The sequence below is a fragment of the Zalophus californianus genome, chromosome 2, assembly GCF_009762305.2.
Source record: "Zalophus californianus isolate mZalCal1 chromosome 2, mZalCal1.pri.v2, whole genome shotgun sequence".
Lineage (NCBI taxonomy): Eukaryota > Metazoa > Chordata > Mammalia > Carnivora > Otariidae > Zalophus > Zalophus californianus.
Window position 1 is genome coordinate 177,559,197 of NC_045596.1, and position 72,089 is coordinate 177,631,285.

General features: G+C 40.4%; 2 protein-coding genes and 1 long non-coding RNA gene across 3 annotated transcripts in view; 1 reads left to right on the forward strand and 2 right to left on the reverse strand.

The window, feature by feature from the left end:
• Positions 1 to 1,467: 1,467 nt before the first annotated feature.
• LOC113925046 (guanine nucleotide-binding protein G(I)/G(S)/G(O) subunit gamma-11-like) lies at positions 1,468 to 2,055 on the reverse strand. Its single transcript, XM_035726256.1, has one exon. The coding sequence runs from the start codon at positions 1,990 to 1,992 to the stop codon at positions 1,771 to 1,773; it is 222 nt and encodes a 73-aa protein (XP_035582149.1). The 5' UTR covers positions 1,993 to 2,055; the 3' UTR covers positions 1,468 to 1,770.
• Positions 2,056 to 15,356: 13,301 nt separating this feature from the next.
• Positions 15,357 to 56,032, reverse strand: LONRF1 (LON peptidase N-terminal domain and ring finger 1). The gene is made up of 12 exons (XM_027599064.2): positions 55,230 to 56,032; positions 42,916 to 43,034; positions 41,810 to 41,932; positions 31,732 to 31,881; positions 30,428 to 30,668; positions 30,234 to 30,330; positions 28,877 to 28,991; positions 25,735 to 25,856; positions 23,089 to 23,247; positions 22,824 to 22,986; positions 19,997 to 20,149; positions 15,357 to 17,605 (listed from the first exon to the last, which is right to left on the reverse strand). Exons 1-12 carry the CDS (start codon positions 55,942 to 55,944, stop codon positions 17,447 to 17,449), a joined length of 2,316 nt encoding a protein of 771 aa, XP_027454865.1. The 5' UTR covers positions 55,945 to 56,032; the 3' UTR covers positions 15,357 to 17,446.
• An 8,472-nt stretch (positions 56,033 to 64,504) lies between these two features.
• Positions 64,505 to 72,089, forward strand: part of LOC113924091 — an 8,564-nt gene continuing 979 nt past the window's right edge. Inside the window, exons 1-2 of the long non-coding RNA XR_003520529.1 lie at positions 64,505 to 64,572; positions 71,754 to 71,940. This is a non-coding gene — a long non-coding RNA (uncharacterized LOC113924091). The remainder of the gene's footprint in view (positions 64,573 to 71,753; positions 71,941 to 72,089) is intronic.

A 72,089-nucleotide genomic window follows, 5' to 3' on the forward strand; every position in this document is an offset into this window, starting at 1 on the left:
TTTCTATTTTTGTGCCAGTCCCATACTGTTTTGATTACTACAGCTTTGTAGTATAACTTGAAATCTGGCATTGTGATACCTCCAGTTTTGTTTTTCTATTTCAAGACTACTTTGGTTATTGGGGGTCTTTTGTGGTTCATACAAATTTTAGGATTATTTGTGAAAAATGCTTTTGGTATTTTGGTAGGGATTTGCATTAAATCTGTGATTGCTTTGGGTAGTATAGACATTTTAACAGTATTTATTCTTAAGACCAGTCCATGGGCATGAGATATCTTTCCATTTGTTATGTCATCTTTAGTTTCTTTCATCCATGTTTTATAGTTTCCACAGTACAGGTCTTTTACATCTTCAGTAAAATTTATTTAGATATTTTATTCTTTTTAGTCTAATTAGGGTTGTTTTCTTAATTACTCTTTCTGCTGATTCATTATTTGTGCATAGAAATACAATGGATTTCTCTATATTGATTTTGTATCCTGCAACCTTACTGAATTCATTTGTCAGTTTTAGTAGGTTTTTGTTGGAGTCTTTAAGGTATTCTGTATACAGTATCATGTCCTCTGCAAATTGTGAAAGTTGTACTTCTTCTTTACCAATTTGGATGCCTTTTATTCCTTTTATCTGATTGCTGTGGCTAGGACTGCTAGTATTATGTTGAATAAAAGTGGTGAAAGTGGACATCTTTGTCCTGTTCCTGATCTTAGGGGAAAGGCTCTCGGTTTTCACCACTGAGTATGATGTTAACTATGGGTTTTTGATATATGGATTTTATTATTCTGAGGTTTCATGAATGGACTATACTCTGTCAGATGCTTTTTCTGTGTCCATTGAAATGAACATAGGCTTTTTATCCTTTCTCTTGTTGATGTGGTGTATCATGTTGATTGATCTGGGAATATTGAACCACCTTGCATCCCAGGAGTAAATCCCACTTGGTCATGGTGTGGTGAATGATTTTTTTTTTAATGTATTGTTGGATTTGGTTTAATTCTTTTTGATGATTTTGGCATCCACATTCATCAGAGAGAATGGCTTATAGTTTTGGTTGTTTTCTGGGTGTTTTTGTTTTGTTTTTTGTAATGTCTTCATCTGCTTTTGGTATGAGGGCAGATTTGGCCTCATAGAATGAATTTGGAAGCTTTCTGTCTTCTATTTTTTGGAATAGTTTGAGAAGAATAGGGATTGACTCTTCATTAACTATCTGGCAGTATTTGCCTGTGAAGCAGTATGGTCCTGGACTTTTCTTCATTGGAAGTTTTTGATTACTGATTCAATTTCATTGCCAGTAATTGGTCTGTTCAAATTTTCTATTTCTTCCTGCTTCAGTTTAGGGGGGGTTATGTGTTTCTAGGAATTTATCTATTTCTTCAAAATTGCCAATTTTTTAATATAATTTTTCATAATAGTCTCTTTTTAAAAATTTTTTATTGTTATGTTAATCACCATACATTACATCATTAGTTCTTTTTTTTCCAGAGATAAAACTTTATTTAAGGCATCAAGCAATATACTGAAAGAAGTGAGTCATGCACAAGTAATGTCCTTATTTCCATAATTGTCCATTTGATACTCTCTGCCCTCTTAACAAGGGAGTATAGTGAGCAAAGATGAGAAGCACACAGCTTTTATACATAACCATATCAGTATAAGTGTTTAAGAAAGTCCTTAAATTTTGTTTTCCTTCTTTGAAAGGAATTTCGGTTTTATTTCAGAAAACCAAAACAAACTAGTTCTTCTACTGAGGATGAAATTTCTCTCCAGAGTTATTTATGAAATAATACAGCTGCCTTTCTCTTTAAAAGGATTCTTGTCTTCTGGAATTCCTTTCACCAGAGGATCCTCTCCAGAACGTTCTTCAATGTAGTTCTTTATTTCTTCAGAACATTTAGACACCTGTTGCCTCTGCAACTTCACTTCTTTGTGAAGTTGCTCAACTTCCATCTTCAGCTTTTCCTTTTCTGGCAAATCTTCTATGTGAAAGGCAGGCATTTTCGCCCCAGAACCGGGCCCGGGGACAGCTCTGGAAGTGGACAGGCTGGGAATGCGGCACACCAGGGCGCACCCCGCCCGCCCGCCAGCACTGGACGGGACCGCCTCCCCGCCGTGCTCCCCAGGGCCCCGAGAGCTCGGCTGCCTGCCGGGTGTCCCCTCACGCCGGCCCTGCCCCGTGTCCTAGGCTCTTTCTCCGGCCTGCACGACCGCGGGAGGCCTGCCCCAGCGAGCCGGGGAGGGTTGAGTCGAGAGGGAGCCTGAGAAGCTGGGCGCTGCCCGAGCTCCGGGCGGGACGCTGGCCCCCTGCCGGGTCCCGAGCCGGCCACCTACATCATTAGTTCTTGATGTAGTATTCCATGATTCATTGCTTGTGTATAACACCCAGTGCTCCACGCAGAACGTGCCCTCTTTAATACCCATCACCAGGCTAACCCATCCCCCCACCCCCCTCCCCTCTAGAACCCTCAGTTTGTTTTTCAGAGTCCATCGTCTCTCACGGTTCGTCTCCCCCTCCGACTTACTCCCCTTCATTCTTCCCCTCCTGCTATCTTCTTTTTCTTTTTTCTTAACATATCTTCCATTATTTGTTTCAGAAGTACAGATCTGTGATTCAACAGTCTTGCACAATTCACAGCGCTCACCATAGCACATACCCTACCCAATGTCTATCACCCAGCCACCCCATCCCTCCCACACCCCACCACTCCGCAACACTCAGTTTGTTTCCTGAGATTAAGAATTCCTCATATCAGTGAGGTCATATGATACATGTGTTTCTCTGATTGACTTATTTCACTCAGCATAACACCCTCCAGTTCCATCCACGTCGTTGCAAATGGCAAGATCTCATTCCTTTTGATGGCTGCATAATATTCCATTGTGTATATATACCACATCTTCTTTCTCCATTCATCTGTCAATAGACATCTTGGCTCTTTCCACAGTTTGGCTATTGTGGACATTGCTGCTGTAAACATCGGGGTGCATGTACCCCTTCGGATCCCTACATTTGTATCTTTGCGGTAAATACCCAGTAGTGCAATTGCTGGATCGAATGGTAGCTCTAATTTCAACTGTTGGAGGAACCTCCATACTGTTTTCCAGAGTGGCTGCACCAGCTTGCATTCCCATCAAGAGTGTAGGAGGGTTCCCCTTTCTCCACATCCCCGCCAGCATCTGTCGTTTCCTGACTTGTTAATTTTAGCCATTCTGACTGGTGTGAGGTGGTATGTCATTGAGGTTTTGATTTGGATTTCCCTGATGCCGAGCAATGTTGAGCACTTTTTCATGTGTCTGTTGGCCACTTGGATGTCTTCTATGGAAAAATGTCTGTTCGTGTCTTCTGCCCATTTCTTGATTGGATTATTTGTTCTTTGGGTGTTGAGTTTGATAAGTTCTTTATAGATTTTGGATACTAGCCCTTTATCTGATATGTCATTTGCAAATATTTTCTCCCATTCTCTCAGTTGTCTTTTGGTTTTGTGGACTGTTTCTTTTGCTGTGCAAAAGCTTTTTATCTTGATGAAATCCCAATAGTTCATTTTTGCCCTTGCTTCCCTTGCTTTTGGCGATGTTTCTAGGAAGAAGTTGCTGCGGCTGAGGTCGAAGAGGTTGCTACCTGTGTTCTCCTTTAGGATTTTGATGGACTCCTGTCTCACGTTTAGGTCTTTCAACCATTTGGAGTTTAGTTTTGTGTGTGGTGTAAGGAAATGGTCCAGTTTCATTCTTCTGCATGTGGCTGTCCAATTTTCCCAACACCATTTGTTGAAGAGACTATCTTTTTTTCATTGGACATTCTTTCCTGCTTTGTCAAAGATGAGTTGACCATAAAGTTGAGGGTCCATTTCTGGGCTCTCGATTCTGTTCCATTGATCTATGTGTCTGTTTTTGTGCCAGTACCATACTGTCTTGATGATGACAGCTTTGTAATAGAGCTGGAAGTCCGGAATTGTGATGCCGCCAGCTTTGCTTTTCTTTTTCAATATTCCTCTGGCTATTCGGGGTCTCTTCTGGTTCCATACAAATTTTAGGATAACTTGTTCCATTTCTTTGAAAAAAGTGGATGGTATTTTGATGGGGATTGCATTGAGTGTGTAGATTGCTCTAGGTAGCATTGACATCTTGACAATGTTTGTTCTTCCAATCCATGAGCATGGAACGTTTTTCCATTTCTTTGTGTCTTCTTCAATTTCTTTCATGAGTATTTTATAGTTTTCTGAGTACAGATCCTTTGCCTCTTTGGTTAAATTTATTCCTAGGTATCTTATGGTTTTGGGTGCAATTGTAAATGGGATCGACTCCTTGATTTGTCTCTCTTCTGTCTTGTTGTTAGTGTATAGGAATGCCACTGATTTCAGTGCATTGATTTTATATCCTGCTACTTTACTGAATTCCTGTATGAGTTCTAGCAGTTTTGGGGTGGAGTCTTTTGGGTTTTCCACATACAGTGTCATATCGTCTGCAAAGAGTGAGAGTTTGACTTCCTCTTTGCCGATTTGGATGCCTTTGATTTCTTTTTGTTGTCTGATTGCTGTGGCTAGGACTTCTAATACTATGTTGAATAGCAGTGGTGATAGTGGACATCCCTGCCACGTTCCTGACCTTAGGGGAAAAGCTCTCAGCTTTTCCCCATTGAGAATGATATTGGCTGTAGGTTTTTCATAGATGGCTTTTATGATATTGAGGTATGTACCCTCTATCCCTATACTCTGAAGAGTTTTGATCAAGAAAGGATGCTGTACTTTGTCAAATGCTTTTTCTGCATCTATTGAGAGGATCATATGATTCTTGTTCTTTCTTTTGTTAATGTATTGTATCATGTTGATTGATTTGCGCATATTGAACCAGCCTTGCAGCCCAGGGATAAATCCCACTTGGTCATGGTGAATAATCCTTTTAATGTACTGTTGGACCCTATTGGCTAGTATTTTGGTGAGAATTTTTGCATCCATGTTCATCAAGGATATTGGTCTGTAGTTCTCCTTTTTGATGGGGTCTTTGTCTGGTTTTGGGATCAAGGTAATGGTGCCTCATAAAATGAGTTTGGAAGTTTTCCTTCCATTTCTATTTTTTGGAACAGTTTCAGGAGAATAGGTATTAATTCTTCTTTAAATGTCTGATAGAATTGCCCTGGGAAGCCTTCTGGCCCTGGGCTTTTGTTTGTTGGGAGATTTTTGATGACTGCTTCAATTTCCTTAGTGGTTATAGGTCTGTTCAGGTTTTCTATTTCTTCCTGGTTCAATTTTGGTAGTTGATACATCTCTAGGAATGCACCCATTTCTTCCAGGCTATCTAATTTGCTGGCATAGAGTTGCTCATAATATGTTCTTATAATTGTTTGTATTTCTTTGGTGTTGGTTGTGATCTCTCCTCTTTCATTCATGATTTTGTTGATTTGGGTCATTTCTCTTTTCTTTTTGATAGGTCTGGCCAGGGGTTTATCAATCTTGTTAATTCTTTCAAAGAACCAGTTCCTAGTTTCGTTGATCCGTTCTACTGTTCTTTTGGTTTCTATTTCATTGATTTCTGCTCTGATCTTTATTATTTCTCTTCTCCTGCTGGGTTTAGGCTTTATTTGCTGTTCTTTCTCCAGCTCCTTTAGGTGTAGGGTTAGGTTGTGTATTTGAGACCTTTCTTGTTTCTTGAGAAAAGCTTATATTGCTATATACTTTCCTGTCAGGACTGCCTTTGCTGTATCCCAAAGATTTTGGACAGTTGTGTTTTCATTTTCATTGGTTTCCATGAATTTTTTTCATTCTTCTTTAATTTCCTGGTTGACCCATTCATTCCTTAGTAGGATGCTCTTTAGCCTCCATGTATTTGAGTTCTTTCCAACTTTCCTCTTGTGATTGAGTTCTAGTTTCAAAGCATTGTGGTCTGAAAATATGCAGGGAATAACCCCAATCTTTTGGTACCGGTTGAGACCTGATTTGTGACCTAGGATGTGATAAATTCTGGAGAATGTTCCATGGGCACTAGAGAAGAATGTGTATGCCGTTGCTTTGGGATGGAATGTTCTGAATATGTCTGTGAAGTCCATTTGGTCCAGTGTGTCATTTAAAGTCTTTATTTCCTTGTTGATCTTTTGCTTAGATGATCTGTCCATTTCAGTCAGGGGGGTGTTAAAGTCCCCCACTATTATTGTATTGCTGTCAATGTGTTTCTTTGCTTTTGTTATTAATTGCCTTATATAATTGGCTGCTCCCATGTTCGGGGCATAGGTATTTACAATTGTTAGATCTTCTTGTTGGATAGACCCTTTAAGTAGGATATAGTGTCCTTCCTCATCTCTTATTACAGTCTTTGGTTTAAAATCTAATTTGTCTGCTATAAGGATTGCCACCCAGCTTTCTTTTGGTGTCCTTTAGCATGGTAAATGGTTTTCCACCCTCTCACTTTCAATCTGGGGGTGTCTTTGGGTCTAAAATGAGTCTCTTGCAGACAGCATATTGATGGGTCTTGTTTTTTAATCCAATCTGATAGCCTGTGTCTTTCGATTGGGGCATTTAGCCCATTTACATTCAGGGTAACTATTGAAAGGTATGAATTTAGTGCCATTGTATTGACTGTAAGGTGACTGTGACTGTATATTGTCTCTGTTTCTTTCTGATCTGTGCTGCTTTTAGTCTCTCTCTTTGCTTAGAGGACCCCTTTCAAGATTTCTTGGAGGGCTGGTTTTGTGTTTGCAAATTCCTTTAGTTTTTGTTTGTCCTGGAAGCTTTTTATCTCTCCTTCAATTTTCAATGAGAGCCTAGCTGGATATAGTATTCTTGGCTGCATATTTTTCTCGTTTAGTGCTCTGAAGATATCATGCCAGTCCTTTCTGGCCTGCCAGGTCTCTGTGGATAGGTCTATTGCCAATCTAATATTTCTACCATTGTAGGTTACATATCACTTCTCCCGAGCTGCTTTCAGGATTTTCTCTTTGTCTCTGAGACTCGTAAGTTTTACTATTAGATGTCGGGGTGTTGACCTATTTTTATTGATTTTGAGAGGGGTTCTCTGTGCCTCCTGGATTTTGATGCCTGTTTCCTTCCTCACATTAGGGAAGTTCTCTGCTATTATTTGCTCCAATATACCTTCTGCCCCTCTCTCTCTTTCTTCTTCTTCTGGGATCCCAATTATTCTAATGTTGTTTCATCTTATTGTATCGCTTATCTCTCGAATTCTGCCCTCGTGATCCTGTAGTTGTTTCTCTTTTTCTCAGCCTCTTTATTTTCCTTCATTTGGTCTTCTATGTCGCTGATTCTCTCTTCTGCCTCATTTATCCTAGCAGTTAGTGCCCCCATTTTTTATTGCACCTCATTAATAGCCTTTTTGATTTCGACTTGGTTAGATTTTAGTTTCTTTTATTTCTCCAGAAAGGGTTTCTCTAATAACTTCCACGCTTTTTTGAAGCCCAGCTAGTATCTTTAAAGTCATGATTCTGAACTCTAGATCCGACATCATACTAATGTCCGTATTGAGTAGGTTCCTGGCTGATGATACTACCTCTTGTTCTTTTTGCTGAGGTGATTTTTTTCATCTTGTCATTTTGTCCAGAGGAGAACAGATGAATGAGAGAACAAAATGCTAACAGGTTAACAATGTCCCCAGCAAATATACTCTATAGAAATCAGAAAAGACCTGAAACCAGGGGAAAAGAAAGGGAAAGAAAGAAAAAAGAAAGAGAAAAGAACGAAAGAAAAAAAAAAAAGAAAAAGATTAAAAAAAAAACGAATATGATCAAATATGATCAGGTTAGTGCATAGATCAGTGCCACACACTAGATTTTGGGCGTATTTTGGTCTGTTAGAAAAAAGTGCCTCCTAAAATTTTAAAGGAAGAAAGACTTATATACGTACAAAATAAGGGTTGATACAATGAAGGGATGGAAGATGACTGTAAAGATGAAAATTATAAAAGATTTTATAAAAGGAATTGATACAATAAGAAGTTGGTTGAAAAAAGAAAGAAGATTTAAAAAAAAAAAAGGAGAGAATGTGATCAGGCAGACTAGAACAAAGCCATACACTAGTGATTCAGGGTATATTTTGATCTGTTAGAAGAAACTGTATCTCAAAATTTTAAAGAGAGAACAACTTATATATATATGCCAAAAATAAGGGTAACTACTATGAAGGGATAAAATATGACTCTAAAAATGAAAAAAAAATGTTTTTTTAAAAAAAGGGAGTGATAAGATGTTGGTTGAAAAAGGGAAAAAGAGAAATTAAAAAAACAGTTAAAAAATTAACTTTGAAAAACTAATGAATTATGGTAAAAAAAAGCCATGAATTCTATGTGCAGTATTCCCCTAGCGCTGGAATTCTCCCGTTCTCCTTGATCGGTAAACTTGGTCTTGGCTGGCTGTTCGTGCTGATCTTCTGGGGGAGGGGCCTGTTGCCGTGATTCCCAAATGTCTTTGCTGGAGGCGGAATTGCCCCGCCCTTGCAGGTCCAGGCTAAGCAATCTGCCCGGGTTTGCTCTGGGGAGCTTTTGTTTCCTGCAAGCTTTCCATACGGCTTTGGAGGACAACAGTGAAAATGGAGGCCTCCCTATCTCCACCCCAGAGGAGGCAAGAACTTGGGGCTCTGCTCCTCAGTGCGCCCCCAGAGAAAAGCAGCCAGTCACTCCCGTGTCCCCGGTCTTTGGCCGCACTCCGTGCTCACCGGCCTGTGACCGAGCGTTTCTATCTCTGGCATCCGACCCGGTGTGGAGTCTCCAAACCTAGTAGATCCCTGCAGTGCGCTCCCGCGCCGCTCCTCCCAGGGGAGGAAGGGGAGTCTCTCCGGCTCTGCCGCTTGTTGGGTCAGTTTTATGGCAACCCCGAGCTGAGAGCCCGCGCCTCGGCTTCGTCTCTGCAGCCAGCTTCCCCGCTCCGATACCTGGGAGCTCTGCTGCACTCAGGCACCCCCGGTCTTTCTGTGACCCCGAGGGTCCTGAGACCACACTGTCCCACGAGGGTTCCACCCCCTGCTTAGCCACTGGAGCAACGTCCCTCAGCGGAGCCGACTTCTAAAAGTTCCGATTTTGTGCTCCGCGGCTCTAGCACTTGCCAGAAGCGGCCGACGGAGGCCCCCTCCCCCGCCGTCTATCCTCCCGAATATCGCCCCAGATTCACTTCTCTGCTCGTCCTACCTTCCAGTGAGTGGTCGCTTCTCTGTTCAGAGAGTTGTTGCTACTCTCCTCCTCGATCTCCTGTTGAGTTCGTAGGTGTTCAGAATGGTTTGATCCCTATTCAACTGAATTCCTGAGACTGGACGAAATCCAGGTCTCCTACTCCTCCGCCATCTTGCTCCGCCCCTCATAATAGTCTCTTATTCTTTGTCTTTCTGTGGTGCTGGTTGTTATTTCTCCTTTCATTTCTGTTTTATTTGAGTCTTCTCTCTCTCTTTGATGAGTCTGTCTAAAGGTTTATCAATTTTGTTTCTTTTAAAGAACGAGCTCCTGATTTCATTAATTTCTATTTTTTTTAGTTTTTATTTCACTTCTGATCTAAGCTTTATTTCCTTCCTTCTACTGGTTTTGGGTTTTGTCATTCTTCTTCTAGCTCCTTTAGGTGTAAGTTAGTTTGAGATTTTTCTTGCTTCTTGAGGTAGGCCCATATTGCTATCAACTTCCCTCTTAGAATAGCTTTGCTGCATCCCAAAGATTTTGGACCATTGTGTTTTCATTTTCATTTGTCTGCATGCATTTTTTTAAATTCTTCTTTGATTTCTTGGTTGACCCAGTCACTGTTTAGTAGCGTGTTGTTTAACCTACATGTATTTGAGTTCATTCAATTTCTTCTTGTGTTTTATTTCTAGTTTCATAGCATTGTGGTTGGAAAAGATGTGTGGTAGGTCTTCAGTGTTTCTGAATTTGTTGATGCTTGTTTTGCAGCCTAATATGTGATCTATTCTGAAGAATGTTCTCTGTGCACTTGAAAAGAATGTGTATTCTGCTTTTTAGGATGGAATGTTCTGAATATATCAGATTCACCTGGTCCAATGCATCATTCAAAGTCACTGTTTCCTTGTTGATTTTCTGTTTAGAGGATCCCATTGATGTAAGTGGGGTGTTAAAGCATTTTACTATTATTATATTTCTATCAATTACTTTCTTTATTGTTAATAGGTGCTTTATGTGTTTGGGTGCTCCCACGTTGAGTGCATATTTACAATAGTTATATCTTCTTCTTGGATTGTTCCCTTCATGATTACGTAGTGTTCTTGTCTCTTATTACATTATTTGTTTTAAGATCTATTTTGTCCCATATAAGTCTTGCTAGCTCAGCTTTCTTTTCCCTTCCATTTGCATAATAACTGCTTTCCCATCCCTTCACTTTCAATATGCATGTGTCTTTAGGTCTGAAATGAGTTTTTTTGTAGGCAGCATATAGATGAGTTTTGCTTTTGCATACATTCTATCACCCTGTGTCTTTTGATGGAATGTTTAGTTCATCATTTACATTCAAGGTAATTTTTTTTTTTTTTTTTTTTAGTAGAGAACACGAGTGGGCGGCTGGGGGGGGTAGAAGGAGAGGGAGAGAGAGAATCTTAAGCAGGTTCCACACCCACCACAGAGCCCTACATGGGGCTTGTTCTCACAACCCTGAGATCATGACCTGAGCAGAAATCAAGAGCCAAGACACTTAACCGATTGAGCCACAGGTCCCCCCCCCATGTAATTACTGATAGGTATGTTCTTATTGCCATTTTGTTACTTGCTTTATGATTGTTTTTGTTCTCTGTTCCTTTCTTCTCTTCTTTCATGGTTTGTTGGCTTTCTTTAGTGAGATATTTGCATTCCATTTCTTTATTTTTTGTAATTCTGTTACCAATTTTTTGATTTAATGGTTACCACTAGGTTTATATATAACATCTTGTGCATATAGCAGTCTATATTAAGTTAGTGATTGTTTAAGTTTGAACACATTCTAAAAGCACTAAGCTTTTACTCCTCTCCTCCCTCAACCCCCTTTTTAGATATATAGTGTCCTACTTTACATCTTTTATTGAAACCCTTGACTGATTTTTATAGATATACTTTTTGCTTTTGTGTTTCCTACTTATTCCTGCTTATTGATTTTTCCTTTCCACTCAAAGAGTGCCCTTTAATACTTTTTGTAAGGCTGGCTTAGTGGTGAAGCATTCCTTAAGTATTTTTTTGTCTGGGAAACTCTCTCTCCTGTTGAGAATGATAGCCTTGCTGGATGTACTATTCTTGGCTGTAGGTTTTTCTCTTTCAGCACTTTGAACATGCTACTCCCTTCTGGTTTGCAGAGCTTCTACTGAAAAAGCCTCTGATAACTGTTACATAGAAGGGAAACGCCTTAAAGTTTTCTTTTCTCTTGCTACCTTTAATCTTCTCTTTATCACTACTTTTTGCCATTTTAATTACTATGTGCCTTTGTGTGGACCTCCTTGGATTGATTTTGTTGGAGGGTGTCTCTGTCTCCCAGATCTGGAAATCTGTTTCTCCAGATTAGGGGAATTTTCAGCTATTTCTTCAAATTTTCAGCTTCCTTTTTTCTCTCTTCTCCTTCTGGGATCCCTATAATGTGCATATTATTACACTTGGTGGGGGTCACTGAATTCCATTAGTCTCTTCTCATTTTCTTTCTTGTGAAATTTTTTTCTTTGTCCTATTCAGCTTGATTCCTTTCCATTACTCTATCCTCCAGGTCGCTGATCTATTCTTCTGCTTCCCCTAGTCTATTATTATTCCCTCTAGTGTATTTTAATTTCAGTTATTGGGTTCCTCATCCCCGACTGGTTCTTTTTTATGTTTTCTTTCTCTTTGTTGAGGATCTCACGGAAGTCCTCCGATCTTTTCTCAAGTCCAGGCAGTATCTTTATGACCACTATTTTAAATTATCAGGCATTTTACTTAACTCCATTTCATTTAGGTCTCATGGTTTTGTCCTGTTCATTTGGGACCTAATCTTCTGTCTCATTTTGTCTAACTCTCCGTGTCTGTTTCTGTGTGTTAGTTAAGTCAGCTATGTCTCCTGCTCTTTAAAGTAGTGGCCTTAGGAAAAAGAGGTCTTGTGCCCTGCAGGACAGTGTCCCATGTGCTAGAACCTGGGGCTTCCCAGGTGCCTTTGTGTTGCACAAGCCCTACTATTGTGCCTGAACTGTGTTTGCAGTCCTCTGCAATGGCTTTCTTTGCCTATTGTGGGCAAGATTTGGTGCCTGTGCTCTTAATGTGCCAGTTTGGGGCGGCCTTGGGCTTGTGTTGAGTCAGACCAGATGTTTGCCAAGGCTGTGGTAGCACTAAACTGTGGAGTGCTCTCCCTGTGTTGTCCCCTGTGAGGCTGGTGTTGGTGCGTGGGGCCTGTGGTCACACCAGATGTCTGCTCCCAACGTATTGCTGGGACGAATGTCAAATTGATGTGTGGTTATTTCCCCCACCTCCAGCGGCTTGAGTCATTTGGAGTGGTTTTGGCCCTGTTGGGCTGTTTATACGCTGCCAGGCTTGTGGCACCATTTTGGGGGGGGGTCTCCTGCTGACGGTGGGTTAGAGTAGGTGGGTCTGTAGGAGAACAGAGGGACTGGTTTCACTGTGAGCAAGCTAGGCAGAGAGTGTTGGAGCTGCACTGGTTCCTGCAGGTGTCTGGGTATCTAGGCTGGTGGGGGGCGGGAGAAGGAAATGGTACCTGACAGTTCTTTTGTTCTCAGAGAAGTCTCTTCAAGATCCCTGCCCCTCCAGTGCATGTTCGGAGATTAGTAAATACATTTCCTTCCTGTATACCCGTCTTCTTTCAAACTGCTGCTTCTATGCTGTATCTCAGTGTGCGTGTTTGTTGTGCTGTCTCTTTAAGGGTGGGGACTCAGTTTCCTATTGTACTCCTGCTCTCTCCAGAGTGGAGTCTGCTAATTTTTAAAATTCCAGGTGTTATACCACTGATTATATGAACTTGTGATGTTAGGCCCCTCTGGTTTTCAAAGACAAATGTTAGGGGGATTCCTCGTCCCAGTGGGGGCCCCCCATGCCTGGGGTGCTTGGTGTAAAGTCTGTACTTCTCCCTTTTCTGAGCTTGCAGTGGTCCCCCCTCCCTCCTGTGGGACAGTCTTGTAGGTCAGCTTGGTTCCTGACCTCATCTCTCTCCTTACTACTGTTTTGGATGTGGCATCTTTCTATTTAGCTTTAGAGAGTTTGTTCTGCCACTCTTTGGGTCATTTTCTGGGTTATTTACACTGGTCGGGTGTTATCTAGGTGTATCTGTGGGATGGGGTGAGTTGAGCATTCTCCTACTCCACCATCTTTCCTGGAAGTCCTTTGGTTAGCATGGTTTAACATTTTTACCAATAACATAGGTTTTCACCTTTACTTCACTTCGTATTTCCTAATACCGAACAGTGAAAGGATAACGCCAAATACCCTGAGAGTGTTTTTAAAGGTATATACCTCTACAGTCATTCTTGACTACTTTACTGTTTCCAGTTTCCAGCCTTCAAGCTTTTGTGTACTTGAAACATAACAAACTTATCAGTATAACCATGATGTTCTTAAAGGTTTGTGTGGTCACAGTTTCAAAAGTAAATCCCAAGAGTATTGTAGATTGAACACATTAGTTCTAGATGGCTGCCCTCCCTACAAGAAAGACGTACAGGATTTCTAAAGAAAAATATATTACCTGTTTTACTGATTTCATTTTTACATAGTATTTTCTACTTTTTAATATACCATGGTAATCGTGGTATAATTCTACTTCTGAATTGTACTTTTTCACACAGTCTATTTGTTACCAATAATAGGCATTGGTTGTTTCTAAGTTTTTGCTGTTCTAGAGACATTAAAAGAGTATCATCATTCATGTGGATTCTATTTTCTTGAATCAATGTCCTTCCTCTAAAATAAGATTGGGTCAAAGAATATGACCATTTTAATGATCTCGATATATACTGCAAGGTAACTTTAAAAGATTGTCAGCAATTTATACTACTCCCAAAATTATATGACTCAGCCTGATTTGGCCATCTCACAATCTGGGTGAGGTGCTTAAAAGCAAGTTCTAATTCCATCGCTATAAAATGCACTCCCTGTCACGTGTAAAGCCTGCTATGTCAGAAAGTCAAGTGAATCATTTCCAGACCCTTCCTTACACATTGACCTTCTGAGATGTTTTATAACTTGATATGGCAGTAAAGGTCGAGCCAGATGCCTAGGTTCAAAGTCAGTTTCACTGCACATTAGCTGTGTAAATCCTTTGACAATTACTTAACTACTTAGTCTTTCAGTTTTCTCATCTGTACAAGGAGAATGCCTACTTTACAGGATTTTTCTGTGGATTAAATAGGGTCTTACTACATTTTGGAAGTAAGCCTATATTCTTTTCAATACCCTAAATCATGACCCCCCCAAAAATCCTGACGCATACATTTAATTTCGGTGAACAGCCGAAAGCTATTTGGAGGCAGGTCTGCAAGAGAACCCCTTTATTAAACTGAGTTATAAATGTTTTAGGTATAAAAATGCTTAGCATTTTTTAAGTGTTGGCATTTAAGCATTGGTTTATGAAGAAAATTCATATTGAATTCATATTAGGCCAGTCCTCTCCATTGCAGATCCATGCCAGACAACTGAGTTATTACTATTCTGTTTGTCCTCAGTCTACCTAAGTTTGCCTTGCTATTTCCCTTTAAATGGATCAATCTGGTCCCTGAGAAAGCAAAAATGATTTTTGTCTTGAGGTCTGAGAAAATTATCTTTGACGTTTGGGATCCCTGTTCATTCTTCTGGGATTGCTGGTTCAGTCACAGGTCGCCTGCGTCCTGTCGACCGTGGGAGAACATGGGAACACATGGCCACATGAGGTAGTTCAGGAGTCTGCAGTCTCAGTGTGAGGGCCCTCCATCCTACTCGGGATCTGTAGCTAATGTTTCAAGGGTCTTTTCTGGCTCAATGTCCCCATTCTGCGATTTGGCTGGAGAACTACTGCTGTTGCTACCTACTGCTCAGCCAAATGATCTACCTTTGTCAGGTATCAGCTCCCCAAGAAATCCTCTTGAGTCTTCTAAGACCCTCCCCTAGTTTGGGGTATAGTCTTCCAATTCTGAAACGCTGTGCTGTCCTCAGTCTTCTAGATCATGTTCTGTTCCCCTGTCTCAGAAATTCCTCAAAAGCATTTGTTAATTGATGGATTTTTGGTTTCACAATGTCATTAGATTTCATTTTCTTTACTGTCATTTTGTTGGATTTGGGGAAGAGAAGGCAAAAGTATCGCTCAGTCTAACCATTCTCTCAATGGGCATTTATTTCAGTTCAGTGGTCAGCCTATTAAATCTGTCTAAACTGCTAGACACCAGTCATAATACTCATGAGAGGGTTCATGCATTATTCAGTTACCTCCTGTAAGTGCCATTAGCAAAGTACAAGGAAAGTGCATTGGAGTTCAGAGTTCTATTTGAGTGAAGGCGTCCGGGTTCCTTGAAGAACAGGAAGATATGGACATGTAGAGACAGGTGTATTAAGAGCAGAGCAGCAACTAGCTACTTTGACTTGAAATGTTGAAAAGTGACAGAACTTAGTCACTTAAAGTGATAATGGTAAGAATCTGTCAGATTTTTGTTTTCCTTTCTGGATAAATGGTTCATAAGGTATAGTAGGAAAATAATTGTCCAGGGATCCAAGAAAATCTATAGACATAACAGAACATTCATCACAAAATTAGAGTCAAATGATAAAACTCATTAATTCCCGTTAGTATGTACATGTATATAGAGATAATTTCATGCCCATTTGTGTGTGTGTGTGTGTGTGTGTGTGCGTGCACGTATTGCAGATGTAGATTCAGCCCAGGTAAATCCTACTTCCTTCTCCTACATATGAGAACTATAGGTAAACTTTTCATGTATATTACTACCCGGACACTACTCAACAGGCATTTAATAGTTTATTATAAGAAAGTTTAAAACTTCAGAACTATTGACAAGGTACTTTTGGGGAATGGCCCACTCTTTACACAAATTCTCAGTGTAATTGTGGGGGCAAAGGATGGTTCACTAGGCAGTCATTTCTGAATATATTTTTTGTAAGAATATTCACTGTTCAATGACTTATTTATATTTGGAAAAATCCTACCTGGGAAATTGGGATCTGATGTTTAATCAAGGAGTCTCAAATGGGGGGTAACATGAAGAACTGTGTTTTATCCTAAAGGGACATGGCTTTTCTAAATGTTGAAAAACAGTACTTTAAAGGATTATTTTAGGGCCTAAAGCCGCCTTAAGACACTGCACGGTTTGGTCAAAAATGACCGAAAAAAGTATTTTGAAAGCTATAAGCTTATATCTCATGTCACGAAACAGTATGACACTGACCTAAATTTTAAGAAAAAAATTATTATGAATTTAGCTTTTATTCAAAATTAAATAAGCAAAAGCAAAAGTTTAAGAAACTTTTACAAAGTACTTACATAAAAGAAAGTTAACAGGGACAGTCACAAGTTTGCAACAAATAATTACAAAAGTATCTAGGGCAGCATGAATACAAACCATGTCACAGCATGGTGATCTAATTGTGATATGAATAAGGCATAGCTAACATTTGCACCAAGACCAGAATTAAAAAATAAAACATACTTTAAAAGCTTAGTTCTACATTAAGCTTCTTCTCTTCCCCCAGATCCTTAATGGGTTTAGCCTATGTAATTCTTTTAAACAAACACATCATGTCAAACTATAAATTATATAGATGGGCAGTTAATGTGAAAAGCCCCCTAAAATGTACAAACTAACTGGTACTGAATTGAGTTCTCCATTTACCTTTATGTACAATTAAATGTAAACCATATTTTCACAGTTTTAAGTGTTTTATGAATAGATGCACAGTACCATGGCAGGTTTGCAATTGTTCCTGAAAACTGGCTCTAGGTTCCGCATCCAAAGCCTGTTGGCCTTTAGGACGCAAGTATTTACATAAATAAGAAACTGTGTCATAGTCAATGGTCAAGACAGTTCAGCAAGAGCAGTATTTCCAACCAAGAGAGATACTCAATACCATAGTTTACATACTTGTGCAAACAGAAGCATTAGGACAGATATATCTGAGGCGAATTCAACTTGCAAAAACTTGTGTCGCTACTGTTGTAAACTTGGGCAATAACCAACCCTCAGCAAGGCCTGCTCTCTATGGCTTTTTTTTTCTTTTAAAATTTTAAAGCCAGAGAAAATGCACACACGCGCGCGCACACACACACCCCACATACACACAGTTCTCATTTTGTTTTAGAATATGGTACATAGTGCAACTTTATCACAATGTAGAGGTTTGACACACATTCAGTGTGTGTTTTTCTGTGCAAGTTCTTAGTGGTCTAAGTCCTAGTTGAAGAACCACATGATTCAGGAGGTTGAAGGGGAGGGGGGGGGAAAGGTTTCATTACATTTCTCAAACCAGCACTGGATGTGCAAAAGGCAGCAGACAATCTGGCCGTCAACACAGCCAGATTAGGGTAACTTTAAAGGAAGATCCAAGCAGTTAGTTACTTAGATTGGTCTCTAGAAAAATAGGTCAGTATGTGCTGTATCTTTGTCAACCGTTCTTTCAAAGACTTCATTGACAAAACGGACAGCTGGTATCGGGGATCTACAGGAAGAACTGCAAGAAGCCACCAACACCATGCGGGTCCATTAGGGGTTGCCTAAAAATAACCAACAGTTGATAGTATTAATAAAATACATATCTATGTAACAAACAGTAACAAATCAACAAGCTACTCTTCATTGAGCACTTTACTATGTGTCCAATCCTACCTCAAATTCTTTTAATAGGCATGTTAGGAAGGCTATTAAGCCCCTATAAAATGGGGAAACAGAACACCAGAAATGTAAATTGTCTAAGACTGAAACCCAGACCTGACTCTATGGCCAGCCTTCCTTCCTTCCTCTGCCCCACGCTGCCTTATGGCAGGGTTTCTCCGTTCCGGGCTGCTGACATGTGGGAACGTTCTTCAGCAGGATGTTGGACCTCTATCCACTAAGATGCTGCTGGTAGCACTTCCCGGCAGTGACAGTGAAAGTTGTCTCCAACTACATGAGGAGTGACGTAGCAAGGGAAAAAGCAGTTGAGCTGTCAAAGAATAAGACACTGCCCCAATGGACCGCAGGCACAAAACTGTCCTAACTGGGAACTACTTTCTTAAAATACATATTTAAAGCATTAAGCTAATCGATATTTAAAAATGCCTTCAAAGCACTGTGGAATCCTAGGCAAGATACAAGAAAAGGTCTCAGCGTCTAGTTTTGTTTGAAAAATAAACATTTCCAGCAAAGAAGTCCTTCTGATGTTGCAAGGGCTGTCTAGTGGCTATTGAAAGAACTTGGAATTTATACAAAAGAATTTTTAAGCCACTGCTATTGCACACTTGATTGCTTTTTATTGGAACCCGAGGTTTCAGATTGACCAAAGGAGCTCCTGAGATCAATGGGGATCCCTCTAAAATCTCCCTCTAGAATCAAACTAGAGTTGCTGTATTTGTGGACTCTCTGTTCTCAGCATCACTCCCCCCTCCCTCTTGCATTTCAGAGCAGTCAGAAACATTGCCCAGAATCCATTCCCTCACAGGGTTCTGGGTTAGACTTGGCTAAGGAGACGCATACTTTGGTGAGATGTGGAAGTTGGAAGAGAAGAAACCATTGTTCTCTGCCAACTATTGCAAAGTATTGGAAGATCTGCAGAAACCTTCTAGAGAATTCTTAACCACCTGCTACAGACTGATACTGGTGGGTACCTCCCTAATCGGCCTAAGAATTACAGCAACTTCTCTGGAAGTTCTTGAGAAGATGGTGCTTCACTGTGTCAGGCTGAGATCTATGGTGGCAGGTTCCCCATCTCCCATCAGTGATGTCCCTGATCTTCACTCCTCTAGCTCTGCCAACAGCTGTGTCAACTCTATATCTTACAATAAACCACCACCACCACCCCACCACCGCCGCCTGGATTATACAGCGTGGGGCTTTTGTTTTCCTAAGTCCTGACTCCCAACAATACTACTAGAAAGCAGTGCTAGAGGACTGAATAATAATTCAGTGAAAGTAAGGTTGAGATTTTACATTTAAATATACTTGTTCGATTTTAGGATTATCAAAGGCTATTTCGATCACGTCTAATCAGATTCAGGTAGCCAGGATAAAACAAATGTGTGGCAACTGCTAGGATGGGAACACAGAAGGAGTACTCAATTCGGAGATAGTCTGATGTTAGAATTTCAAGTTCTGTTGAAGGATTCAGTTGGGATTCAGACAGACTTAGGCCAGCCTTTGAAAACCAGAATGAGGTGCGGTGTCCATCTTCATCTATTTATTTACAGCCATTCCATTATGAAATCTACCATCTGACCATCAACATTTTATCCCAATTAAAACGCTTAGCTCTAAAAGTTAGCGTTTTGATGGATCGATCTATCCGATTTTCCAGAATGGGGATACTTCTTTTTGTGCGTCTTACAGTACCTACTGCACAGACCGGCTTGCACAGAAAGTGCCTTCTATACATTAAACTTAAACCCGAAGGACTTGAGCAAGACCATCAAAACAATAGTTTCCTGAGGAGTGAAGTATTAAATGGAAAGAGACACAAATGAATTGAAGTAGCAAGGAAAAAAGTTGGAGATGAAAGAAGACTTCTAGAAAGTACAGAAAATGAGACCTCTCCCAACTGTCAAAGAACAGCTGACTGGCTCCAAGGCCAACTAGGTCTCTTAATTATGATTTACTAGGTGGGTACCATTTTACTAGAATGTTCCACCTTTCATTCCTTATCCCTCTTTCAGGCAAATCCCCCATGAAGGGCTTTCTCCTTCTGTGCGCTCACAGCTACCTCAGCTGACAACTCTGTCCTTGCCCATTCCTATACAAATTGTAGTGGATACCACTGCTCTGGAGAATATGGTCATGATTTTACAGACAACAGGGACAAAGGAAATGCTGTGCAAAAGGGAAAACAAAACAAAACAAAAACTTAAAAATCCACTAATTTGAGTTTATTTAAAAAAAAAGTGAGACTTTTGGAAACAATATCAAAGCCATCATACCTGAAGGTTTTCCTCCCTCCCAGGCATTGAGCCAAAGTGCTGAAGAATTTGGCTTCGAAATCTGTCTCTTAAATTCTGAAACCAGCTGCAGGCTTGTGAGTATACCAAATCATGAAGCTGTCTGAGATTCTTGATGTCCTCTTCATTCTCAACCTAGAAACACAACAGTCAGTCAGACTTGTGTCTAGTGTTCCTGTCCATTATCCCTAACCCTACAGAAATGAAAAAATAATATAAATTTAAAAACAGGCAATACCTATTTCAGTGCTGGATCAGAGTATTACACAATATACATTATGTGTTTCTGCCTCACCTAGTGCCCGTGGCCAGACAAAAGCAGCACCTGCTGAGCGCCATGCCGTCTTGTCGAAGAAGCAAAGCAATACTGCAGAACCCTCCCAACAGCCCCCAGCTGGGGGCGGGACTCCTGAGAGTGAGTTCTTGGAGAAAGGTCTACACGAATTTGGAATTCCTTTTTGTCTTTATGGATTAATGGCTTTTGAAAATGGCAGAACAAGAAGGAATACAGTTGCTGCAATAAAAGGGAAGACTGGGGGGAAGTTTAAGGCAGAGATAACATGGCAGAAAGCAGTAATAGGATGGAGAACAAGCATAATGACACCTTGTACCAGGGAACTGGATTAAAACAAGAAACTAAAACCAGTATATCAAAAGAGAGAATAAATTATGCCACAATGAAGTGCTTGCTGTGAAGGCCAAGGCTGGGGCTACCTCCATCATCCCTCCCTGCACCCTGCAGACTATTGCAAACACAAAATTAAATGCATCAGCCTTGAAGCCTAAGATCCCCTGTGAGGCCTCACAGAACATGGGAGAGAAAATAGAGCATTAACTCCTCCATCTTGCATTGATTTCTTTAGCACACACTTCTATCCCACTCGCTCCATGCCAGGGAGCGCTGAATTTCACATACATTAACTCATCTGAACAAATACCAGGCCTGACTCAGCCTTTCATACTTTTAGAATGACTCACTATAAAAACAACAAAGGGACTCTGAAAACATACTTTTTATTTGTGAAAGATTTGAAATGAAAAATACAACTAAAAAGCACCTGCTTTTTGCACAATGTGAATGTACTTAATGCCACTGAACTATAGACTTAAAAACGATTAAACTGGTAAATTCTGTTAATAAAAAGGTGGAGGAACCATACAATTGAATTCTGGTCTTGGAATGACTATGTAAGATTCAGTCCCCTGCTAACACACACTGGTCTTGACAGGAGCTAGAAATAACCTTGTGACTTGTTAAAACTATTAAAAAAGAAAACTACTTTGCACCTTTCCAAAATTCAAGCAAACAAACCAGGGGCTGCAGAAAACAAGAAATGACAAAAAGGCTAAGTGCCTGAGATGGAAAACAGAGCTGGCTAAAAGCAAGCAGAACTTTAAGACTTCAGTAGAAGTCACAGAAAACAGAAATACTACAATAAGGAAAAAAAGAAAATTGAGAAGCTTTTCCAGAAGAGACAAGAAATCATTATATAGATGAGGCATTAAGATGAGGAAAAATTATTAGACATTCCCAAGACTACAGAGAACTGTTTCTAAACATCAAATCCATAATGCTTTCAATATGCTATTCTATTGTCCCATATTTATATATAGTCATAGGGTTAGCCATATACTCAAGGGATTTTGTTATCAAATCCAAATGTGAAGATGTAAACTTACAAAAAGCTAAAATGGGGCATTACTTTTACAAAGAATATTGCCTTTAGCACATGATTCCATTAACCAAGCATTCCTGAGGCACAGACAATATCAATCGGCTCAGAATTTCAACTCACACAATACTTTGTGCCATAGGCCAAAAGAAAAGTGTCCCCATAGCATCTTAATAATAAGATAGGACAGGCGATATCAGACTGAGTTTACCAGAGAGGCAAGAGAGCATAATGATAAAGCACAGCACCTGGGAGCTAGAGCGCTCGCTTTAAGTCATTTTTATTACTCTACCCATAGGATCTTAGGCAAATTAACATTTTTTTACCTTCCTCATCTGCTAGCTGAGTTTTGAAAATTCAATGAGCTTACGTTTGTAGAAGTGCCTAATGTGAGCATTCAATAAACGATTAAAATGAAGGGCCCAAATAAGTCTATGAACAGTGGGAGCATGAGATCAATGGTTTTAGAATGTCCTTCCAAACGAAACTGCCTTTAGTTTGGTACCTAAACTAATTGCAGATGGTGAATTAGATACTGGAAACATCAGAGAGCCACATTAACCCTGTCTAAGAAGGTTATCACAACAAATCTCCCCAGGTAAGCTATCACCAATAAGTATAGTGATGGTACTTTCTCAGTGATGTCCTAGACTTTGAACACATCACCCAACTGTGTCTCTTTTATCATTAAGGTTATGTCACACACATATAGAACAGTTTTTAAAGGATTTTGTATTTACATTTATGTCACATTTCAATCTGCTGATTGTATCACTTTTGGCTACTAAATTTAATTAAAAAGGGCAGGGATTAGCAGCTTTCATAATTTAGATGGGTTGAAAGTTCAATCAACTGCTGTTAAGTGCTCACCATGTCCACATCCTTCTAGGACCATGCTGGGTGTAGAGCCTGTAGAAATGAAGATCTACATTCCGGACACCCAAGTTTGCCTGGAACTCTCAGTGAGTAAGAGCAAGATAAGCAAAAGGTAACCTGGAGCTAATCTGTTTAAGTAGCAGTGAGGATCTCGGATAGGAAGAACTGTTTTATGTGCCTGGAAAAATACCAGCCTATATGCCTGTACAGTGCCTAGGGCAGAGTACACCAGAGTGTGCTAAAAAAGCATTTTTTCATACCTTAACATCTTCCAGATATTCAATGTCTGCAGTGCAATATCCATCTTTCATTCCTCTTTTTAAAACCCTAAACCGCTTTCCTCCAACTGTATCAACCACAGACCTTCCATCAGGTAAGAAATGTACATTCCTAATTTGTAACATACAACCATAATCTGCAAAACTAAAAGAGAAATTCTGATTAATATCAAAGTTCAAGCAACAAGCATGCAAGGTCTCAATATTCAAATATAAACAAAAATATTTACGTACAAAAAAAGCATACCTATTTTGTGTATCAGTAACACACATCCCAAACTGTTTGGTTCCCGTCTGTATACTTCTTCGTATCATCAATCTGTATCTTGGCTCAAATACATGAAGAGGGCAAGGCACAGTGGGGTAGGCCATAGTGCAAACAAATATTGGAACATTCTTGGTCAAGCTGAAGAACAAAGAAGTTTCATTATCACACATCAGAACATTAAAATGAGTGAAGCTTGCAACGTTATAAATTAACATAAAAAATTAGCTCTAAATGAGGTGATTTTTATTTTTGCCAAGAACAAGAATCAGCATCTCCTTCATTAAGCTCACACAGATGCAATATTAATACTAAAAATCTGTGATCCTCTTATAAAAGTAAATCTGAATTTAAGATACCAGATTATATAGAACTAAATTATCTTTACAAATAAACAGTATAATTAGTATTTTGTATTAAAAATCTTTAAAATATATGTAACATAACAGTTAATCTTTTGTGCATAAAATACTCTTAGAGAAGGAAAAATGAGCTCCCACAATAGACAAAAAGCAAATCTTTAAGATTCTTAGTGCATTTGAAAATATTTTAATGCACTATCAAAAAACAGATAACTCAGTAACTAATTTTCACTGCCAGATTGGCAGGAAATAAGAAGGATAAAGGCAACGCCCAGTTCTGGCAAGCTTGTGGGAAAAACTGGCAGTGTGGAGAGTGGTTTGAAACCGTACAACCATGCTGAAGAAGAATCTGGCTGCATGCGTCAAAGACTAAAAAGTTCATATCCTTTGAACTTCTAGAAATAATTCTATAAGCACTTTAAGACTGTTTACTGTAACATTGTATACAGTAACCAAAACTTAGAAGAGGGGACTAGTAAAATAGACATAAACACAAAATGAAACACTGTGTTTTCATTAAAAGATCTATACGTGTTGGGCACCTGAGTGGCTCAGTTGGTTAAGCGACTGCCTTCGGCTCAGGTCATGATCCTGGAGTCCCGGGATCAAGTCCCACATCGGGCTTCCTGCTCGGCAGGGAGTCTGCTTCTCCCTCTGACCCTCTTCCCTCTCGTGCTTTCTATCTCTCATTCTCTCTCTCTCTCAAATAAATAAATAAAATCTTTAAAAAAAAAAGATCTATACGTGTTGACTTGGAACAAAATAAGGAGATTATAGACTAACATGAATAAAATGATCCCGTTTTTGTTTAAAATGTATTTATAGATTGTGACCTCCCTCCTCCCCTCCCCTTACAGGCTCATTTGCAGTATTTTCTAGGTTTTTTTCAAAAAGACATAATTATGTAAAAGTAATATTTCATAATACAAGTGCTAGTTCCTCTTTTAAAAATGTGTGTTCTACCATCACTGAGCACCCTATTTGGTTTTCTTTCAGCTCTTATGTTGACAAACAGTATACCTATTAATTAGGAAAACTTTTAAGTACCAGGGGATGAGCTACCTTTTTAAAAAAACAGCCTTTAAAAAAAAGCAGCAAGACTCCCTCCAACTTCCCTGCATCACACTCAGTCCCCCTCCCGTGACTACTTCATCTCTCATTGGAAGATTCCACTCTTCTGCAGAGTCTGGTTGTGTCACTATATTTAAAATTTCAAAAATGTATCTGAGGCTTTCTTATATCCAGCTTTTTGCAGTGTTGATCAAAAAGGTTCATAATCCTCATATCAGAATATTTTCTATCCTAAAATCATACAATAAAACCCATGGAAGACAAATCAGTATCCATTTCGGTAAAGAGAAGATTGGAAATCGTTCGTCTGTGGAAGGCCACTGGCCCAGTGAAGACAGTCAGTGGACATGTACTAAGTTTGCAAGCACAGTTTTTTCTTAGAAAGTAAGAAAAAATGTATTTTGAGATGTAATGGAAACAAAGGGTATTAAGTAAAAACAGCATGTGAAAATTGCAATTCTGTTCTTTTAGAGTGAAAGAAAAAGAGTTAAGAAATTAAACACCTAGGAAAGAAATTGAGAGAGACTCGTGTGACTGGAGCAAGAGGGAAAGACACGAAGGGAAAAGAACGTAAGAGGACAAGGAAGAAAGAATACAGAACACAAGCAGGTCCAATCTACCCAGCCCCGACCAGCCTTTGTGTGCTCGCTCTTTAGAGGGGTCTACAGCAGCGGTACCACTCTATCCCCAAGTTCCCTCCTGACACTAACTTAATCTGCTACCACTCAACAATCTTCACTAATTGAGAATTTGGCCCCTAAATCACTCCAATTTCAGACTCAGGCCTCAAGGTCCCACCCCCTTCCCGGCCTCTAATTGGCTACCGTGCCTGCCAATCAGGCCATTTCTCCTCAACCCCCTTCTTGCCCTGCCTTAGGGGGAACGAAGGTACTTGAGGGCTCCGTTCCCAGTCCACTGCCTTGAAGTCACTGTAGGAAATACCCCCTCTGCCTAAAAACCTGCTTGGGGCAGAGTTGAGTCGACAACCTCCAGTGGAAGATCTGGAAGTTACCAAAGAAACTTCTAAAGACTTCTGTCTGTTGAGGAGAGGGGGTTAGCTGACCAGGATTTGTTTAAAATACGCCTTTGGCTAGACTGGGTTGAACTCCAGACAGGATCCAGCTTGCTGGGAGGAGGTCTCTCCTTACTGGGTCAAAGGGCGGGGATTACATTAACTTTATGAGAAGAAACTTACTGTGAGAGCTCAGCAGTTTCTTCATCATATATTTTTTTTCTCTCAGACAGCTCATCAGGCAGATACTTCACTATCAATTCTTCCAACAGCTGTGTGACACAGTACCTCCTATCTGCTAGATACTAAAAGACAATATTATTTTACATTCCAGTGCTTTTCCTACGGTATAAAACAGGCAAAACAGTTGAACTGAATAGAGTAAAGCCTTAATTACATATTTACACAGTCGATTCTGAATGAATGGGTGAGGGGGAAGGAAGATGACAATGGATGGCGCTAAACAGGTCCACCTGCCCAGGCTGTGTCCAAGACCATTCAGGCTACACGGCTGCAGCAGAAACTGCGCCCTGTGCACAAGACCCTGGTCTGGCTGTGGCCACAGATTCCTTCTTAACAGTCAGGCCTGCCCTGCCCGCTCCTCACAAGCAAAACTATTCCCTTTTTGGTTCCTGATTTCAGTGGCAGAGTTTTCAGATCATTTTTCTTTCAGATTTTCCTTCCACTGTCACTTGCTATCACTCAGCCCCCCACTCTATATAAAATGGTATATTTGTACTACTCCCTCAACACTCGGGAAAAACTGCTAAAAGCCACCCTTCTCCCTCCGAGAAGCCTGCCTATCCTGCAAGGTCTGGCTCCAACTTTACCTTTTCCACAAAGTCTGCCTTAACTATTTTTCTGTCTCCCACAAAGCCCATTTTTACCGCCTTTACCACATAAAAGGCAGTTATCACACCCTGCACTGTATTATATTACATGGACAAGGAGACATTCTATTTCTGCAGATAAAAACTGCCTAAGGCTGGGGACTAAGTCAGAGTGTGTGTACAGAATTTTGGAACAATGACCAATATAAATTTCTTAAAACTAGCGAGGAACAACTCTTGGGAGACAATCACAAGATAAAGAGAAGCCATACTTTTAATCTGCAGATGCAGCAAAAATAAGGGTTTGCCATTATCCGATGAAGAACAGAGGAGGAGGAAGAGGGAATGTGAGGGGTTGGGAAACGGGTAATAGGAGTGGTTGTCAAACTTTAGCATCAATCAGGGCTTGTTAAAATGCAGATTGCTGAGCCCTAGCCCAGAGCTTCTGATTTAGTGGCTCTGGAGTAGGGTCTGAGAATTTGTATTTCTAACAAGTTCCCAGGGGAAGGGGAACACATTTTGAAAACCATGAGGCTACATATTCTATATAATAATATATAGTGTAATACTCATGTATTAAATTTGGGGAAATACAACCTCTCTTACATTACCGAGAGGAATCTAAATTTGTACAATATTTCTGGGGGACCTAGGCAACGTGGCAATTGGTTTTGAGTCTTATGAATATACGACTTTTGATTAGTAATTCAACCTTCCAGAAATTTTATCCTAAGGAAACAAAGATGCAAAGCATAGTATATATATAAAAAAAAAAACCCACCACTTACATACTCAACATTAGGGAAATGTTAAACCAATGGACTATTCTGCTATAAAAATCCTATCTTTAAAATACATTCAAATGAAAAAATGAGCAAAACAAAATAACAAGTAGGAAAAGTGTAAAACTATACAGCACATCAATATGTTCTTTAAAACATATATTAGATTTTACCTATTATACAGGGTATCTTTAGGACACAGGAAAAAGTTATTTTCAAACAGGATGTTAATTGTATTTTTAAATAATATGCTTATTTTGTTTTCCTTCAAACTCTAGACATTTTTTTAAGGTGAGCTATCTCTACATTTAAAGCCATGTATCTAATTACTAACTTGAGAAAAAACATAATAAATATACTACAGAGTATCTAAAAACCTGGAAACACAGGAAAAACAGCATGATTAGAGTACTTCACCTGAAAGTATATCAGCTGAAATGTAACTAACAAACTCTTTGTGAAAATTCTGTACATGGTTTTATGTCTTACATACTGTCTTGTTATGTAAGACCCATATCAAATGTAATAATACACATATGCTATTATGGTATCTGTACAGAGCTGTATTTTCTACATAGGAAATAACTATGTACATTCAATTGCAAAATGTCTTATCAATTTTTCATTATTTGGAAGGCACTTTTTTCTTTAAGCAATCCTGTCACCCACAGAGACCGGATCACTCTCCCTGATCAATGCTATCCTTGCAGTTGGAGCTTACCTCACCTTACAGGGGCTCCAGTCACCCAAGCAGGACTGGGAGAATACTGTCTTCCCACTGGTTACAGAAGATATGCACCTGAGATCTAGCTATTTCCCTAACACAGGTTACTAGCATTGACCACTGACTATACAAGGGGTGTAGGAAGCTGTGCCTCCCTCTCTTCTGTCCAGTATACCACTTTCTAGAGCTGGGCTGCCCAAAGAGTAGCCACCAGTGAGTAGCCACCAGTCACATGTGAACACTTACATGAGAATTAATTAAAATACAGTTCCTCAGTTGCACTAGCCACATTTCAAGTGCTTCATTACCACATGTGGCTAGTGGCTACCATGTTGGACAGCACAGATATAGAGCATTTCCATCAATGCAAAAAATTCTATTGGACAGAGTTGGTCCATACCTTAAGGGGGTAGGCCTAAGGCTGAAATCTAGGCTATTATTAAGGGTGGAAGACAGGGCAGTTGGGTTTCCCCAATACTGTCATCATTAAAATGGAACCAATTCTAGACCAGGTACTTGGCCATCCCCCACCTTGTTAAAAATAAATAAAGGGGGCGCCTGGGTGGCTCAGCTGGTTAAGCGGCTGCCTTCGGCTCAGGTCATGATCCCGGGGTCCTGGGATCGAGCCCCGCATTGGGCTCCCTGCTCCGTGGGGAGCCTGCTTCTCCCTCTCCCTCTGCCTGCCTCTCTGCCTACTTGTTCTCTCTCTCTCTGTCAAATAAATAAATAAAATCTTTAAAAAAAAAATAAATAAATAAATAAATAAGTACATGGGGCTTGGCCTCCAGGACCACCCTACTTTCCCCTGTGCTCTCTAAACTCACATTTCTCCAGCACTAGCATTTGTGTAATGAAGCGTTATCCTTCTTGGTCACGTAGCATACATAATGTAACTTATTCTGAACATGATAATCACTATTTCTGTGGCCAAATAGAAATCAATGTTGCCAAGCTTAAGAACAATAAACAGATAAATATAAAATGTTTACCTCTTTTAAGCTTTCTTTGCAAAGAGGACAGTACGGTGTATGATCTAAACAACGCTCAAGGCAATTCTTACAGAATGAGTGTCCACAAGGGGTTGTTACTGGCTCAAAAAACAACCTGAAATCAACCAAAATACCTGTTAGTTTACACATTAAACTATCCACTGGAAAAAGCGAATAATGGAACCATTATTTGGAAGGAGGGTCTAGTGGGCAGGAGAGGAAGGAAGGGGCAGTGACAAATGTAATTATGCCCTCCTGAACCTTTTAAAAGTTCTCATCAACAGGGGTGCCCTGCCAAGGGCCTAAAACTATAGTGACTAATGGAACAGCCACTCACCACATGGGGCTACTGAGCACTGGAAATGTGGCTGGTCCAAACTGAGAAGTACAATAAATGTAAAATACGAGATTTCGGAGACTATGTGCAAAAGAAATAATGCAAAATATTCACAATTATTAGTTGTATAGATTCTTATTTTATCATCACTTTAAAATGGCTTCTTAATATGCTTATAAAAGCCTTATTATGGAAAATTCATTAAAAAGAATAACCCAATAAACCTTACAGTTGGATCTTAAATATTAGACTTAACACCATATGTAATAAACAATATAGAAAAAAACTGATTTTACTTACACTCTAATTCTTTCCTGAAACATGATACTTCTGAATTTCCTAGAAGTATTGTTAGATACATAGGTACTTGAGAAGTCATCTGGCCTCCTGCCCTCGCCTCACAGATGAAGAAGCCAAGGCGCAGAGGTAGGGGACCTGCTCGGAACTCAGCTAATTCCTACCAGCCTGATGTGGCCCGTACCAGGTCTCCTGACTCTCCATGCACTGTTCCCTTGACTCCACCACAACTTAGGTGGAAAATGTTCTTTCAAAACTATTGGTCTTCTAGAATTATAGGCATTCTGCATAATGGAAATCTTTATCCAATTCTACTTAAAAAGGATTTTATAGTTAAGATATAAAAACAAGACAGAATCATATACACACAACCATGTTGTTAGAATTTTGACCCAAATCTGAAACCATGGATGTATCTACATTTCAGTAATATGTGTACCTTCCACAGTACTTTCCAATTTCCTAGACACTTTTTTATATTTAAGTCACGTGATTCTTACACCACCTGCAACGTAGGCTATGCAAATACTGACCCCACTTTCTAAGCAGGAAAAATCGAGAGCGTTCAGAGATTAAGATATTTGCCCAAGATGTGCAAGGTATTTCTATGTTTTGATTTAGTCCAGTATTCTGTCACTTTACAATGCCTATTAGATTACCTTTATCTACTCTCTATTTTATTAATATAAAATATTCCTCATTTATGAAACTTTACATACTTACCTCATGCAGAGAGAACACTCAAAATCTGAGACATCAATTAATTCTTCTGGGATGTGACCAGAAGTTAATGAAAATGTACAGACTTCATTGCGAGTTTCTATTAAAACAAAGAGACAGGACTATCTTTAGGAAAAAGTTTAAAGACCATTCTAAACAAGTAAATGTGTTCTCTGTGACTGTAGTGACATTTTTACCTCCTTGTTTTTTAAGCTTATTTCTTCCATCTTCATCTACAATCACATCCTGGTCTAAAAGAGACAATTTTCTTTTCAGCAGAGCACCTTTTTCTTGAACAGAGAGCAAAGGTTCTGAGGACACTCTTTTTAAACAGTCCTCTCTGGCAGGCATTTCTGTTGAATGTATAGCCTGTGCTGACCAAGCACGGTTTAGGCTTCCTCTGATAAGCTCTGACGTGACCTCTGGTACCTCTTCGTTCTACAAAAATATAATAAACAAGGGTGTCTGTATTTCTTCACTATTCTTTATTGCTCTCACCAAGAATCAACTGAAATGAAATTCCAGTGTCTCATAAGGTTCATTTTACTGTTCAGTTAAGAACACCAACTTTTAATTCTAAAACCCTGATAAATAAATGACTTTTGCCAGTAATTATGTAGCCCTAGAAGTCAACCTGATATGTTACAATGAGGTTTACGCAGTTATGCTAATATACTTGTTCCAACCGGGGCAACTAAAATAAATACCATGTTCTATATTTTCCACAAGACAAAGTTTTCTGATATGCCGGGTGAACTAAAATTGTGATTAATGGGGCACCTGGGTGGCTCAGTTGGTTGAGCGACTGCCTTTGGCTCAGGTCATGATCCTGGATTCCCGGGATCGAGTCCCACATCGGGCTCCCTGCTTGGCAGGGAGTCTGCTTCTCCCTCTGACCCTCTTCCCTCTCGTGCTCTCTATCTCTCATTCTCTCTCTCTCACATAAATAAATAAAATCTTTAAAAAAAATTGTGATTAATGAACAAATATTTTACATAAAAGTGTAAAATAAAAGGCTACAGATAAAATCTAATTAAGACAATGCTTAATAGGTGTAAGACTGTTGAATCACAGACCTGTACCCCTGAAACAAATAATACATTTTATGTTAAAAAAAAAAAAAGAAGACAGCAGGAGGGGAAGGATGAAGGGGGGGATCGGAGGGGGAGACGAACCATGAGAGACTATGGACTCTGAAAAACAAACAGGACTCTAGGCGGGCGGGGGGGGGGATGGGTTAGCCTGGTGATGGGTGTTAAAGAGGGCACGTACTGCATGGAGCACTGGGTGTTATATGCAAACAATGAATCATGGAACACTACATCAAAAACTAATGATATAATGTATGGTGATTAACATAATATAATAAAAAAAAATCACTAGCAAAAACAAAAAAAAAGTGCCTAAATAGATTCTAGTACTCCAAACGAAGAAAGTGAAAATCATAATGTGTAAAGAACCAGATGGACTAAACCCATGAAAATCTTTTCTCACCCCTTACCTGCTCTGGACTAAGCTCACTGGCAGAGTGAGACTCTTCCGTTACTGAAGGAAAACCAAAATGTTTGTTTTTACTACATGGCAAAGAGCTCCAGGAAGAGTCCTTCAGGCCTTCTTTTAAGTTCTCAGGTGATAATAAATCACATAAAATCTGTAAAAGAAATATTATAAAAGTAATGGAAAATATAAAATATTTGGCTACTGATACTTTAAAGTTATCTAATATTTACAAAATTTTAGAAAATTCATAGCATTGTTTTTAATGAGCAGAGGAAGAAGACATTAAGTAATAAGCAGAACTGCCAAATCATCCCAAAAGTCTTGTAATACCAAGGTGTGCCTTAAATGGGGGTCAGATCACCTCAAAGAAATAATTCAAAGGGCAGGCATCAGAGCAGCTAGACGACTAAGCTAAGAAGGTACCCAAAATAAAAACTGACTTTTTAATGAAGGATTGTAAAAAGAAGAGCTCTTAAGAGAAGTAGAAAATATTTACCTCTGAACTTTAGTGAGTCCTATCCTGTCAAAATGGTTCACAGTTCTCCCACCTCAAAGTAGATTGTGAGGCTGGACTTAAAAAGTGTTTAAGTGAACTAAAGAACTTGTCTAACTACAACACTCTTAAAATTCCACGTGTTTATACTGAATTTAGCTTCTCACTGAACAAGGAACCTGCATGGGCAGCTACCACTGCCCAGCTCTGGGATGGGAGCACCGTATGGCAGCTGTCCCATATAGCGGGGATTAACCTGAAAGGCAGCTACTGTATTACAATTTCTGGGTGCTTCTATCGGGAATACATCTACACATCTAAACGCTAAAAAAAAAAACAAAAACCCAATAACAACAACAACAAAAAAACGGTAGTTAAGTTAGGGGAAGAACCTGGCTAGAAGGAAATGAGAAGGACTCAAATGGTTTTGATCATCAAATAAGCTGTATTAAATGAACAGCAGAGCATTTCTTAAAGTCTAAATTCAGAAGTTTGGTTTTTCAGTTGTACTATCTCTCAAACTCACAAAAACGAGATTACTCGTGAATCATTACAATGTAAATAAAAAGATATATTCAATGTAAATAAAAGTGCATATCTGGTAGGAGCTCAAGCAACACCCCCTTTAATGAACATTTTAAAATTTGTGTTTTTACATTTCTCCTGGTTTCAAAAAAAAAGTATTGAACACTCAAGTACTCTAGAACCCAGCAGATCCAGTAGGTATTTACCAAAGAGATAGAAAAATATGTCCACAAAATGACTGGTACAAGAATGTTAGTTCACAGCAGCAACTGGTAACGACCCAAATGAAAATCACTACTAACTAATACCATAAATTGTGGTATGTTTCTACAACGGAATGCTTAGTGAACAATAAAATAAAAACTTGCTGGATGTATCTCAAAACTATTATGTTCTGCAAAAAAAAAGCCAGACACAAGAGTACACGTTGTGGGATTTCACTTGCATGAAGTTCTAGAATAGGCAAAACTACTCTATGGTAATAAAAATCTAAACAGTAGTTGCCTGGGAGGAGAGATATAGGGGATTTGCTGAAAAGGGAATGACTGAACTTTCCAGCATGATGGAAATATTCTACATCTGGACTGGGGTGCTGTTACACAGATGTATAATTTCCAAAAGACTGGACTGTAAAATCCACGCATTATATGTAAAATATACCACAATTTACAAACAGCATATTGGGAGAAAAATATTTCAAAGCATCAGCTGTTTTGCATTCACCTAACCTTATTAAAGGTCAATTTTTAAATATTTACAGAAATGTAAGGATATTTAGTAGCAGGGAAAATGCAAAATTATAAGCCCTTAAAAAGTCTGCCGTGTCCCCAGGGAGATACCACTAAGAAATGTAAAACAGAATACACACAATAGTGAACAATTTTTTGTTAAATCAATGGGCTAGAATGTATATGCAAACAAACCTCATGGAGGATATACTGATGTTAGCTGTATTCATGAGGCATTGGGGATCTGAGAAAATTTTCAAAGTTCTCATACTTCAAAGTGCACAAGAATCTCCCTGCGTGCTTGTAAAACTATGCAGAGATTCTAATTCCAACAGTCTGTGGTGAAGTCTAGGAATCTTTACACTTACCAAGCACCCAAGGTGATTCTGACAAAAAGCCACAATGTAAAAAACACTATAAAGGTGATAAATAACAGTCATGTTTTGTGGATATTGAGGAGAGCACCATGATGGCACTGCAATTATACCAGGGTACTTTCCAAAAAATTTTTTCAAAGACTCTAGTCTTTCCGGATGCTCTGTGAATATGTTTGACGAAAGCTGAATGCTACTCTCATGTTAGCATAGCAAAACCTCTGAGAACTTCTGAAGAAACCTGTTTAACTTGGTTTAACCCAACGTTCCCCAAAGTCATTTAGCCAGAGAACTCCTCCCTTTTTTCTTTACATCTACTAACACACTACAAAACAAACTCTGGAAAGTGGTATATGGATTACTGAGAAAATTAAGGCAGAACAACTTGGGGCAATACTATGAGCAACCATGAAAATAAGCAAAACTTAGGCTGGAACTTAAAAGCAAAACACAGGCCAATAAAAATTCCTGAGTTGGGGTCCCAAAGTGAGAAGAGAAAGGGCCAGAAAACTTCCCTAACCTGGGGAAGAAAACAGAATTTCCAGGTCCAGAAAGCACAGAGTTCCAAAGAAGATGAATCCAAAGAGATCCACACCAAGACACATTATAACGGAAAAAGAAAAATTTCAAGACAGAATCCTAAAAGCAGCAAACGAAAAAATTTACTATATGAAATGGAAATCCCACAGGCCATCAGATTTATCACCAGAAACTTTGCAGGCCAGAAGAAAGTGGCATGACCTAGTCAAAGGGCTGAAAGGAAAAAACTTCCATCCAAGAATTCTCTACCCAGCAAGACTGTCATTCAGAACTGAAAAAAAGATTAAAAGTGTTCCAGACAAGCAAAGTCTAATGGAATACATCACACTACACTGGCCCTACAAGACATGTTAAAAGGACTTCTCTGAACTGAAAAGAAATGGAACTAATTAATAAGAAGAAAATATATCAAAGTAAACATGTCAGTGGAAAACATAAAGTAGATCAATCACTTATAAAGCAGGTATGAAAATTAAAAGACAAAAATCGTAAAATTAACTAAAACTACAATAATTGGTTAAGAGATACATAAAATAAAGAGATGTCCAAGGTGACATTTAAAATATAAAAGGTGAGGGGGGAGAAAAAAATGTAGTTTTGGAATGTGTTCAAATTTAAGTTGCTATCAACTCAAACAGACCATTACATACAAAGGAAGTTATATGTGAACCTTACGGTGACCACAAAGCAAAAACTGACAGTAAATATGCAAAATGAGAAAATAAGCATAACACTAAAGAAAGCCATAAAACCACAAGCTAATAGAGAAAGAGAAGAAAGGAAGAGAGAGGAATGATGAAAACAGCCAAAAAATAATTAACAAAATGGCAATATACGCATACCTATCAAGATTTACTCTAAATGCAAGTAGACCACACTCTCCAATCAAAAGATGCAGGCTGGCTGAACAGATAAGAAAATAAGATCCATCTATATGCTGCCTACTAGAGACTCACTTCACAAGTAAGGACACACACACTCTGAAAGTTAATGGATGGAAAAAGATGTTCCAAGCAAATGGAAATGAAAAGAAAGTTGGTGTTGCTATATGCATAACAGACAAGACAGACTTTAAAACGAGGACTTCAATAATAGAGAAGGGCATTACATAATGACAAACAAGATCCAACAAGAAAACATAATATTTATAAACATATATACACCCAACATAGGAGCACCAAGATATATAAAGCAAATATAAAGGGAAAAACTGACAGTAGTACAATAATAATGAAGGACTTCACCACTCCATTTACATCAATGGACAGATCATCCTGACAGAAAATTAACAAGGAACCATTGGCCTTAAACGACACAGCAGACCAGATAAACTTAACAGATATATACAGAACACTGCATCCAAATTGCATCCAAACATTTCAAGTGCACATGGAACATTTTCCAGAATAGATCACGTTAGGCCACAAAACAAGCCTCAAGTTAAAGAATACTGAAATCATATCAAGCATCTTCTCCAACCACAATGGTATGAAACTAACGATTACGTACAAGGAGAAGAAAAAAAAAAAAACAAAAACCCCAAATGTGGAGATTAAACAACATGCTACTAAACAACAAATGGGCCATCAAATAAATCAAATAAGAAATTAAAAAAAAATAGCTAGAGACAAATGAAAACAGAAGTACAATGTACTAAAATCTTTGGGATGCAGCAAAAGATGTTCTAAGGGGTCTACCTCAAGAAATAAGAAAAATCTCAAATAATCTAACTTTATACCTAAAGAAGCTAGAAAAAAGAAAAACAAAGCCCAATGTCCTAGAAGAAAGGAAATAATAAAGATCACAGCAGAAATAAATGAAATACAGACAAAAAGAGGGAAGATCAAAGAACTAAGAGCTGGGTCACTGAACACATTAATAAAACTGACAAATGTCAAGACTAAAAAGAAAAACAAGGGCTCTTGCATTAGGGAGAAACAGAAAATTTGGACAGACCAATTCCTAGCAATGAATTGAATCAGTAATTAAAAACCTCCCAACAAACGAAAGTCCAGGAGCAGATGGCTTCAGAGAGGAATTCTAACCAAACATTTAACTAAGAATTAATATCTATTCTCAACTATTCCAAAAAACCAAAAGGAAGGACAGATTCCAAATTCATTCTATGAAGTCAGCATTATCCTGACACCAAAACCAGATGAAGACAATACAAAAAAAGAAAACTATAGGCCAGTTTGCATCTGATGAACACAGATGCAAAAATCCTCAACAAAATACTAGCAAACAGGATCCAACAGCACGTTAAAAAAATCATTCATCATGACCACATGGGATTTATTCCTTGGATGCAAGGGTGGACAATACTTACAAATCAATCAGTGTGATATATCACATCAATAGGAGAAAGGATAAAAACCATATGATCATTTCAATAGAGGCAGGAAAAGCATTTGACAAGGTAGAACATCTATTCATGATAAAACCTCTTAAAGTAGGTTTAGAGGGAACATACCTCAACATGATAAAGGCCATATAAGAAAAACCCATAGGTGGGCGCCTGGGTGGCTCAGTTGGTTAAGCAACTGCCTTCGGCTCAGGTCATGATCCTGGAGTCCCAGGAGTGAGTCCCGCATCAGGCTCCCTGCTCAGCAGGGAGTCCGCTTCTCCCTCTGACCCTCTTCCCTCTCATGCTCTCTCTCTCTCTCAAATAAATAAATAAAATCTTTAAGGGCGCCTGGGTGGCTCAGTTGGTTAAGCCACTGCCTTTGGCTCAGGTCATGATCCTGGAGTCCCAGGATCGAGTCCCACATCGGGCTCCCTGCTCGGCGGGGAGTCTGCTTCTCCCTCTGACCCTCTCCCCTCTCATGTGCTCTCTCTCTCTCTCTCATTCTTTCTCTCAAATAAATAAATAAAATCTTTAAAAAAAAAAAAAAAGAAAAACCCATAGGTAACATCATACTCAGTCGTGAAAAACTGAGAGCTTTCCACCTAAGATCAGGAACAAGACAAGAATGTCCACTCTCACCACTTTTATGCAACTTAGTCCTGGAAGTCCTAGCCACAGCAATCAGGTAAGAAAAAGGTACAAAGGCATCCAAATTGGTAAGGAGGAATTAAAATTCATTATTTGCAGGACTTCATACCCTCTATAGAAAACCCTAAAGACTCCACCAAAAAACTACTAGAACTGATAAATGAATTCAGTAAAGTTGCAAGATACAAAACCAATGTGTAGCAATCTGTTGCACTTCTATACACTAATAACGAAGCAGCAGAAGGAAATTAGGAAAACAATCCCATTTACATTTGCACCAAAAACAATAAGGTACCAGGAATAAACCTAACCAAAGAGGTGAAAGACCTGTATTGTGAAAACTATAAAACATGGATGAAAGAAACTGAAGATGACACAAAGAAATGGAAAGACATTCCATGCTCACTGACTGGCAGAACAAACGTTAAAATGTCTGTACTATCCAAAACAATGTACAGATTTAATGCAATCCCTATCAAAATACTAACACCATTTTTCACAGAACTGGAAACAATCCTAAAATATGTATGGAACCATAAAAGACCCCAAATAGCCAGAGCAATTTTGAAAAAGAAAAGCAAAGCTAGAGGCATTACAATTCCAGACTTCAAGTATATTACAAAGTTGTAGTAATCAAAACAGTATAGTATTGGTACAAAAACAGAGACATAGATTAATGGAGCATAATAGAAAACCCAGAAAGAAACTCACAATTATATGGTCAATCAATCTTCAACAAAGCAGGAAAGAATACCCAATAGGAAAAAGTCTCTTCAACAAATGGTATTGGGAAAACTAGTCAGCTACGTGCAAAAGAATGAAACTGGACCACCTTTTTTCCCCCCACTTTCTTACACCGTACACAAAATTAAATTCCAAAATGGATTAAAAACCTAAATGTGAGACCTAAAACTAAAAATCCTAGAAGACAGCACTGGCAATGATGTCTTTGACACTGGTCATAGCAACATTTTTCTAGGTAGGTCTCCTGAGGCAAGGGAAACAAAAGCAAAAATAAACTATCAGGACTACATCAAAATAAGAAGCTTCTGCACAGTGAAAGAAACCATCAACAGAACAAAAGACATCCTGCTGAATGGGAGAAGATATTTGCAAATAATACACCAACAAGAGGTTAATATCCAAAATATGTAAAGAACTTATACAACTCACCACCCCCCAAAAATAATCCAAATAAAATGGGGACAGCACATATATAGACATTTCTCCAAAGAAGACAGAGAGATGGACAACAGATTCATGAAAAGGTGCTCAACATCACTAATCATCAGGGAAATGCGAATCAAAACCACAATGAGATATCACCTCACACCTGTCAAATGGCTACAATCAAAAACATAAGAAATAAAAGGTGTTGACCAGGATGTGGAGAAAAAGAAACACTTATGCACTATGGGAGGAATGCAAACTGGTGCAGCCACTGTGAAGAACTTTGTGGAGTTCCCTCAAAAAACTAAAAAGAGAAATACCGTATGATCCAGTAATTCCACTACTGGGTATTTACCCAAAGAAAACAAAAAAAACACTAATTCGAAAAGATATATGCACGCTATGTTTATTGCAGCAATATTCACAATAGCCAAACTATGGAAGCAACATATGAATGGATAAAGAAGAGGTGTATATACACAATGGAATATTACTCCGCCATAAAAAAGAATGAAATCTTGCCATTTGCAACAACACGGACGGATCTAGAGGATATAATGCTAAATGAAATAAGTCAGTCACAGAAAGATAAATACCATACGATTTCACTCATATCTGGAATTTAAAGAACAAAACAAATGAACAAAGAAAAAAAGAAACAAAAACAGACTCTTTATATATAGAGAATGGGTTACTGCCAGAGGGGAAGTGAGTGGGAGGATGGGTGAAATAGATGAAGGGATTCAGAATACATGTAAAACGGTAAGCATCGAGTAATGTATAGAACTGTTGAATCACTACTACAGTGTACATGTGAAACTAATGTAACACTGTATGTCAATTATACTAGAATAAAAAAAAGGTAAAAAAAAAAAACCTTGTCAAATAAAAAAGAAAAGAGGGCTCTGATAAAATCAGAAATGAAATGTTATGATTGACACCACCAAAATATAAAGGATTATATGCCAACAAACTGGACAACCTAGAAGAAATAAATTCATAGAAACACACAGTCCTAAGACTGAATCATGAAGAAACAGAAAACTTGAATAGTCAATTACTAGTGAGAAGATTGAATCAGTAATCAAAAACCTCCCAACAAACAAAAGTCCAGGACCAGATGGCTTACTGGTGAATTCTATCAAACATTCAAAGATTTAATACCTATCCTTCTCAACTCTTCCAAAAAATTGAAAAAGGAACACTCCCAAAATAATTTTGAGGCCAGCAAGCCGACAAGAAACCACAGAAAAAGAAAAGTACAGGCCATTATCAGTGACTAACATTAATGCAAAAATCCTCAACAAATTATTAGAAAACCAAATTTAAAAATATAGCAAAAGTTCATACATGATGATCAAATGGGATTTATTCCAGGGATGCTCATAGATTGGAGGAACTGCTATTGTTAAAATGTCCATACTCCCCAAAGCAATCTACAGATTCAATGTAATCCCTATCAAAATCCCAATGGTATTTTTCCATAGAACTAGACCAAATAATTCTGAAATTGTAGAAAATCACAAAAGATCCCAAATACCCAAAGCAATCTTGAGAAAGGAGAACAATGCTGATTTCAAACTACAGAACAAAGCTATAGTAATCAAAACAGTATGATAATGGCATAAAAATGCACACATGCATCAATGAACCAGAATTGTGAACCCAGAATTAAACCGACACATACATAGACAATGAATTTACAACAAAGGAGCCAAGAACATACAATGGAGAAATAAGTCTCTTCAAAAAATGGTACTGGGAAAGCTGGATAGCCACATGCAAAAAAATGAAACTAGACTAGTATCTTTCACCATACACAGAAATTAACTCAAATGGATTAAAGACTTGAATAAAAGACCTGAAACCATAAAATTCCTAGAAGAAAACATAGGTGGTAAGCTCCTCAATATGGGTTTTAGCAGTATTTTTGTGAATCTGACTCCAAAGGCAAGGAAAAGAGCCATAATAAACAAATGGGATTGCATCAAACTAAAAAGCTTCTGCACAGCAAAAGAAATCATCATCAAAACAAAAAGGCAACCTATTGAATGGGAGACTTTTGCAAATCATGTATCTGGTAAGGGATTAATATCCAAGATATATAAAGAACTCCTACAACTCAACAACAAAAAAAAACCTAGTTAAAAAATGGGTAGAGGATCTGAATAGACATTTTTTCCAAAGAAGACATACTGATGGCCAACAGTAACATAACAGGATGCTCAACATCACTAATCAGGGAAATACAAATCTAAAACACAATGAGGTATCATCTCACAATGGTTAGAATGGCTATTATCAAAAAGACAAGAAATAACAAGGCTTGGAGAGGATGTGGAGAAAAGTGGACCCTGTACTCTTCTTGGTAAAGCCACTATGGAAAACGGTATGGAGATTCCTCAACAAATTAAGAATAGAGCTATACTGAGCAGCTATTCCACTTCTGGGTATTTATCTTCAGAATGCAAATACACTGATTTCTTGAAAAGACGTGTGCATTCCTATGTTCAGTGCAGCATTATTTACAATAGCTGAGAAATAGAAACAACCTAAATGTCCATCTATGGTTGAATGAATAAAGATATGGTATACATACACAATGGACTACCACTTAGCCCAGAAAAAAAAAAAAGTTATCTTGCTATTTGTGACAACATGAATGGACCAGGAAGGTATTATGCTAAGTGAAATAAGTCAGATGGAAAAAGATAAACATGGTATGATTTCATTCATACGTGGAATCTAAAACAAAAACAAAAAAGAAATGAACAAAACAAAAACTCACAGATTCGTGGTTAGCAAAGAGGAAGGGGGTTGGGTGAAATGGGGGAAGACAGCACCTGTATGGTGACGGATGGTAAATAGCCTTTTAGTGGTGATCTCTCATAATGTTGTAAGTGGAAACTTATATAATGTTATATACCAGTTTGGCTTTAATAAAAAAAAAAAATTTCTGAGCAGGAATATCATGATAACAATTAAGGATGATTAGTTTGGCTCCAAACAAACTAGTAGGAAACACCTAAATTTAAGCAAAAATAACACATTTAAATATCTGCAAATGAAATCTTTTGCTTTCGGTAAAAACTCTATACGCTAAGTATATGACCCCGAAAACCCACTTGTCAAACTGCTACTAAATTTGACTCACTGGACTCCTTATGTTCTTACCCCAAGTTTCTAATTAGCATTTTTAAAAAGACCTGTGTCTTAGACCTGCCTTCAATGATTATAACTGGTAAACCGATTACCTTTTCTACTTCTAGCTTTGCAGGCGCAAAATCCTCATCAAGGGCTAAGCACTGAAGAAACAGCTGTAAGGCATCACCTAAAAAACCAGCATCCTGGAGTACTTTTCCTTTCCTGAAGTAGACCTTCAATGAAAGCACAAATACACAACTTTTACTGATAGAATTATTTTTGAGAAAAATCAGTATCAAGAAAAAAAATGGTTTGCTTGGAAATGTGCATTTTGAAACTCTGAATGACTCTGAGAAACCTAAAGCATTTCAAAGGTATATTTACACACTTGCCTGGAGAAGCACTTATGGAAAAATGACTCAAAACCATATTTCTAATTATATCACTTGAGTAATAAATCCAGAGGATTCTTTCTTTTTTAACAGTTTTGAAACTGTCCATACAGATAGTTTTCCATCTTATTCTTAATATACATTTGCCTTGTACTAACCAGTCAAGCCAGCATGGGATTTGGTATTGTTTTTCATATTAATTTATAATTTTTAGAGCATGCTTACTATATTGTCCTCAAAGGCATGGTTTCAAATGGGGAAAAAGTCATACAAAATAGTAACTTCGAGCTTAAAGAACATATACGGGACATGAACTGATTTGCCTTGGCAATTTGATAAAAAATTAGTAAACTGATTACATATATTTGCCTCAAGTCTTTTTTAAAAGCGCATGGGCAAGGCAACCTCCCTTGTCCCTATTTACTGTATTAAATCACTGCCTCATCTGGTCCCCATTTTCCAACTTCTGAAGGACCTCCTCTCTTTCCCTCAGTATACCTCCTCCAACAATTTTCAGTTTGGATCCAGTGGGACCAGTTTCATCTCTTTGAGGAAATTTTGCATACTCAAGTCTCTTATTTTTTTTTTTCCTCTGTGCCTTAAATTCAGGTTGTTCTTTAGTTAGGAAACAAAGGCTTCTTATGATTTAAAAATTATTAGATAGCCATCCACTCAAAATACTAACCCTAGATTTCTAGAACTCTATATATTTTATTTAAAGAGTCAAGAAATCTATTTTGTTAAAACTTATAACCATAACTGAAATGCATGTCCCCTACAGGTGAAATTTTTAAATGTAGGTAAATGTAAAACAGTAACTTTACCTCCGGCCAATTTGGCAGTTGAAAGAGAACTGCATTTAAATCTTCTATGGCTGCTTTAAACTCCTGGAGACCAGCATATGATTCCGCTCGGTAAATTTTTAGAGTCACATCACTGGGCTCTGAAACAAATATTTTATAAAGGTTTATTTTTTAAAATATTATTGTCCAATCCACAAAATACATACTAGATTAGGAACTGACTTCGTGATTCTGGCTAATAACCACCAAAGTAGAGTATAGGTGCAACCCACTTACATGTTGAATTTTATCTAGAAGTTTTTTTTTTTAAAGATTTTATTTATTTATCAGAGAGAGAGAGACAGAGGCAGGCAGAAGGAGAAGCAGGCTCCTTGCTCAGCAAGGAGCCTGATGTGGACCTCGATCCCAGGACCCTGGGATCATGACCTGAGCCGAAGGCAGACGCTTAACCAACTGAGCCACCCAGGCGTCCTTATCTAGAAGTTTTATTGTAAGACTATATGTGGATAATTTTAGCATAGGAAATGATGGTTTCTAAGTACTGGACATATTTTATAATATGAATAATCACCTCTAAGAAAAGTGTTTTCTTAAAATAGGGAGGGCATTCTATACAGATTTGAAAAGCAGGTCTTAGATGTTTAGAAGATTTGCATCTTTATGGTAAATCTTAATTTTGTATACCTTAATTTCTAAATCCTCACTTATAAACAACCATACGTGCAACTAGTGCACACTGAATTTCCACACTAACAAAGACTGACCAAGGCTCAAACTTAGGAGGGTATACAAGGGTCCTGATTCTGGAGGAAATGGGTTGACAATTTAAGAGGTCAAAATTTTAATTCCTGCCATTAGCACAAATGGTACTGGATCATCCCCAAACAGATTTAATTTCGAATGTTTCTGAGAAAAAGCTTTGTTGATAATTTCACTACCATCCTCTACATCTGCACTTGAGAAACCAAATTAGTATCCAATGGCATTCAGAATTTCAGTTAGCTGGTATCACCTGTGATACTACCATCAATTGTTACAGGTACGTAGATTCTAAATCAGAAGTCTAAGCCAAAAACTAATTTTCAGCACATCTACAGACAAAAGTAATCTGACTCTTCTTTTAAAGCTATTCATCTTTGAAGCCTTCAAAAATATGTACTTATGAAATAAAGCATTCATTGTGAAAAGGGTATAAAGACCCATAATGCCTCATTAAAAAAAAAAACAACTATAATAAAACTCCTCAATAGCTCCCTGGTTTACTACTTTTTAAATGATGGCTTTCCTACAGATAACTCTCAACAACGAGACTGGCCTTTTTCAGCTGATGCTTATTAAGAATTGGAACTATATTGTTCCTTCGAATTTATACCAATGAAAATGTTCAAAAGAAGAATGAAATATTTCAAGAAAATATTTCATGCTTCCTAAATAAAAAAGACATCTAGAATATTTTGTCTTTTGTTTCTTAAAGTAATATAATTGGAAACCATTATCTCTGAATAAAAACACATGGAAACTGAAAGCTCAATATGATTCATCAATCAAGAATGAAGAGTCCTGACACAAAACTTGACCCTATAGGTGTTCAAAAGATTTTATTTTATCCCTGTCTTTGAGGACAATCCAATTAGAAAATTTTATTTTATTGTGAAATTGGATCGTGTAATCTTGATTTGACAAAAACAACTGGAGTTCAGAAAATTGAGAGCAGTGCGTGCCAAAGTAGTCCAAGAATGAGTAGTCAATGCAAAACCATCAAAAAAAACACTGACAAATTAAGGACTGCTCACCCAGAGCTGGGGTGCTTCCAACAGCATCCTTGAGCCCCCCTTCTTTGCATCTCAGAGGGAGGGAGTTCACCGTTTCAGCAAGCAGCCCTTTCCATTCTTGGTTCCCTTAGGGGCTTTTTTTCATTTCAAATTTTTTCTTTTACAGCAGGTTCCCATTGCATCACACTTGATGCCTTGCACATTCAAAACTTTTGAATATCAAATCCTTTTATCAATGCTTTCACTACTCATTAGAGGTTCTTTGGGTTAGCACTGAAGCAAGTATACGAGAACACCAATGTCATTGATGTATCACACTTCTCCACTCTGACCAAAGTGAAAAAAGTTTCCCCTCTCCTCTCAACACAAAAACACTCAGGCTCTTGAGATTCCCTAGAGGCGGGCCTAAGAAGTTAGTATATATTAGAAGAGAAAAGGTACACATAAAATTACAAGAGGGCTAGATTTTAAAAGTCTTGCTCCCCAATTTTTCATAGGTAATATTTTTATTAAGAACTTCAAATGTTAATGGAAATGACTTTATAAGGGGGAAAAGAAAACCTCTTCAAGTGAGTTGAAAATTCCTAAAGCTTCTTAAGAGATTAGGGTCACCCCACCCACTTATTTTAAACCCTTAATTCTAAAAAAGAGCCAAATGCACTAGAGACCCTTGAATCGTCAAGGCATACAGTGTCTGCCCTCCATGTAAACTTCTGCAAAAGGCAATTGTAAACCACCCCTCTACCCCCAAAAAAACAAAACCCAAAAAACAACTATCAGCGCAGCTATGTTAGTAACTCAAGTTTGAAAGAGTCAACAAATGTTTCCAGTATGTTCTCTATGTGGCCTTGAGGACCCTGGAGTGAACAAGTCACCTCACTAAGCATGCTATCAGGTCATTACTGTGGGTACCCTAGTGCCTGGCACATTACAGACCCAATTTGTTGAAAAAGTGAAGAAATACAAAGATGTGGTTTGGGCTAATTTTACTAAAAGCATGATTTAACCCCCAGATCTTTATCTTCAGTTCTGAGCTTTTCAACCTGCCTTCAGATTCACCAAATTTATAACTGCCTGCTATAATTTCCTCAAACTCAGTACATTTCCATTAAAAAAAAGTCTTGGGACGCCTGGGTGGCTCAGTAGGTTAAGTGTCTGCCTTTGGCTCAGGTCATGATCCCAGGATCCTGGGCAGCTTCTCCCTCTCCCTCTGCCCCTCCCCCTGCTTATACTCTGTCAAATGAATAAAATCTTAAAAAAAAAAAAAAGTCTTTTTACTGTATTCTCTACTAGTAACACCCCTGACTTCCCAAATCAAATCTCCAACTTTGTCAATTTTACTTCCTTTATTTCTCAAATCTGTCCCTGCTCTTTTCCAATCTTAACTGCTAACAACTTTAGTTAAGAGTCCAGATCCAAATTTCTAAGATTTTTTCAATAGCTTGCTTACTGCTCTCCCCGCCTCCAGTCTTACCCTGCCTATACCCTCACCATCCAGAAGACCTGATAGGTATTTGAGCACAACAAATTCCTACACACCTGGCTCTTGACCCTCTCTCCAGCCTCACTTCCTATCATTATCAACCTCCCACTTTAGGCTCCAGTAATACCTAACCTCACCCCGCCCCTCATCTGCCATTCTATTTCATGCCTCATTCCTTTGCTCACAGAACTCCCTCCTCGTCAGAGCTCTACTTCAATACCCCACCTCCCCTTGGTCTGGGGAACTATTTCTCATCCAACAGGACTCAGCTCACCAATCTCTTCTCAAGATGCTTTCTTCTGAGACTACCCTCACTTGGCACATCATTAAGGATCAAGAGCAGGAACTCTGAGGTCACACTGCCTGGGTTCAACTTCTGGCACCTCCACTTACTTTTACTGTGCCTGGGGCCAAACAGCCAAACACCTCTGTACCTGTTTCTTCAGCTACAAAACTGAGGATGTTTCCTAAAATTTATTTTTATTTAAGAAACACCACTTACTATGATTTGCAACCTTCAGAACAATCCTACCTGGGTCTAGCACTGTCCACAGCTTCCCAGATAAGGAGGCTGAGCACAGAGAGTTTAAGTAACTTGCCCAAGATCCAAAAGCTAGGAAGTGATGGATTTAAGATTCTCCCTCGGGTGGTCCGGCTCCAGAGTCCTTGCTGTTCACCTCTGCAAATAACAGTATTTACCTCACAGGATTACTCAAGAGTAAGTTAATATATGCAAACTGCTCAGAACAGGGCTTGGTACATTATAAATGTTGGCTATTATGATTGTGTTTCTTCCCTGGATGTGCACTGCCTTCAGTCTAAATTCTGTTTTTGAGCTCCTTCCATTATTTCCTGTCTTTGTGTCCTCAAATCCTGGCTTTGCTAAATGTTTGGTGAGCAAGGGGAAATTCATTAAAATCTGTCCCCTTATGCTCAATTCATGCTCCCATTTTCTCTTCTCTTAGACCCAGTAATATTGCCAGTTGTCAGGCAAATAAAAAAAAACTGAGATAAAATTCTGCTTCACATCTTGAGGAAACCAGGTCTTAAGCTGCCAAGGCATTTCATGGGCTGAGGAGAGTTCTCCAGAATCCCAATTACTCATCTTTGTTCCAATCCTAAGGTTGTTTCCTTAGTTCATCTTCAAAAAACTTTTTTTCAGATTATAAATGTTTACTTATAAAATTTGAAAAACCTACAATATTAAGAAACATCTTTTACCCACCATAAAGAAATAACCAGTGTTGGCATATAACCTACACATTTTTCCTACGGTGTAGATTACATTTTTAATTTTATAGTTTTATGAATTCTACCTATAGACAGTTTATAAACTTCTTTTTAGTCAATGTAATTAAATCCACATGGTTTTTAATGGTTGCAAAATATCCTACCATATTCACAATCTATTTAAAAATACACTACTCAGCAGTTTGTACTTCCAATGTTTGCTAATATAAAAAGTACTACAGGGACCCCTGGGTGGCTCAGTTGGTTGATTGTGAGACTCTTAATTTCCGCTCAGGTCATAATCTCAGGGTCCGGGATGGAGCCCAGGCTTGGGCTCCACACTCAGCGGGGAGTGTGCTTGAAATTCTCTCACTCTGCCCCTCCCCCATTTGTGTGCTCTCTAAAATAAATAAATCTTAAAAAAAAAAGGTACAATGAACATCTCTCTGTATGCCTTTACGTATCTGTTTATTTCCTTAGTCACTGTCTATGAAGTTGAATGGCTGTGTAGAAAATTGTGTAGAAAATTATACATACATATATATATACAGTTTCAATACATTCTACTAGCCCTCCTTTTATAAAAACTTATTGTACACAGCAAAAGAAACAGTCAACAAAACCAAAAGACAACCGACAGAATGGGAGAAGATATTGCAAATGACATATCAGATGAAGGGCTAGTATCCAAAATCTATAAAGAACTTATTAAACTCAACACCCAAAGAACAAATAATCCAATCAGAAATGGGCAGAAGACACGAACAGACATTTTTCCAAAGAAGACATCCAAATGGCCAACAGACACATGAAAAAGTGCTCAACATCGCTCGGCATCAGGGAAATCCAAATCAAAACCTCAATGAGATACCACCTCACACCAGTCAGAATGGCTAAAATTAATAAGTCAGGAAACAACAGATATTGGCGGGGATGTGGAGAAAGGGGAACCCTCCTACACTGCTGGTGGGAATGTAAGCTGGTGTAGCCACTCTGGAAAAGAGTACAGAGGTTCCTCAAAAAGTTGAAAATAGAGCTACCATATGACCCAGCATTTGCACTACTGGGTATTTACCCCAAAGATACAAATGTAGGGGGCTGAAGGGCTAAGTGCACCCTGATATTTATAGCAGCAATGTCCACAACAGCCAAACTATGGAAAGAGCCAAGATATCCATCGACAGATGAACGGATAAAGATGTGGTGTATATATATATAATGGAATATTATGCAGCCATCAAAAGGAATGAAATCTTGCCATTTGCAACGATGTGGATGGAACTGGAGGGTATTATGTTGAGCGAAATAAGTCAGTCAGAGAAAGACATGTATCATATGACCTCACTGATATGAGGAATTCTTAATCTCAGGAAACAAACTGAGGGTTGCTGGAGTGGTGGGGGTTGGGAGGGATGGGGTGGCTGGGTGATAGACATGGGGGAGGGTATGTGCTATGGTGAGCGCTGTGAAGTGTGCAAGACTGTTGAATCACAGATCTGTACCTCTGAAGCAAATAATACATTATATATTAAAAAAAAAAGAAGATAGCAGGAGGGGAAGAATGGAGGGGGGGGAATTGGAGGGGGAGATGAACCATGAGAGACTATGGACTCTGAAAAACAAACTGAGGGTTCTAGAGGGGAGGGCGGTGGGAGGATGGGTTAGCCTGGTGATGGGTATTAAAGAGGGCACGTTCTGCATGGAGCACTGGGTGTTATATGCAAACAATGAATCATGGAACACTACATCAGAAAAAAAATACTAATGATGTAATGTATGGTGATTAACATAATAAAATTAAAAAAACTTATTGTACACTCCCACAAGCTGTGTATTTTTGTACTAGAAAAATACAAAAAAGTCATTGTTTTAATGTATTTTTCTTCAGTAAGTCTAACCTTTAAAACTATACATCTATTGGCTAGATTGTTTATGCATAAGAATAAACCTTCCATGTTCATAATCTTTTACTCGTTCTTCTGTCTTTTTCTTAGATTTATATGTTGACCTATTTCAACAATCTCAGTGGCTAACCAAAATGCCAAATTTCTTTGCTTCTATTACTTTTTCAAGTTCAGTATGGTAGGGCTTGGTTATCATAGTTAAACCAAAAGCCGCCTGGGTGGCTCAGTGGGTTAAGCAGCCGACTCCTTTGATTTTGGATCATGATCTCGGAGTCCTGCAATCAAGCCCCCGGGCTCTGTGCTCAGCGAGTAGTCTGCTTGGGATTCTCTCTCGCCCTCTCCCTCTGTGTCTGCCCCTTCCCCCCACCTCATGCTCTCTGTCTCTCTCTCTAAATCGTTAAATTAAAAGCTGCCCATTGACAAGTTATTAGTGATTGATTAATAAAGTCCAGGAATAGTAGTTTGGCATACTTATAATAACCATTGGATTTAGAACACCTGGGTTTATATCCCAGTTTGGACAGTTTACCTTACTCTCCACATCTCAGTATCCCCCTCTATACAATGTGTGTTGACAGCTAACACAATGCCTGGCACACAAATGCTCAATAAATAATAGGTATTGTTAATATTACAAAATATTTCAAAATAAGCTGAATAGCAATGAGATTAGCTCTCGATACAAGGTATCAGAAAGAGTATTTTCTTTTCTTTTACCCAAATAAACTGTTGCCAGGTGAGAAACATCTTTAGGGATTGGTAGTGCAGATTGGATAAAAGGAGGGGAAAGGAAAAAAAAAAAAAAGACTGATCGCATCCTACAAGGGGTGGGGTGGGAATTTGAACAGAAGCTTCTGTCTTGCATTTTAGAGTCTGTCATTCACCTTCTACAGTTAAACATTGTAACAATTTTGAAAAATATCTTTACAATGCAAGGCATAGAATACTATATAAATTCATTTAAATTTTCACTTGAATGTATCTAAGCCTCTTAGAAATATTCCACTAAATAGAAAAACCAATTCTGAATACACCAAAGGTTAATATATAAATAACTAGAAATCTAAGATAACAGATTAAAAAAAAACATGGAAATTATTTAAAACAGAGCACTTAATATTTACATAACCCATTTTCCCATCTTCTATATCAATAAGAATATGCCATTGTAACTAATCTTTGTAGTGACCCTGAAGCATTGCAAAAATCCTTAAAATGACTTCTGAATTAAAGAAAAGGTGAATCAGACATTTACTGCGTACAGGCTCAGTTTGTTAGAGGTCAGTTAAGCAATAAGCCCCTTTTCTTTTCAACAAATGCCAATTTGCTGCGATTTTATTTGTTTTTATTTTTTTAAAGATTTTATTTATTTGACAGAGAGAGACATAGCGAGTGAGGGGAACACAAGCAGGGGGAGTGGGAGAGGAAGAAGCAGGCTTCTCACCGAGCAGAGAGCCCGATGTGGGGCTCGATCCCAGGACCCTGGGATCATGACTTGAGCCAAAGGCAGACGCTTAACGACTGAGCCACCCAGGCACCCCCAATTTGCTGCAATTTTAAAAGAAATAAAAAAATACAAACTCTATAAGGACAGGGTCTTTATTTTGTCCACTTCTATATTTCCAGCACCTAAAACATGCCATGTATGTAGTAAGAACTCTGTAAATACCTGCTAAGAATACATGAGATTTATGATTTATATGCTAATTTTTAAAATCAATTTGAGTCTTAGAAGCAATATCCACATATCTGGTGCTTCTGCTTTCAGTTCTAACTTCGTTACTTACTTGCCTTAAGAAAGGCACTTAAAATTCTTGGAGCTCTCTTCTTCAATCTGTGAGTTAGGAATGCTAAAGTTGCTCTCCTACCTCACATGATCTTTTGTAAGGATCAGTTAAGATAACGGAAAGGAAAATATTTTGTGAACTATTAAACACCATATTAAGTGTCAATGTTAACTGTTTCAAGTGTTTTACAGATTAAGTTAGGCCATATGAAATGTACTGATGAAATTTAAATCTCTTCACATTAACCTAGTTAAGATATTAAACACCTTTACATTTTCCTCAAGTGTATTCAGTATTTACCTATAATTTGACTCATCTTTTTATAACTAAAGACTTTCAGGATCTGTATTTTATTGATGGATGCTAAAATGTTACTACTAATTCACATATATAGGCTAGAATCAGGATTTAACCCTCCCTCTGGTAATATTAATGTGGGAGAGAGAAAAAGACAGGACCTGACATCATAAAATTTAAATTTCAGCTAAATCATCTTCTAGTTGTAGCACAACTTTTACATTTAAAAAATATATTTTTAAAGACTTTACCTGAGAGAGAGCAAGAGCCCGAGAGAGCGCATGAGCAGGGGGAGGGAGAAGGGCAGAGGGAGAAGCAGACTCCCAATTCCCCAATTCGGGGCTGGATCCCTGGACCCTGAGCTCATGACCTGAGCAGAAGGCAGATGCTCAACCGACTGAGCCAGACAGGCGCCCCTAAAATTTTTTTAATTAACATTTATTAGGCACTTATTCTGTCAGGTGCTATTCAAAGCATTTTACATCTCAATTCTCCTAACAGCCCTAGGTAGTTGTTACTACTGTTATCTATCTACGAGGTACTCTTCTCACTTTTCAAATAGGGAAACCAAAACAAAAAGGTTAGACAACAGGCCCAAGGTCAGAGAGTAAGTGGAGGGCCATGCTGGGACTCAAGCCCGGGCCAAGAGCTGCCAGCACAGCTTTAACCACTAGGCCACATGGCCCCTCCACTGCCAGCCGCCTCAATTTCCTTCCCAGGTAAGGGTACTCCACAGGATTCTTTGTGAAGATCAAAGGATATACAAACATTTTTTTTAAATGCTTGATAATAGGCAAGAACTATATGATTAACACTAAAGACAAAAATTTACAAGTATTTTAAATAAACTGTTCTCCCCCTTATGACCTTTATTTTTTTTTTAAACCAGTTCAAACTGTAAAGTACAATGTTCTTTTGTCTTCTTTTGGCAGGGAGGGGTGTATATGGGGAGGAGGCAAGTCAGTGTTCATTAAAAATAAAAGGAAAATAGCATAGCAAAGTGGGATCATTTCAATAGGCTCTTAAGTATAAAGATCCAACACAGAAAAGACTTTTACATAATAGCCCTGAACTAAAGGGACAGAAAGTTATGAAACATCTGAGTTAATACCAAAAGATCAATAGACTAAATGTTATCTAAATATATTTCAATTCGACAGAAACTTATGTAATCTCAGTGGGAAACTTCTGATTTTGGAAAAGGTTTTCAAGGTTTCCTTTCTTGTCAACAGGAATGAATTTGGATGGGTGTGGGCTAACTGCAGACTAGATTATCTTTTTCTAGTTAATAGTGTTTAGTTTTTCATAAGAATTCTACAAAGAAATTGTAGTGGTCTTTTTTCATTATCAACAATGAAAAGTATCATTAGTAACTCCAACTGTACAATTTTAAACACATTTCAAATGCCTATCTAGTTAAGTAGCTGACTCTGAAAAAGTTAAAACCTAACTACAGATTTTTAACTCTACTAAACGTTTTTATTTATCCCAAAAATTGTTAGAACACTTCATATCTGTACTTTACCAACTACAATTTGTTAACTCTAAGATTTTTTTTCCCTATGTTGCACTAAAAATTTATGGGATGAAAAGAGTTATCCTTGTTACTAACATGCAGACACATTTTTGAGGATGGAATTAATGATTTTTGAAAGACCTCAGAAGAGGGAAAAACAGGCTCATGAGGTGAAAGAAGACTTGAGTTCTAGTTCCACAAAAGTAAGATTTAAATAGCTGAATAGGCAAAATTCCCATGTGCTGACCATGCAGACTGTCTTTAAAAAAGGAGAGTAGATACAGGTTTTTTTCTGTTAAAAATAATATCCTCAATCCAAGGCCCCAAATCTTCCTTAATTAAAAGATTACTGGTTATAGAACATTAAGCCAGACCTTAAATTAGTAAATGTGCTCACTGTTCTGTGGATTAAGACCTGAATTCTTATTAAGTGCCTAATTTAATTCTTATGGAGTGCACTATTTAATACTGCATAGTGCTATCAATAAGTTTCAGCCTTTATTTAATACTAGCAACAAAGAAAACTTCCCTGGAAATTTATCAACATTTTCAATGGATGAGCTATAAAGCCAGGACCAACCCCAGTGCAACATTTAGGAGAAATGGAGAATGTAATGTTGCCTGTACAACCAGCTACCTGTGTGACTGTAGGCAAGTCATGTCACTGCCCTAGCTTCTGCTTCGTTTTTAAAATGAGGACCATGGCCTAAATGGTCTGCACTTCCTCACTCAAACTTTATTTACCCAGAAAGGCGGAGCTGTCTGTATCAGAATTTTGTATTCCAACTAGATCTCTTTTGTTCGGGGTCTACCATTCTACTCCATTTTATAACTGCCTACACTTCCCATAAAGATACTGAAAGATATGAAAATATGCTAAGTTTATGTTTTGAACTCTAAAGGTATTAAATAATATACTATCACTAGTTCAAAATGACTAAGCACTTAGGATAAAAGACCCACAAAAATAGAGTTTCAGTTACAGTTTATAAATTTACCTAATACCTAATATCGGTTTATATTTTAGATGTCTCTCTCCGCGATTATTCCCGCCGGCATTATTTCATGCCAATAAAGACACCAATCTTGAAATATGCTTTATTTAACACAAGATTTAACAATGACACTATTGACATTTTGGGCCTGATAACTGTGTGGGAGGCTGTCCGGCGCACTCTCCGATGTTCAGCAGCATCCCTAGCCTCTACCCATGAGATGTACCGGCACTACTCTCACAAGGGGTGGCAACCAAAAAAATCTCCAGGGATTACCAGATACTGCTCTAGATAATGTCCTCCGGGGGTAAAATCCCCCCCGGGTGGGGGAACCACCGATTTAAAGAACTCTTCATTCTCCCTAGATAAGTCTGGCTGTGTCCCCTAAAACCACCTTAAGAGTGCTAACCTAGGCTAGGAAGTCGAAGCTGCTTCCGAAGAAACAGACAAAAGATCTAAAAGGCTCTTCCCACAGCCTGATCAAGAATGGAAAGGCAAACAAACGTGTCAAAGAACTCATCTGAGACTACCTCTTCATCTCGCCCGTGAACTAGGGGTATTCGAAAAGTAAGCACACGTGTGTTTACGAAATAAGTATGGTCTGAGAATTGGTAAACCATCAAGAGGAACCAGTGCTGCACACATTTTCAGGTAAGCCTGGACACCCCCTGGCAGCTCCGACACCCGCCCCAAGCCCAGGGGCCGGCGGGGCCTCCCGGAGCTGGGTGCGGGCGCGGAGCTCCCGCCACGCCCACCGGACGTCACCCGTTACACAACCCCCCCCCCCCACCCAGCTTATGCAATTCTGCCCTCCCGCGGCTTCCAATTGCCCCAGTGACTTTTGTGGGGTACGACGGTAAACGTTGCACGCCTAGCCTCGGTTGGAGAGATCCTCTCCCCACCCCTGCTGTCGTTGGCCCGCGGCGGACTCGGCCCGGCCCGGCCTGGCCGGCCAATTACAGGAAAGAGCGCGGCAGGAAGCGAGCGGCCGCTCCGGCTCGCCCAACTTCCACCCCATCCCGCGCTCCGGCGGCCTGGCCCCGACCACCCGCTCCGCTCGGGACGCTTCCTCCTGACCGCAAGGCCGCGGCTGAGGGAACCCCGAGCCTGTGCGCCCCTCCCCGCGCCGCGTCACAGTCGGCTCCGAAGGCGATCCCCATTGTGACCGAAGCACCCCGGGGCGCCGCCCCCTCCCACACCCTTCAGGACCCCGAAACCCTACAAGCGGGAGTGAGGCGGCCTCGGCGAGGCAGAAAAGGCCCCCTGGGGCGCAGACGAGCTCCGGGTAGCCGGCCCGTCGGGAAAGGAGGGTGGGGTCGCCCGGGCCCACGCCGCATCCCCGCGCGGTCACCTGCTCGCAGCGCCTCGCAGGCGGCGGCCAGGGCCTCCCGGTAGCGCCCCTGGTGCAGCAGTTCCCCGAGCCGGCCGGCCGCGCGGGCTCGCTCCCGCTGGCCCGGGAACCACTTCTCGGCCAGGTGGTTGAGGACGACGCTGGTTCTGAAGCCCGAGGCGGCGATGGCGGCGGCCAGAGGCGGCGGCCGCGGAGTGGTGCCCTCAGCATCAGTGGCGGCGGCGGGCGGCAGCCGGTCCCGGCAGAGGCGGCAGCGGGCACGGAGCTCTCTCCGCAGGCAGCGACGGCAGTAGCTGTGGCCACAGGGCACGGTCACCGGCTCGCTCAGGAAGCCCCGGCAGCCCAGGCAGCTGAGCAGCCCGCCCGCACCGGGGTCCGCGCCCGCTGCCAGGGTCGCGCTCCAGCCCAGCCCGTGGCGGAGCCGGTAGTTGAGCACCAGGCAGTCCACCAGGGTGCCGAGGCACTCGGGCCTGACCGGGGCCCCGCGGCGCAGCGCCGCCGCGTACGCCTCCAGCGCTCCCTTCAGGTGGCCGCCCAGTGCCAGCAGCTCGCCGCGGTGAAGCAGCAGCTCCCAGCGCTCCGACTCCGCCGCCGCGCGCTCCAGCCGGTCGCCGCTGCCGCCGCCCACTTCCCAGAACCGGCCCCGGCTCCGCGGCGTGGGGGCCATCTCCCGGCTCCCTCCTGGGGAGCTCCTCGCCACGTCCGGAGAAGACATGGCCCGCGGAGGGCTGCTCCGCCGCCGCCGCCCGCCGCCACGGTCGCGGAGCCTCCGGGGCGCGCGGCTCCGCACGCGGCCCGCGAGCTGGGGGGCGTGGCGCGCGGACACAGCGGGGCGGCGCGCGCCCGGGAAGCCCCGGGGGCGGGGCCTGGCGGGCGCGGGGCGGGGCGGAGCTTCGCTGAAGCGCCCGGGACTCCCCCGCACGGCCTGCGCCCCGGGTCCCGGAGGAGCCTACCGCCCGGCCCCGCCCCTTCAGAAGCCCCTCCCGGGGAGGAACCCGAGGTCAGATGATCCCCCAGCGGGGATCTAATTGGCTTTTCCCGAAATAAGGGCCTGGCGAGTAATTGAACAAAGCCTCTAGGAGCCCAGGCCTCCAGCCTCCTCGCTTTTCCTCTGGACGCCTACCCTCACCTGCCAAGCCTTCTCTCCTAATGCCTGCTTGGTGGGTGTTTTTCTGCCGGCGGCTAGTCTCCCGGGACTAAAGCCGAGATCGCCTGCACTCCCCCGACATACCCGGCGTCCTGAGTGGGGACCCGCCCTCCGTTCCTGGCGGGTGGGAGCTTCCCCGTGTAGATGTCAGGTGTACGTTTGCATTTTCTTTACACCCAAGTTACAGACGGACATGTAGAGGCAGAGGACCTAAGAATGCGCGAAGTCAGTCTGATGACTTGGTGACTCCTCAAGTCTAGGCTAGGTCAACTTTAGAAACAAAATAACCCCACCCACATTCCTGAGCAGACTCCCTCCAGAGGGCAAAACAGTTTTCCAGGGTGGCAAGTTACTGCCGCCTTTCCAGTTTAAAACTCACCCCCACATTCAGGAAGAAAGCCCACAGGTTCCCAAGGTGTCAGACGGTCCTCTTCACATCTCTTTCAATGCTCCACAGCTGGCTAAGGCCTATATTTGACATTTTTAAAGAGAAACCACCAAGATGAATAGTTTTCATATGTCACAGTAACCCTACAACCCAAGCAGGGTCTGCAGTATTGCCAACAGAAGAAAAAAAAAAAAGATCTGGGTTTTATATAACGGACTATATGTCCTTTAAACTTGATGTCAGAGTTTAAAGTTCTCAGCTGAAAATATAGATTTGATTATAGGCTACTAGATTGTTAATGCTGGAAGTGACATAGAACTTTTAGTTCTTTTTCAGATGGTTAGAAACAGTGACCCAGAGAGGGAAGGTTACCTGCCTCAAATCACACAGCTAATAATATACAGAGGCTCTGCTCCCTTCTTTCATTTCACTATTAGGTTACTATGTTAGATCTTAGAAATATGTTACAGGAGATTTTCAAAATGAAGTTGGTAAATGGAATGTTAACCTGAGCATGCTATGCCTGAAATTGGCTAACGTTTAATTAACATCCTTCTTTATATGGAACAGGCAGTTAGGCTCAAAACTGCTTTGAGTTACATATGTTTTTACTACACAATGAACAAATTTTGTAACTTCAGAAAAGATGTAGATATATTGCCCCAAAAGGAACAAGGAAAAAGCTTGCTGAGGAAAAACTGAGTTCCCACTCCGACGGGGTGCCCTGGCAAACTGGTTCATTTACCATTCCCATTACACCTGAAACAAACCGTAGCTAAGAAACAAGGAGCAACTCCTAATCTTTTGAGGTGGGGAATATTAGGATTAATTCATAAGCATAACCTTGAATTTAATCCTCACCCCCCCATATTACTACCTTCCCTCAATATTAATAAGAATGACTTTAGTCAGATGCCCACATACTCATTTGAGACTTGAAACAATAAGTGGTAAAACAAATATCCATATGTAGATGGACATTGACTTTTTGTGATACATTCCTGTCCTTAACAGCTGCTGACAAAAATGTACAATGGTAAATAATACACGTGTTCATGATTATACATGAAGTATAAATTGATAAATCTGCTTATAGTTCTTTCAGATATAGTTCGAATCAGGTTTTATTATGGAATTCCCTCCCCCCCAAAGTAAAATGTATGGTTCAGAAAATAGTGTGAAGTATCATCTGTCATTTGGGAGTTTCTTTCCCTAATAAATGTGACATGACCACATCTGATTCTGGTGTGAAATAAAATGGTATAATTACAATAATGTAAGAGGGGGAAAAAATGGGACCGTGGGAGGAATCTTGCCGTGATCTCCTTGGCATTTGTGAATGGTTATAATTCATGTTTGCTGGTTTATACATTTACATAACTGGTTCTCATTTATGTAACTTATTTATGTAAGAGACTGTACCGCCTCTCTGGCCTTTGTGTGCTGCACAATTTCCCTCTGAAACAGGAAGTCTGGGGCAAAACAATCCCAGACTGTAGACAGGTCACTCTTCCATCATTCCTTGCCACCAAAAGAGGATATGTACGCACTTTGATGTGACTGCCTTTTAAATTAAGAGGAGAGAAAAATTAGTACCTTTCTTCATTCATTTTCCAAAGTTCGGACTTGGGTCTCTGGCTCACCAGGCAGGCTGCAGAGGAGGAGAGGGAACCCATGAAATAGCCCCCTGGCCGGAAGGAGTGCCCTGGGGTGAAGCTCTCCCCTCTTTTCCTGCGAGCGTAAAGTAGTAAAATCATGAGATTTGTATTTCATTTCAGTTTTTTAGTGTTGTCTTCTAAAATAGATCAGTTATGTAAGAGAGTAAGAAGAAAAGCATATCTGTTTCCTAATTTGGAAAATGCTTATCACCATCATTCCCTTCCCCCCCCCTCCCCCCGCCACACCAGAAGGAGACTTTTCCTGATATAGTTAGGTAAACTCCTATTTAAGAACAACGTAACATAGTGCTTTTCCTGGACACAAGTCAGCTGAAGATGTGTATTTGAGCCTTTTTTTTTTTTTTTTTTTTTTTTGCCGTGGGTGAATTTACCATTTGTTTCTTCACATCCTTACCATTAAAAAAGAAAGACCGAATTTAAGCTTTAAAGAGCCAAGCAAAATTATGTCCTCTTCCTGATTTATTGCAGTTGGTAACATTCTAGTCACTGCATGGAAAACAGTAAACTCTAAAGTCCAATATAATCAGTACACACCGAATAGCATATCTCAACATAACGCACAGATGAAAGGGTCTTCAGAGACCACCTCTCATAGCCCTTATTTTATGTGTGTGAGAAACTCCTAGTTTAACGGAAGTCATACTGGAGGGGCAATCTGGGGACCTGGGGCTGCCCATTTTTGTGCTCTCTATCTGGAAGGAAGTCATCTGGAGCTCCTGGAGCCTCATTTGCCATCTGTAAAATGAGGGAACTGGAACCATCTCTCAGGTGCCTCTGCCTCTGGAGCTGAGCCCTAGGGGTTTGTTTGAACACAACTGAGAGGAGGCAGAGAGTCTTCCAAACTCAGGAACACAGCAACGTGACACCTGTTACATTTTCGCAGAGGCAAGGCTGAGAATAGAAGAAGGGGGTATCAGGAAGTACACTTTGCTGATGCACACCCAGGCCCATCCAGGGGAGGGGAGACCAATCTCTGGGACGTGAACGTTTCCAGTCACAGACCAGGGATCTCCCACTGCACACACTTCCTCGCCCCTACTGTAATTCTGTGAGAGGCTGGAGAAAAGTCTGGGGGGGGGGGGTGGTTATATAACTTGGGCATTTGTAGGGAAGTTTATATAAGATGCTAAAAATACAGTATATGATTGCTATAATGGTGTTCTAAGTGAAAAGCCCTAATGAGGACAACCTGAGTAGGTTAAATAGAGGTGATGCTAAATAGATATGTAAACCCAATTGTCTGCAGTGACTACTGTCTAAGCAAGTACAGTTTACTACTCATTATTAAAATATTCTGTTATCTTCATGGGGAACACTGTCGGTGTGCTCAGGGGGCACTACCCTTACCATGGGGTTCCATTCTTAATTCTTCTTTCCAATACTCTAAAAAATCTAGAAATACTAGGTATGTAACCCATATTCTATTTTATTGGTAGTCAAATTGATAAAATGAATATATTTCCCAGTATTAAGCTGTTAGAAAGAAATAGACACAGAAATAAATCCCATATATTATTTAATAAGCTTTAAGAATTAACCACATATGGATTCCTCTGGTACTCTCTATCTTCCTTCCTTGTCTGCACCCTGCCCCCATGCATTTAGCACTTATCATCATCTCATATATTATATATATAATTTGTCTCCACCCTCAAGAATGCAAACTCCTGAAGAGCTGGGATTTCTGCCCATCCTGGTCACCGATGTGTCTCCAGCACCTAGGGCACCGAAAACACACTAGACAATCTTTGTTGAATGAGTCACTGACAAATTAAATTAATGATATCACCTAATATTCTTTATTCTTGTTAGTGATGAAAATACATTTACCACTAACACACTAGGACAACTTATTTTCTTCATTCTCCTCTCTCTTATACCACCCTGGCCCAAGCCACCAACATTTCTCCTCCTAAAATAACACAATAAGTTTTGGTATTCTTTAGATAAGAATTTTGCAAGCAGAAACAGATATAAAGAAAATTATACTCAGCAACACTATATACGTTTATGCACATCAGAAAAACAAAGATATATATATAGATGAACAAGTTTGAACTGTGCAGGTCCACTTATATGTGGATTTCTTCTGATAAATATAGGACAGTACTGTAAATGTATTTTTTCTTAATAATATTTGCTCTAGCTTACTTTATTGTGAGAATACAGTATAAATACATATAATATACTATATATATGTTAATCAAATGATTCTGTTATTGGTAAGGTTTCGGTCAACAGTAGGTTATCAGCAGCCAAGTTTTGGGGGAGTTGAAAGTTATACATGGGTTTTCGACTGCAGGGGGTCACTACATCTACCCTCTGCATTGTTCAAGGGTCAACTGTAAAACCACCTAGCATAGCAAATGAAGCTTTAATAATTTGAAAATTATAAAACACTAATAATTTGGATAGAATCTAGCATGATTATTACTATTATTATTTAGAAATGCCTGCGAAACTAGAAGAGTAGAAAGTCTTCGAAGATTTGAGAAGACTTGGTGGGATGTCTACATGGGTCAAAAAGTCTTGGAGCCATCCCCAGCTTCTCTCTTTCTCTCATATTTCTCTCACATACACAAGGCTAGCAAATCCTTTTGGTTCTACCTTCAGAATGTATCCAGAATCTGACCCCATCTCACTCTGTCCCCACCCTGGTCCAAGTCGCCAGCAGCATCTCACACCCAGATTACTGCCACAGCCTTCTAACTGGCTCCAAACCCCTTTGTTCTCGTATTAGCACAACAACCAGGGTAATCACCTTAAAACATAAACAGTATGCTCCTCAAAACACAGAATTTACTCCTCATTTGTGCTCCGAAGAAAATCTAAAGTCCTAACGAGTAACTCAGAAGTCAGGCCTTGATCTATCCTACCCACCAGCCTTTCTGATCTCATCTCCTGCTGGTCTCTCCATTCTCACTCCTCCCTGGACACACTGGCCTCCTTAGGACCTTGGCCCTTTCTGTTCTCCTGGCCTGTGATGCTCTTCTAATAGATATGCTCAAGGCTGCTTTCTCTCTTTTCCTTGAAACATTTGTGCAAATGGCACCCTCTCCGTGGTGACTTTTCTGGTCTCCCAATCTCTCTGCCCTGTTTTTTTACCTTTAGAGTTTATCCCTAATATTTTTACTTATAAATTCCACAAGGAAACTTTAGGGACTGGAGGACAAGCACAAAGGGCTGGATGATGGAGACATTATTTATGTATATAATAAACAGCTTTATTTACTGTTGGATTTTCAGTGCTTAGAACATATAATAGGTCCTCAATAAAAAACAACAACAACAAATTGTTGAATGGCAGAATAAGGAAGGGGTTTTGGTGCTACACACAGGAATATGTGTGCTTTGCTGCCCACTTTCTTCTTGTGATGGCTACAGCCATTGTGCCACTGCTAGAGGGGAGAGTGAAGTTTATGGAATTAAGGATGTGGCACGGAACCTATAACACGGTTTCCTCTGCCGGATCTAACAAAATAATAATTCTATTTAAGAAAGATAAGTAGAAATAAAGTTGCAGTGTCAGCTTACTTGAAAAGGAATCAGGAATCCTAGCACCGAGTAAATGTACTTTTGGAAAATTCATGTATGTCCTGGCAAGCTGATAAACTCATTGGGCCCATCAACTATAGAGGAACCCCCACCTCTGTCCTCGTCCAGTGCAGTTTCATTTCATTTGTACATTCCCAAGATTATACAACTTGGTCAGGCTATCACCTGGCTCAGAGGATAAAGGCATCCGATGCACCTTTGCCTGGCTCATTTTCAGCTCCTGTGTGACTTTTTTAGAATCAGAGTTATTGAATTGTAAAAATCTAGGATTGCAATTCACAGAAGAATGAGTGATGTGTATAAAGTGAACATGTGTATAGTTTCCTCTGAAAGACTGGAATAAGTTATTTGGGTGGGGTAGGCGTTTGAGTTGGTGAAGGAGATCCAGCATGTTAAGTAGGCTGTGAGTAGATTAGGCCAGATGACCTGTGTCCCAAGATGATCCACAAGTTCTCCAAAAAAGGACAGATGATGACTTCAGGTGATGGAAGAGTTCACAACCAGGAGATGAAAATGTACAAACACGAGAGTCAGGGCAAGGAGATAATGGTGGAATGAGCTGCCAGGTTAGAGGTTGGAAGTTAAGAGAAAACCAGAGGAAGAAGAAGATATGGAACGTATCGGCTGGGTATGTGCTACAGACCATCTTTATTCAGTGTCCAGTGCATGCTATAAGCCAGGCTGGCTTAGGACCTTGGACAAGAGAGAAGGATCTTTTCCTATCCCTTTTCCGATTCTGAAATGGCTAGATGAAGAGACATTCAGACTTAGCGAAATAAATTAAGTAAACAACACAGATTCTGTCATCCAGTACGGAAAACTAATTATCATAAAAATAAACAGTTTTGAACAAGTTTAAAAATGATGGATACATCAAAATACTACTAAGGGAAGTCAGGCCCAACCGAAGTTTTAGGTTAGTCAAGAAAGACAGTGATGCTTTCCCGTGATCCACCCTTTGGTGTTTCTGTCAATAACAGAACACTGAGCTGGATGGTCCAGGGATCTCGCCCTGTAAGATAGTTCCTACATTCTTATGTCATGTCTTAATTCATCCCATTAGCTCCCTTATGAAAACAAATCACAAACACATAATAACTTCGAATAAAATGCCTTGCCATCAGAAATGTCTCGATCAGACCTGTAAGTAAAATGTGAAACATAGGAATATGTTCTGGTATGTGTATCAGTTTATGATGACCCCTTCTCCCCCTTAACAGGCTGGTTCATATGAACTCCCAGAATCCTGACCACTAATTTAATCTAATTCTGACCCCGATCTTTGTAAAAATTCAGGACTTGACGTCTCTGACTCTGACTCATTTGTTAAGTGATGACACTTCTCATCCAGTGCGGAGGGAACCAAACATTCCTGCAAACCCATTTATTACCAGGGTGACTTTGCTATGGGTGCCTTTGACTTTAGAGGATTTATTTATCCCAGTATCACTGTATCAATTCTCCCCTATTACATCAACTCAGGCCTGAAAAAATTAAGGCCTATCCCATAGCCAGTGCTTCTCCAGATTTAGATCAAACCTTTCTGAGCAGAAGGGGCATTTTGAGTAATAGAACGGCTCCGTCTTTGTTTCTCCTAAATTTGATGTAGCCAAGCTATTTGACTCCAAATATAGCTAGATAGCTCAAATACAGCTCTAAGCTTTCATCTACAGTTGACCCTTAAACAACACAGGTTTGGACTACGAAGGTCCACATACAGGAAGATTCTTTTTCCATAGATACAGCACAGTCTTATCAATATATTTTCTCTTCCTTATAATTTTCTTAACATTTTCTTTTCTCTACTTGCTTTATTGTAAGAATACAGTATATAATACAAATAACATATAACACATGTGTTAATAGAATGTTTATGTTATTAGTAGGCTCTCAATAGTTAAGTTTTGGCGCAGTCAAAAGTTATACTCAGATTTTTGACCAGGCAGGGGTCAGCGCTCCTACCCATCCCTACCCCTCTCATGTTGTTCAAGGGTCAACTGTGTATCTGTTAAAACAGCTTGCTTCAAAGAATATTTTGGATTTGTTTATATGATAACTCAAACTTGTTTTGTGTTTATCTGGGAAAAAAAATGAGCTACTTATATGTATAAGAAAAGTTTGCAAATGCAGAGATGGTGTCAGTTGAAGGACCCTGTATTGCACTCAGTAATGCCAAAAAGCATCTCACCCAGAGGCTAAGCCGCCTGGATTCTGGGTACCTATGGGAAAAGTTTCTCCAACTCTGTATGATGAGGGGGTTGTAACACATAATTTCTAAAGTCCCTTCCAGCTCAGAGAGACTGTAATTTTTGAACAAATATATCCCCTGCCTTTTGGTAATTTTCCAGTGGAAAACGATGCAGGCCCACGTGTAAAATCTTTAATTTTGTCATTAGAAGCCCCCCCACTCCCCCCCACCCCGAGGTTTTCCAGTACCCGTGGAGGCGGTGTCTACGCATGCGCGCTGTGCTTCCGCCCGGGCCTGGGCGTGGTCTCTGAGTTTGAGGGGTGGAGTCCTTAGCCTGAGGAGCCTGCTGTTGCGGAACGAGGACAAAGGGTGGTGTGACGTTGTCGGTAGGTCACAATGGGCAAGAGAGGGTTAAAGGTGGCCCCGGGGTTGGTCGCGTGGAAGGCTCAGGAGGCAGGCGGGCGTTTGTGATTGGCTCAGGTTGAGGGATGAAAAGCAGTAGCGGTGGGGACCAAGGGGGCGGCTAGGGGAGGCCCCTCCCTAGCGCGACCCGCGTCTCCTGCCCTCGGAGAGTATGTCAGGCTTGTCCCCGGCAGGCTGCAAAGAGCTGAGTGGTGGGTACTCAGCGCCCGCGCACCTTCCTGGTTGCTCCCTTCGGAGTGCTCGGAGCGCAGACCAGGCTCAGCCACCTGTCATCGAGGCCTGGGGAGCCGTGGTGGCCTGCCTGTGAGGTGTGGTGAGGGAGGTGTGGAGGAGCCCCAGAGAGCTATCTTGATAAAAGACCGCCATGAGCCGCGAATCTGTGTTCCCATATTACACAGCGGAAAGTAGTGTGTAGTGAGCATTTGTATTACTTCCACGGGGACACTGCAGCGACATCTGTACAAGGGAGAGTGTGCTATATTCAAGTACCCACCGATCTGTGAGAGAGACTATCCAGATCAGCAAAAGAGAAGTGACTGATGTACACCATGTGCTGGTGGTGACCTTGAGCCTCACATCCCACAGCCCAGCAACACCTGATAGAACTGTGATGCTGGCCCAGCCAGCCGCATGCTAGGAGAAGCATGTCAGGTGTGGACGACACCCAGGGAAGAGGCCTGGGCCTACTGAGACCTTGGAGCCAACCAGGCAGCTTTCCTTGAAGTTTGTAAAGATAGCCATCCAAGTCATGAGAAACAACAGCCCCACCCGAAGCTTGCCACTGGCCACATTTTTAACCTTCAGCTGTGTCCCCTTCAGGTACAAGGGATTTTTTTTTTTTTTCACTAGGAAAACCTTGTTTACCCCCAAGACCACCATGGAGGCTTACAGCTGTGCCCAGGTCATCCTAGAGGAGGCCACAGGGGACATACCTGTGTTTGAGGCAGAGCTCAGTGGTTGCGGAGCCCCATGGACAAGGGGATCACCATCAGGTCAACATCAGGAGCCTCCCCATCGTCCCTGAGGTGTTTGGGCCCATTCATTATGAACTGTGCTCCTTTCATTATGAACTGTGCTCATGGAAGTACACCGTTTCCTAATCACAGTGCCTACAGTGCCTGACAGAGGGGCAGCAGTGGTAATGATAGACACCACAGCAGGAGCTGTGGACAGGGAGGCAACGCAGTACAGACTTGGCACATTAATACAGCACCAGCAGGGAATAGCCTTCATGGATCCAGCAGGAAGTGGAACCCACATGTCCATTACAGGTGCTTATGCTGTGGCCTCAGAGGTCTTCACATAGTGGGAGGAAGTGCTTGCTTCTAGAGCGTACTTGCAGCATGTCAGCAAGAGCTGCTGGTCCCTCCCCTGTGGGTAGCGTGTGTGTGCTGACTGCAGGGCAGAGACGACCAGCAAAACTGTTGCAGAAGCAGCTAAAGGCCTCACAGCAGACCTCTTGCCTCAGTCTTGCAGAGTGAAGGCTACACAGTGGACGGGATGGAAGCCCGAGAGCCCCCCAGCCCAAGGCTGAAGCCCAGAGGGAGTGAAAGGAAAAGGAGAGAATTCCACCAGAAGTCCATTCCAGCACCATAGGACTGGGGAAGACAGACAACCCTAATAGCATCCTTCTTCTGCTCCTTAACTCCCTAATATAGGGGTGAAGGAAAGGAAAAAGCCCCAGCTGCCCAGGAGGCTGAGGACACAACTCCTCCCCCATGAAAACACCAGTCTCAGCCCTACCACAAAGGAGTCTAGGTTATCCCAAAATTGAGAGGAGCTGAACTACCACTAGTTCAGGGTCTTCAAGCAGAGAGTGTTCTTCACAAACTTCAAAGCCTGCCTAACTGCAGAGTAGAGAGGCGAACATCAAATCCAAGATGGTGGAAGGGGCGGCATGGGGGTCACCATGCAGTCGTCTCAGTGTGACTAGGGCTAGGGATCACTGGGACCATATCTGAGACCAAGGACAGAGTAATTAATTTTGAAGCCTATCAAAAAAGGAGTTAGAGCATGGAGACCTAGGTGTTTCCAGTTTAGCTTGCCTTAGATTTAAGTAAATAACTTTAAAAAATGAATAAAATACATTCTAGGAATTAAAACAAAACACCATAAAGCACAATTCAAAGGCACATCTCTTTTCATCATGAAATTCACGTACGTGTGTTGGTGAGAAGAGTCTTGTAGGTGATGGAAGAATCCGAAAACACCTGTATTCACACCGAGAGCGAAACTGTGACTCAGTGGGCCTATGCTGGTCAGAAGAGTCTCTTACCTTCTTTCTTAATATCTTTGGACTGCTGTAACAAAAATTCATACACCGGGTGGATTATAAATAAACATGTTTCTCACAGTTCTGGGGGCTTGGAAAGCCAAGGTCATGGTGCCAGCAGATTCACTGACTGATGAAAGCCCACTTCCTCATTTATGGCTGTGTTCTCACTAGAATCTCCCATGGCAGAAGGGACAAGCGTTCGCTCTGGGGCCTCTTATAAGGGCACTAATTACATTCATGAGGACACCACCTTTAGGGCCCAATCACCCCCCAAAGACCCCACCTCCTAATACCATCACTTTGTGGGGCAAGATTTCAACATATGAATGAATATTCAAGAAACACAAACAGAAAAAAACCTATAGGGCCTTCCTTTTCTCTAAAATGCACCTATTTAATTATGTAGCCCAGTGAGTCTCAAACTGCAGTGGACTGAAGAATCAGCAAGGGTACTCTCCAAAATGCTGATTCCTGGCCTTAGACAAACTGGGATAGGACCATCCTAAGTGATTCTGATGGAGGTGACCCAGGATCTTCACTTAGAAAAACCCTGGTACATAGTCCAATTTAAGAATCGACCTTGAGAGTCAGCAAGTAGGCCCTGTAGGTTTTTCATGTAGGTGTGTTCATCTTTTTGAACTCTGTGCTGGTTCATTTTAATCATACCTACGGTAGACATTCACCTGATTAACAAATGTTGGAATAAGAGCTTACTGTATGCCAGGCACTATTTTAGGTGTCTATCAGTTAAACCTTTGGATTTTTTAAAAGATCTATTTTTTATAATGCTATACACAGTCTACCTAATTTTTTAAGCAGCTGTATTGTATGGGTGAGTGCTGCATAATCTAAGGGACAGAGGATGGGATGGAGAAGAGAGACAATAGCCCTCTTTGTTCTTATCCTTCTGATAATTACCTTTGCAAAGCAGAGAGCATGCACTGAGCTTCAAGCTTTATAATGTTGCCAAAGATATAAATACAAATGTGCCATGAACTATGTAGGAAAAGACAACTGTTTTTCAACAGTGGGTTGGGGGTGGGGAGGTCATGAAGCAGTGGCTATACAGTACAAAAGAAAATGACACATCCTTCTGTTGTTTCGAGAAGGTATCCAAATTGGGAAACAAACTTCTCTGTCTCCCCTCTTAGTGACTGGGGACTAGATCGAAGGAGAAATGACATACACATTTAAGGAAAGGAAATAAAATGCCTTATTGCCCAAGATACCAAATGATTGCTTCTTTCTTACAATATTACCTCGTCACAGTCTTGTGTCATATGTAGGAAAAAATTGGGTCCTTTAGCAAATGATAGTCACCGTTGGGAAATCCATTTGCTCTGGTTTCTACAAAAACAGAAGGAGAGGTTCACAATGTTGACATGTGTGGTATAAGGCCTAACGCTAAGGCCCTGTATTATGGACCACCTCGGCATCTGGTGAAATTGCAGGGGGCCTTGAATGTCCTCGTGGACCTCATGGATAAGGTCCCTCGCCAAATAACCCTCCTTATCAAGGAAACCAGAGGTTGTTCCTACTTCTCCTGGAGGAATGGGTTTCAGTCCCCTGGTAGCTAGCCGAATTATTTAAACAAGCCACCGAGGGAGCCAGATGCCACCTCCCTGTCTTGACACTACAAAGTCAGTTTGCCCCAGCCCTTAGCTGTTCCTTATTCTGTTCCTGTGTGGCCCTGCATGACATCAGTGTCCTCCTCTGGGCTGTAAGTCTATGTGACTCACGAGCTTCTGTGGGTCTCCTCTTCCAGTGTGGGTGTCATCGATTTGGCCATCCCTATAACCTTAGGGCAGGAATCCCTCCCTCACCAGCAGGAAGATTGGAGGTGATTAAAACATGTTTTATCCACTGAATAGGATCTTTGTTAAAATAAAACAAATTTCTGTATGTTCAAATAAAATAGGCCTGTGCATAATTTTAGAAGGCATTTTCTTTTTTTTTTTTTTTTACCAATAACAAGATGGTCAGAAAAAGTGATCTCCTCGGATACATTGTTTCTCTTCTAGCCTGTGCTTGTGATAGTCTGGTGGTAACGATCGAAATGCTTGGCCAGTTACACCGTGTCTGCAAGGGCCACCAATTATCATGGCCACACTGAGCCCAGAAATGAGTCAATCTGGGGTAAAGGAGGGAGTCATCATTTCTCAGGAAGCAAACTAAAGCCCGTACAAGAAACAGGGCCTCCCTCCAGTTTACGTGTAGGTTAGGAATATGATTAACACCTGTTGCTTCGTTAACCACAAATAAGAGCTAGGCTCCCAAGGGCCGCCAGCACAGCGGGCATCAGGGCTCCAGAAGAAGGTGTGAGGGGGAAAGAGGGGAGGAGCGGGTATGTGCCATCAAGTCCAGGTTCTGCCCCAACTGCATGTGCCCACCAGGGGCACGGGGACCCTTCGCAATTTCTGCCCAGGGATGGTTTCCACCCGGGAGTGTCTGGTGGCCAGGCAATGAAGGCCCACTCAGGCTGCGTAAAGATTATGTTACATAAACTTAGGTGAGGCCAGCAAGTAACGGAAGCGGCCGTTGACTTACCATAGGCAGCAGTGGGGTTGAGGGGCTGCCTCTGCTCATATTTGTGAGAATTCCCTCACAGTGCTCCCCTGAAGTGGACCATAAATGCTGGTTTGCACATCATCAAATGCACCTGGGTGTTCTATACTCAAAGTAGCTACCATTTATTAGCTCCTGTGTGCCACCCACGGCTACATTATCTCCTTTAATCCGCTTACCCATTTTTTGAGATAGGAATTATTATCCACATTTCACCAAAGAGGAGACTGCATTGAGTAATTTATTCAGAGTTGCACAGCTAATAAAAGGCGGAGTCTAGATTCAAACCTAGAGCCAAGGTTCGTCACGGCAACCAGGATGTGTCTGGGCATTTCTGGGGAGAAGGAACTAGAAGCAGGGGGGCTATCTAGGACAATCAACTCCACGTACAATGCTAATAAAGAGATAGGTCATGGCTTTACTACAAATACAGTTTTGTATCAGAGCAAGAAATCAACCAGGTGTCCCATAAGCATCTATGTCAGGGTCGACAATCCAGTTAAGATGAAATAGACACATAACCACATAACCACACTGTGTATTTTGATGTCATTTGCTCCACAGCTTGCACCTTACTGTACAGATTTGTCGAAGTCGTGTTTTGTGTTTTACATAAAGCATGATTCAAAAAAGGCACGCTCTGGCATTGATCAGCAGCCAGCACTGCATACTGGTTGCGTGTTTATTTCTCCTTCCCTTACCTAAGCATGTTTACATAACATCAATACCCAGAGCAGGAGCCAGATGATGTTATGCTAACTGATGGGAACAGAAGAGTTCTGCGGAGCTCAGCACTTCAGGACAGAGCTGCCTTCTGACGGTATCTAGTAATGAGAAACTCTCCACCTGGAAAACACACCTCCTGGAGATGTGAACTCAGTTCATTTCCTTTGACTGCTTCTCTTGGGTGGATGGTAGCCTGTCTTTAATTTCCACTGAGTAGTTAGGGTTTGATTTAAGCAACTATAAAATCCGTTGAGGCTTCCAAAAAAAAAAAAAAAAAAACTTGACCCGGCTGAATGTGTCATGACCTTCGTGAGGGTCTCTTCTTAAAAATTCATTGTTATGACGTATTTTCGACATAATGGTTTATAATGGCATTTACGGAGCTTAATGTTAGGTCTGAAGGATTCACTTGGAAATTATGTAATTTGAGCAACAGCTATGCTAATTGTGTTCGCTCAGAAGAGTGTTTACAGGGACATGAAATCACTGTTTTGGAGACACCGTCCTCAAACCAGAAGAGGTTAGTCCCCCTCACCACTTCAGCACTTACTTTAATTAGTATTTATGTACACCCTATAAATATGTAATTATTTGTACACGTCTGCTCTGTGGTCTCTAATTAGCTTTGACTCCTCTTTGTTACCTCGAAAAGGAATTTCTTTCAGATGCATGTATGTCTCCCTCCTCTCCCAGTTCCAAAACTAGCTGAATCCTCGGAGCACTGTGAACACACACCAGGATTTCATCTGGCAGCAAGAGTTTCAAGTCAATTAACGATCTCGCAGTTCTGCAAGCCTCTCATAGGAATCAAACCTAAATGACTCTTCCCAGAGACAAGTCATCTCTTGGGTAGTTTCTTGTCTTAGAGTAAAAACACTTCCAATTATTTGTTTATGTAATCAAATGGCCACGCCCTCCTCTGAGAGCCCACGTTAGAAGGAGAGTCAGCCTCTAAAGAAGCATCCATTTGTAGAAGATCTCCCTGTATCTAGAGGCCAAAGATAGTTTAAATGTATATGCTATTTCTATGTTATTTATCTACTAATTTACCTAATTTCCTATTCAAATTTTTTTTCTTAGCCTTTTCACTCAGAGCTATGAGCAACCCTTGATTCTTGCAGCCCATGCCTACAAGTATTTCTAGAGCTCTTCTACGAAAATCAGGCATATTAAAGCCTGAACTTCTCTAGTGGTTAAATTCGGAGGGATTTTTTTTTTTTCTTCACATTGTGAAGGATCCTTCACTTAACAAAAGGGACCAGGGACCTTTCATCTCTTCTTTCTGTAAATATTATTGAGCACATCTGTGAGATTAAAAAAAAAAAGAGTTCTCTGGATGACAATACAACAGTGTGAAAGTACTGACTGCCACTGGCCATGGCCCTCAGTTCCCTTCACCACCCACATGGTACCTCTTCTCTAGCAGGACAGTCTAGCACACTGACCAAGCAAGTGTGGCATGGTGCTCTGAAAGATATGTTGCTAGACCTGACTATCTAGCAGTGGGAACCTCATTTCCATACAGGGACTCAGAGAAGGCCTAACATCAGGAGGTATGTTAACATGAGATATGTTTAGCTTTCAGACCTGTGCCGGGAAGGGCTTCATGGTTGAGGGATCAGCGTGGGCAAAGGATCTAAAGTGGGAAAGAATTCAATCTATTCGAGCAACTAACGAAAGGCCAGTGTGGCCAAAGAAATTTAGGGGTGGAGAAAAATGTGGAATGAGAAGAAGTTGGAGAGGAGTCAGAATCCAGATCACTCAGGTAAAAAGGATTTGGATTTTATTCCAACTGAAAGGAAAGTCACTGAAAGGTTTTAAACTGGGGATTGACCCTGATTGTGGTATAGATGATGGGTTGAAGGGGGAAAGTAGAAACAGAATAAATGGGGAACTATTTGAGTACTTTCTCCT

Bases quoted from the DNA above. Each gene is read 5' to 3' on its own strand.
- LONRF1 (XM_027599064.2), bottom strand. From the start codon at position 55,944: ATGTCTTCTCCGGACGTGGCGAGGAGCTCCCCAGGAGGGAGCCGGGAG. The intron at 30,331-30,427 runs GTAAAAATGTCA...TTGTTTTAATAG, and splicing joins TAAGCTTAAAAAACAAGGAG to AAACTCGCAATGAAGTCTGT. The intron at 17,606-19,996 runs GTATGATGGCTT...GGTTATTTTTAG, and splicing joins GGAGGGAGGAAAACCTTCAG to GCAACCCCTAATGGACCCGC.
- LOC113925046 (XM_035726256.1), bottom strand. From the start codon at position 1,992: ATGCCTGCCTTTCACATAGAAGATTTGCCAGAAAAGGAAAAGCTGAAG.